This window comes from Lolium rigidum, chromosome 2 (genome assembly GCF_022539505.1).
Source record: "Lolium rigidum isolate FL_2022 chromosome 2, APGP_CSIRO_Lrig_0.1, whole genome shotgun sequence".
Classification (NCBI taxonomy): Eukaryota; Viridiplantae; Streptophyta; class Magnoliopsida; order Poales; family Poaceae; genus Lolium; species Lolium rigidum.
Genome location: NC_061509.1, coordinates 139,594,253 through 139,666,341, shown reverse-complemented (window position 1 = coordinate 139,666,341; position 72,089 = coordinate 139,594,253). Strand labels below are relative to the sequence as shown.

Genomic DNA, 72,089 nt, shown 5'->3' with positions numbered 1-72,089 from the left:
GGATCGCTGCGCAGAAACTGCATTGCTGTCTGTCACGAATCTGGGCACAGTCCTCTGTAGAAAATTCGAAAAAATCTGCCAATTTACGAGCGTGATCCTCAGATATGTACGCAACTTTCATTTGTTTTGAGTTTTTCCATTTGAGCAAGTCTGGTGCCAGCTTTAAATTCGTCTTTACGGACTGTTCTGTTTTTGACAGATTCTGCATTTTATTTCGCATTGCCTCTTTTGCTATGTTGGATTCATTTCTTTGATCCATTAATGTCCAGTAGCTTTATGCAATGTCCAGAAGTGAAAATAATGATTGTGTCACCTCTGAACATGTGAATTATTAATTGTGCACTAACCCTCTAATGAGTTTGCTTGAAGTTTGGTGTGAAGGAAGTTTTCAAGGGTCAAGAGAGGAGAATGATATACTATGATCAAGAGGAGTGAAAGTTCTAAGCTTGGGGATGCCCCGTGGTTCACCCCTGCATATTTTAAGAAGACTCAAGCGTCTAAGCTTGGGGATGCCCAAGGCATCCCCTTCTTCATCGACAACATCATCGGGTTCCTCCCCGAAACTATATTTTTATTCAGTCACATCTTGTGTTCTTTACTTGGAGCGTCGGTTTGTTTTTGTTTTTGTTTTTGTTTTTGTTTGAATAAGATGGATCCTAGCATTCACTTTGTGGGAGAGAGACACGCTCCGCTGTTGCATATGGACACATGTGTCCTTAGGCTTTACTCATAATGTTCAAGGCGAAGTTTCTCCTTCGTTAAATTGTTATATGGTTGGAATTGGAAAATGCTACATGTAGTAATTCTAAAATGTCTTGGATAATGTGATACTTGGCAATTGTTGTGCTCATGTTTAAGCTCTTGCATCATATACTTTGCACCCATTAATGAAGAAATACATAGAGCTTGCTAAAATTTGATTTGCATATTTGGTCTCTCTAAGGTCTAGATAATATCTAGTATTGAGTTTTGAACAACAAGGAAGACGGTGTAGAGTCTTATAATGTTTACAATATGTCTTTTATGTGAGTTTTGCTGCACTTGTCCATCCTTGAGTTTGCTTCAAATAACCTTGCTAGCCTAAACCTTGTATCGAGAGGGATTACTTCTCATGCATCCAAAATCCTTGAGCCAACTACTATGCCATTTGTGTCCACCATACCTACCTACTACATGGTATTTCTCCGCCATTCCAAAGTAAATTGCTTGAGTGCTACCTTTAAAATTCCATCATTCGCCTTTGCAATATATAGCTCATGGGACAAAATAGCCTTAAAAACTATCGTAGTATTGAATATGTACTTATGCACTTTATCTTTTATTAAGTTGCTTGTTGTGCGATAACCATGCTTCAGGGAACGCCATCAACTATTGTTGAATATCATGTGAGTTGCTATGCATGTCCGTCTTGTACTGAAGGATCTATCATTTTAGTGGTTGGAGCATGCAAAATTGTTAGAGAAGAACATTGGGCCGCTAACTAAAGCCATGAATCATGGTTGAAGTTTCAGTTTTGGACATATATCCTCAATCTCATATGAGAATAATAATCATTGCTACATGCTTATGCATTTAAGAGGAGTCCATTATCTGTTGTCCATGTTGTCCCGGTATGGATGTCTAAGTTGAGAATAATCAAAAGCGAGAAATCCAAAATGCGAGCTTTCTCCTTAGACCTTTGTACGGGCGGCATGGAGGTACCCCTTTGTGACACTTGGTTGAAACATGGCATGCAAAGATCCGGTAGTCCAAGCTAAGTAGGACGAGGTGCGGGCACTATTAGTATACTATGCATGAGGCTTGCAACTTGTAAGATATAATTTACATAACTCATATGCTTTATTACTACCGTTGACAAAATTGTTTCATGTTTTCAAAATAAAAGCTCTAGCACAAATACAGCAATCGATGCTTTCCTCTTTGAAGGACCTTTCTTTTACTTTTATTGTTGAGTCAGTTTACCTATCTCCTTCCACCTTAAGAAGCAAACACTTGTGTGAACTGTGCATTGATTCCTACATACTTGCATATTGCACTTGTTATACTACTCTATGTTGACAATATCCATGAGATATACATGTTATAAGTTGAAAGCAACCGCTGAAACTTAATCTTCCTTTGTGTTGCTTCAACACCTTTACTTTGATTTATTGCTTTATGAGTTAACTCTTATGCAAGACTTATTGATGCTTGTCTTGAAGTACTATTCATGAAAAGTCTTTGCTATATGATTCACTTGTTTACTCATGTCATTACTTTTGTTTTGATCGCTGCATTCATTACATATGTTTACAAATAGTATGATCAAGATTATGATGGCATGTCACTTCAGAAATTATCTTTGTTATCGTTTTACCTGCTCGGGACGAGCGAGAACTAAGCTTGGGGATGCTGATACGTCTCCAACGTATCGATAATTTCTTATGTTCCATGCTACTTTATTGATGATACCTACATGTTTTATGCACATTATATGTCATATTTATGCATTTTCCGGAACTAACCTATTAACAAGATGCCGAAGAGCCGATTCTTGTTTCTAGCTGTTTTTGGTTTCAGAAATCCTAGTAAGGAAATATTCTCGGAATTGGACGAAACTTTCGCCCGGGGTCCTATTTTTGCACGAAGCTTCCGGAAGACCGAAGAGATAACGAAGTGGGGCCACGAGGCAGCCGGGGGACAGGGCGGCGCGGCCCGGGCCCCGGCCGCGCGGCCCTACCCCCGGGCACCTCGTGTGGCCCCCAGCGTTGACCTTCCGCCTACTTAAAGTCTCCGTCGCGAAAACCCCGGTACCGAGAGCCACGATACGGAAAACCTTCCGGAGACGCCGCCGCCGCGAATCCCATCTCGGGGGATTCAGGAGATCGCCTCCGGCACCCTCGCCGGAGAGGGATTCATCTCTGGAGGACTCTACACCGCCATGGTCGCCTCCGGAGTGATGAGTGAGTAGTTCACCCCTGGACCATGGGTCCATAGCAGTAGCTAGATGGTCGTCTTCTCCTTGTTGTGCTTCATTGTTGGATCTTGTGAGCTGCCTAACATGATCAAGATCATCTATCCGTAATTCTATATGTTGTGTTTGTCGGGATCCGATGGATAGAGAGTACTATGATTATGGTGATTATCAATCTATTGTTTATGTGTTGTTTATGATCTTGCATGCTCTCCGTTATTAGTAGAGGCTGTGGCCAAGTTTTTACTCTTAACTCCAAGAGGGAGTATTTATGCTCGATAGTGGGTTCATGCCTCCATTAAATCTGGGACAGTGACAGAAAGTTCTAAGGTTGTGGATGTGATGTTGCCACTAGGGATAAAACATCGATTCTATGTCTAAGGATGTAGTTGTCGATTACATTATGCACCATACTTAATGCAATTGTCTGTTGCTTAGCAACTTAATACTGAATGGGGTTCGGATGATAACCTGAAGGTGGACTTTTTAGGCATAGATGAAGTTGGATGGCGGTCTATGTACTTTGTCGTAATGCCCAATTAAATCTCACTATATTTATCATATCATGTATATGCATTGTTATGCCTTTCTCTATTTGTCAATTGCCCGACTGTAATTTGTTCACCCAACATGCTTTTATCTTATGGGAGAGACACCTCTAGTGAACTGTGGACCCCGGTCCTATTCTTTACATAGCATACAATCTATCGCAATTGTGTTTACTTGTTTTCTTGCAAACAATCATCTTCCACTCGATACGCTTAATCCTTTGTTACAGCAAGCCGGTGAGATTGACAACCTCACTCGTTTCGTTGGGGCAAAGTACTTGGGTTGTGTTGTGCAGGTTCCGCGTTGGCGCCGGAATCCCCGGTGTTGCGCCGCATCACATTTCGCGACCATCAACCTTCAACGTGCTTCTTGGCTCCTCCTGGTTCGATTAAACCTTGGTTTCTTTCTGAGGGAAAACTTGCCACTGTGCGCATCATACCTTCCTCTTGGGGTTCCCAACGGACGTGTACATCTACGCGCATCACACCACACCCACCTCCATATGTTGATCCTAATTCTAACGGTGCGGTCTCGATGATTCAGAAAGCTAGGCCATCCAACAGGGCGCAGAAGGTAATCTCACGACAAGTGTTCATGGCAGAGAAGATGCCTCCACCAACAATCGAGTACTTAAATTGGTCGGGGCAAGACATCGGCTTCACAATCGCGGACCATCCGCAGCAAGTTCCTCGACCGGGACAATCAGCACTCATCTTACCCGCAGTAATCGCTGGTTTTGACGTGTCGAGAGTTTTCATAGATGGCGGCAGCAGCTTAAACCTTATGTATGCAGATACATTGAGGAAGATGAACATATCCCTGGCAAACTTGAAACCAACTGACACACGTTTTCACGGGATTACACCAGAGAAGCCAAGTTACCCATTGGGCAAGATCAACCTCGACGTTCAGTTTGGAACCCGAGAAAACTACAGGATAGAGAATTTGGAGTTCGAAGTTGTGGATTTCCCGTCGCAATATCACGCTCTGTTGGGACGACCAGCGTATGCCAGGTTCATGGCAGTACCGCATTATACATATCTGTTGTGGAGGTTGCCTGGGCCCAAGGGACCTATCACAATCAAAGGAAGTTTTGCGTTATCCGATAAATGCGACAAGGATTTTCATCGACTATCAGAAACTTTCGGGATGCAAGCAGAGTATGCGGCGCCAAGGTTCACTGATTATGATGTGTTACCTGAAGTAGGGAGATCTTCTAAGGAGCCAACTTTCAACACAACCAAGGATTCAAAAGAGGTACAGATCCACCCGACAGACCCAAAGAAAACGACTTCCATTGCAGCAAACATGGATGTCGCATAGGAAAGCACGCTCGTCGAGTTTCTCCGTGAGCACTGGAAAATCTTCGCATGGTGTCCAGCTGACATGCCAGGAGTACCCAGGGAACTTGCCGAGCACCACCTCAATTTGGATCCTCTCGCAAGACCAGTAAAGCAACCTTTGCGACGTTTTTCGGAACCTAGCCGCAAAGCCATGTTATCGGAAATAGATCGACTCAAAGATGCTGGTTTCATCAGAGAAATATCTACAGAAGCCACATGGGTAGCTAACCCAGTGATGGTGCCGAAAAAACATACAATAGTCCTTCGCATGTGCGTCGACTTCACGTGTCTCAATAAACATTGTCCCAAGGATCACTTTCCCCTCCCAAGGATCGATCAAATCATCGACTCCACGGCAGGATGCGAACGTATTTCCTTTTTGGACGCATACTCTGGTTATAACCAGATCAGATTAAAAGAAGAAGATGAAGCCAAGACAGCGTTCATCACACCTTACGGCGTGTTTTGCTACAAAACAATGCCCTTTGGTTTGAAAAACGCGGGAGCAACATATCGGCGGATGATGCGAAATGCCTAGCAACACAGATTGGAAAAAATGTGCAAGTCTACATTGACGATGTCGTAATAACATCAAAGAAAGGGTCGACTTTGATCGAAGATTTGAAGGAAACCTTCGACAACCTCGACAAGTTCTGCCTCAAGCTGAACCCGACAAAGTGCTCTTTTGGAGTTCCTGCAGGAGAACTTCTCGGGTTCTTAGTATCAGCAAGAGGGATTGAAGCCAACCCTGAAAAAATCCAGGCCATAGTGACTATGAGAAAGCCAACAAAGTTGAAAGAAATACAACAGTTAACGGGGCGAGTCGCAGCTTTAAGCAGATTCGTCGCCAGGCTAGGAGAAAAGGCGCTGCCGTTCTATGCATTGATCAAACAGGGGGAAAATTTTCAATGGAACGAGGAAGCAGATAGAGCCTTCGAGAATCTCAAGCGGGCAATTTCGACACCACCAATATTGGTGGCGCCTAAAGAGAAAGAACCTCTCCTCTTATACATTGTAGCCACACCGCAGGTGGTCAGCACAGCCCTAGTAGTCGAGAGAGAAGAAGAAGGCAAGCTCCATGGAGTTCAGAGGCCAGTATATTTCATCAGCGAAGTATTATCACCCTCAAAACAGCGATACCCGCAGTATCAGAAACTGGCATATGGAGTATTCACGACAGCAAGAAAATTGCGACTTTATTTTTCGGCGCATCCGATAATAGTGGTCAATGAAGCTCCCTTGTCAAATATACTAAACAACCCAGAAGCTACGGGTCGTGTCTCCCTTTGGGGAATAGAACTTTCCCCTCGGGACATCACGTATGAAAAAAGAAAGGCAATAAAATCGCAGATTTTACCAGATTTCATTGCAGAGTGGATGGAGCTACAAAACACGGGGCCTCCAGATTTATCGAGAACTTGGACCATGAATTTCGACGGGTCCAAAAGGTTAGAAGGAGATGGAGCAGGCGTGATATTAGTATCACCTGAAGGCGACAAGTTGAAATATATCTTAAGGATGACGTTTCCAAATGCGTCTAACAACGAAGCAGAATATGAAGCTCTCATACATGGCATGAAGATGGCGAAAGCTTGTGGTGCAACCCGATTGAAAATCTTCGGCGATTCACAATTGGTGGCACAGCAAGTTATGAATCAATGTGATGCGATCAACGAAAGTATGATAGCATACAAAGAGGTGTACAATGAGTCTGGAGAAATTATTCGATGGATGCGAGGTAAACCACATCAGCGAGGCTGAGCAACGATGAAGCCGATGTTCTTGCAAACATCGGGTCACAGTGCCTCGCGATCCCTCCAGGCGTGTTTTGGGAAGAGATAAGTGAGAGATCAACAAAGCCAGCGAAAATAAAGAAGGAGAAAAAAGAGAAATCCTCGAGTACCACCAACGATACAGTAGAAGAAGAAGAGGAGCAAGAGCTAGTCATGATGGTGCAAACTCCATGAATGCAGGCTTACATATCATACATCCTAAGGAAAACAATACCCGACGATCCAGTTGAAGCAAGGCGAATAATTAGGAGATCAAAAGCTTTCACTGTGATAAAAGGGGAGTTGTACAAACGAAGCATTTCGGGCGTGCTACAGAGATGTGTTACACCCGAAGAAGGAAGAATCATCCTGAAAGATGTGCACGAAGGAATATGCGGCCACCACGCGAGTAGCCGAGCTATCGCGGCTAAAGTTTTCAGAGCAGGATTTTACTGGTTAACAACAATAGAGGACGCGAAGGAAATAGTGAGAACCTGCGACGCGTGCCAAAGATTTGCCGCCAAACCTCACTCCCCCGCAGCAGAGCATATGCCAATCCCACTATCTTGGCCCTTTGCCCAATGGGGCCTCGACATGGTGGGAAAACTACACAAAGCTTCGCCAGGAGGTTATGAGTATATGCTTGTCGCTGTCGACAAATTTACAAAGTGGATAGAAGCAAAGCCGATAAATTCACCGGACGGCGCGTCAGCGATTAAGTTCGTAAAAAGCATTGTCTTTAGATTTGGAGTCCCTCATAGCATTGTCACAGACAACGGCAGTAATTTTACATCCAAGGAGTTCAAATCATACTGCGCAGAAGTGGGCATCAAATTGAGTTTTGCGTCTGTTGCACATCCACAGACCAACGGTCAAGTCGAGAAAGCCAATGGCATCATCTGCAACGGTATCAAGAAACGCCTGCTAGGACCATTGGAAAAAACTCGGCATACTTGGCTAGAGGAGCTGCCAAGTGTGTTGTGGAGTATCCGAACAACACCAAATACGGCAACGCAGGAAACACCGTTTTTTATGGTCCATGGAGCCGAAGCAGTCCTGCCGATAGAAATAGAGCATGATTCTCCAAGAGTCACAGAATACGATGAAGAAACCTCGAGACAAGCTTTGGAGGACGACGTCGATGCACTTGACGAAGCTCGAGACGAAGTCCTGTCACGAGTCGCTAAATATCAACAGGACCTGAAGAATTACCACAGTCGACGATTGCGGCCAAGATCTTTCCAAGTTGGTGATTTAGTTTTGCGACTCAACCAAAAAAGTCATGAAAAACTCGAGTCACCATGGCTTGGGCCCTACATCGTCACAGAAGTAATCGAAGGAGGAGCATACAGAATCAAGGACAAGAAGACGGGGAACGCTGAGCCAAATCCTTGGAACGTGGCGCAGCTCAGGCGTTTTTATGCTTAGATGCCGAAATATAGTCTCCTCTGTAAACGCACAATGTACTGAAACGCCCGCGAGTTTTCAGACGCACTCTTTTCCTTTTTCGGGGCACCGAGTGGGGCCGGGAAAGGTTTTTAATGAGGCAGGCTCGCGGTGCTGCAATATAATAAAGATAGTGGAATTATATATTTTTCTCGACAGTCTCAGGGGCTTCCTCATACACGGTACAATATATATATATACATAGTGCCGACAACTACAATTCGCCTTGGTATCAAGTACCTCGCCAAAATAAAAATATCGACAAAATAGCGGTCAATATAAAGCTCGGGGTCTCATACCCGCAAAAATAGTATACAGTATAATTTATTTTGCCTTGGGACAACCTCGCACTATAAAAACAAAAAATACTGCAATCAAAACGCCCGGGGGCTTGGCGGTAAAAATAAAAATATAGAGACTTTACAATGCAGATCATATACACAGGAAACAATCTTCGGAACAAGTTTATCTTCAAGGATTTCCCAATATATTGTCTATGGTTAAGCGCTCATTATTTACAGCACGAGTGCTATGCTCAGCGTAGCTGCCTTTCACAAAGAATTCGGAATCCATCCGAAGAAGTTCATCCATCATGTCTTCAGCAACAGGAGTAACAATATCATCATATTTGCCGAAGTTTCTTTTCCTCTTCGACATCTTCTCCAAGCACTTTGGAACAATCTGCCCCACGTCTAACTTCGGGTAGCAGATTTTTATCATAATCATCGCAAACCTTGCGCCGGCGACTAGTTGGGCTCGTACAAAGCCATGGATGCGAGGAGCATCTCGAAATTTATCCATCAACGCAGGAAGAGTTTCTGGCATCTTATTGCGAGGAAACATGGTACCATAGACCAGAGACAAAGTCCTCGTACAGAAGTCGAGATACTCGCGAACCTGAAGCGCACGATCTTGAAATCTGACGATTTGGCGAGTCCGTTCAGGTGTGCCCCAAAAAATCGAACCATGCTCACGTGCAAGCCGAAGAAGAACACTGGAGCGAGCTTCGACACGTTCATCTTCAGTAGCAGGATCCAAAAAAGAACCTATTGTCTCTTAAAACAAGTCAGTGAGCAACAAGGAGACAAGCAACAAAGAAAAAGAAGAAGCACGACAAAGATAATGAAACATACCTGCCATATCCAAGCTAGCATCTATCAGCAGCTGGAGCATAGAATCTTCTCGAGACATAGCTGCAGCAGCTTCAGCAACGGCAGAGTCCTTCTCAGCGATGGCAGCTTGAGCTTGTTGGAGTGCAATTTTTTCGCTTTCAGAAGATTTTTGAGATTGTTCCATGAGCATAAGCGATTGCTTCTTCACGGACTGGAGTTGTCCTCGAAGTTCTTCCAATTCTTCTGTCAAATCCTTACTCGCAGAATCGTCAACAAAATTAACGAGGACGAGAGGTCTTCTTCGGAAGGGACGAAGGAAAAACTTCGGCGAGGACCGAGGAATTGACGTATAGTTGTCAAAAATTAACTGAAAAAATAGAAAAACGTCGACATCAATCATTGAGACGGATAGATTTCCATTCATTCTCATAATATATACATGTACGTTACAAAAGAAGGATCTCTAGAAGACCTAATCATCACCGGGAGCACTATGGCGGCAGTACCAAAAGGAGGAGGTAAACTAAAAACAAAGCAAAAGAGCATTAAATTAGACCTCCGGCCTTGACGAGCTAGGAGTCGAAGATGGTTTGATCCCGAGATAGGCCAGGATTTTCTTCGTATTCAGCTTCGCCGCCTTGATCAATGATCGCCATTTTGCTTGTTCTATCTGCTCCGTGTTGCCCACTTTCGCCCAGTCAATGGTTTGTTGGTAGTCAGCAACCAAGGCAACAGTGCTTTCAACGGCAACCTTCATATTTTCATGGCGCATCTTCAGCCCAAGATCTTCGGGAGGATTGAAGCACTTGGCAAGAGTAAGGAAAGTTGCGGGCTCCTCTTTCTTCGGGAAGAAGTAGGGGAAGAGCCGCGACAGCCCTGTCCTGGCTTCATCAATGCCCTCACGCGCTTCTGTCCCATGAAATTCAAGGAACGAAACGGCGTCAAGCAGAGGATCATTGTCGGGATCTTCAAGTTCAAATTCTTGAGAGGTCTTATCTATCAAAATAAAAAGAAAAATCCGATCAACAAACAAGTGCAAAAAAGAAAAATCCAAAGGATATGAAGTGGTGCAGATACTTACTGACAAAGCGGCGATTTTGTGTCCTTATACGTTTGGTGATCGCTTCTTCGCGAGCAGATTGTGCAGTTATGTGCTCGCTTAACGAAGTCTCGGCAGCGTGCAGACGTTTTCGAAGATCTCCGACACTAGCAGCATCAGCCTTGGCTTTGTCAGCTTCTCGCCTAGCTTGAACAGCATCTGACTCAGCTTTCTTACGAGCCTCTTCACATTGCTCTAATTTTTGAGCAAGTGTGTCAGCACGTTCGTTGGCTTACGCCGGTTTTTACGTAAAGAAAGACAAGATTAGCTAAAAACGTCGACAACAAAGCAGTAAGGAAGCAGAAGCAAAAAGAAGCAGCCAGGCACTACCTTCAGTTTTACTGGCGTAATCACGGTACCCAACGAATTGGGCACCGATGCGAAGAAGCTCTTTGATCGTAGGCTGTCAAAGAAAGATAAAGAAAGAAAATGTCGGTGTGGGAAAAATGACGGCACGTAGAAGCAAATAGAGAAAATATAGACAGCGACAAGCAAATTAAGAACTTACATCATCCAAGAGAGGGTTAGAGGAGCTATTCAATTGAAGAGTAGGCTCCGGGATCGTTTCAACCCTTGCCCTTTTTGGTGAAGGAACAAGGGGGCTTGAAGGAGGAGTAGCAGCGCCGACATTTTGTTGAGGAGGCGAAGTTTCTTCTCCTTCAACTGGCGTCTCCGAGGCGACTAATGTATGTGACGTACTCGTTCGAGCAGCCACATCAGCAGTGGGTACCTCTTCTTCATCATCACTACGAATAAATGTCGACAACATAAAAATCAAGATAGACAAAAATCTTCAAGTGCAAATAAACAGAGAGAAGGAACTTACGAGCTGATGAGGGTCTCGAGGTATGGATCATAAGCTACCTTCTGGTGGGAAGGAACAGCTTCTTCGGGCTTGGAGGTGCCGGAATCTTCAGCATCATTCCTTTTCCTTTTGTTCTTTGGAGAAACAGCAGGAGGAGGAGATTGTGCCGACGTAGTAGCTTCAGAGGCAGCCTCCTTTTCATCAGATCCCGCAGATTTTCGAGAATCTGCGGGTTCAGTCGCAAAAGAGGGGGCATCTTGGTTATCATCAGAAATAACCGCCCTTTCTTCGACTTCTCCACCTTCAGGAAGGGGAGGAAGCGAAACAAGATTTGGATGGTCCTGTATATAAACAAGAAAGGATGTCAAAAAAAGGAGTAACAACAAAAATAGCAAAGCAATAACAAATTAAGTGACAATGTTTACCTTAGGAAGCGCATTGGTGGCGCTGTATGGTTTTACACGATAAGTGGAAGGGATGGGATCTTTCTTGTTGAGAGATGAAATTTTTTGGACAAGCCTATCCAAATCCTTGACTTCCAGATTCGTCGACAAACGATCTGTGTCTTCATCGCCAGCATAGTTCCAGAGAGGGTTTTTGCGAGCCTGAAGAGGCTGCACTCTAGTTCTAAGGAAATATGCCGTAATTTGGATGCCCGATAACTCTTTTCCACGAGTATTCTGCAACTCATGGATGCGAGTCATCAGAGCCTCCGTCGAAGTTCTTTCTTCCTCGGTAGCTTCTGCGTCCCAAGAACGGCGGCGATGGATCTTCTCGGCACCGTCGAAAGGAGGGATATTGTCTTCAGCGCATCCATGGTTTTCTTCCCGAATATACAACCACTTTTTGCGCCACCCTTGAACGGAGTCAGGGAGTTTGACGTCGAAGTAGTTGACGGAAGAGCGAACAGAAATAACAACGCCGCCTATATTATAGGCGACATTGGAAGAGCCATTACGGCGACAGAAGAAAATGTGCTTCCATAATGCCCAGTTAGGCTGGACACCAAGGAAGGCTTCGCAGAGGGTGATGAAGATGGAAATGTGAAGGATAGAGTTGGGCGTGAGGTGGTGAAGTTGGAGACCATAAACAAAAAGCAACCCTCGAAGAAAAGGGTGAATGGGGGCGGAAAGACCGCGGATGAGATGATCAACAAAACTTACCCGATACCCCATTGGAGGGGTTGGGTAGCTTTCTTCACTGGGGAAGCACACCGCTTTGGGTTTCTTGCTAATCCCCAGCTTCTTCAAGAGATTCAGGTCCTGGTTCGTGATCTTGGACCTTTCCCACTCCGCAGCTCCTAGATCCGCGGCAGCCATCGATGAATCTGGCGTGATGTGCCTGGTCAAGCGACGCGGTGGCATCAACAATGGCGAAGGAATGCAGCAGCGAAGGGATGAGCTCTGAGAATTGTGGGGCACAAGAGGATGTTTTGCAGGTAGAAGCAGGGGAACGGCGCGAGCGGAAGTGCTCGAGGAAGAAGAAGGAGATCTTATATAGAGGTGCGGTGAAGCGGCGGACCGTTGGATGGAAAAAGTATGCGGGAGATGATAACCACGTGGAGACGAGGGTAAAAAAGTATTTTAACATTGACGAGGTTACAGAACGTGTGCCAGAAAAAGGGGAGAACATGTGTCCCCCACTTGCACGACGTGTCCATCAGATGAGGAATTTGGACCCACAAGGCAGTGAAAGAAGCGGTAATGGCATGTTTCCAAAACAGAAATCGTGGCTATCATCAGCAATGATGTCGTCAAGGTGAAAGAAAAGCTCGACTATGAGGCTTCAAAAGTTTATCGACAACCCAAGATTATCTCGGGAGCCTTTGATCAAATACAAGTTTTTGCCCAAACGCTCGGGGGCTACTCTGGAAAAGAGAAAATTTCAAGTATGACAAAATAGAAATGGAAAGAGCCTATGATCAAATACAAGTATTTGTTCATAGCCTCGGGGGCTACTCCCATCGGGAGCGCTGGTCGCACACCCGATAAATATAAAAATATCGAGAAGGATTAAAAATATAGCGGCAAGGAATATTAATCTGTGGAGCCTACACCCAAGCACAAGTCCTTGGTTGTAGCCTCGGGGGCTACTCCCATCGGGAACGCTGTTCGCGTGCCCGATGAATTTTTATTATAAGAAAGAGGTAAGAGTGAGTATATTTCGAGTTACACAGATAACTCTACATATACTCCCATCGGGAAGACAAAATAAGTCATCAAATATGACTCGATAAAATATGCCATTCCAGCAGTCGAAAAGCACTCGACAAAATATTCTCAGAGCGCTAAAAGTCGCGAATAAATCTCTGAATGCCGCAAAACTTTGCGAAGGTAAGACCCCAAATCCGTTCTGAGCGGCGTGGCACCGTCTCTGACGGCGGATTGCTACTATTTTCCGTATCAACAGATACGAAGAAAAATCCTAACGGACGCGTTAGGTACCCGATAAAATATGACTGGGACTCGACGGAATGGTAAGACCTTAAGCGGCACCTGTCGAAGTTTACACCGGTATCCCGAGATCATGTCCGGGGACGTGATTTTGAAGTAGGTTTTTGCGGATTGCCACTAGAGCAGTTAACTAGTACCTGATCCGTCAGATGAACTAGCCCCAATTACCGTTATCCCTGTACAAAATAGTGATTGCATATCGAAAGATTATGTAATGAGTAAAATTGGAGATTTTCCTTGATTCTTCGATTCAAGAAAAATCTCGGGGGCTACTGACATAGGCATCCCCAATGGGCCTGCCAAAGATGGTACCCGGAGTTTAATCAAAGCCCAAGACTCGAAGAATAAGAAGACTTGGAAGCCCATTTAGTGTTAAGGAAAGATAGTTTGTATTAGGAAAGATAGAGATCTGTAATCTTACGGGTTGGGTACGAAACCCTCCCGAACTCTGTAACTTGTGTACTACGAAACCCTCGGCTCCGCCTCCTATATAAGGGGGAGTCGAGGGACAAAGAAAGGATCGAATCTATTGTCAACATAACCCTAGTTTTCATAATAGTCGAATACTTTTCGCCTGAACCTTCGAGATCTACTTGCCCTCTACTTCTAGCAAAACCCTAGTCTACAATCTGTAGGCATTGACAAGTTAATCCTTTGTCATGCACATAGGTGAACAATAGTATATAGGCCTTGGGCTTGACAAAGTAAACGCTAGTTTTATTCCGCATTTGTTAAGCCCATCTCGTAAAAGTTTTAAATCGCCTATTCACCCCCCCCTCTAGGCGACATCCGTGTCCTTTCAATTGGTATCAGAGCAAGGTCTCTCATTCTTAGGCTTCACCGCCTTGAGAGTAAAGATGTCGGTTAGGGGATTAGCGCACAATAACTTGTTTATATTTGATGGCACAAAATATGATCTATGGAAAATTTATGTGCTTAATATTTTGCGGCGTATGTCCCCGGACATGGAGCGATTTCTTGACATGGGTTTTTCTTCTCCTAAGGATCCTCAAAATTTATCTCTTGAGGAGGAGAAAAACTCTTGTCTCGATGCTCTTGCTTCTCATGTGTTTTCCATCGTTGTGAGCAATGTAGTTACCTCTTCAATCATGCCTTTTGGGAGCGTGATGCGCGTAGATGTACACGTCCGTTGGGAACCCCAAGAGGAAGGTATGATGCGCACAGCGGCAAGTTTTCCCTCAGAAAGAAACCAAGGTTTATCGAACCAGGAGGAGCCAAGAAGCACGTTGAAGGTTGATGGTGGCGAAATGTGATGCGGCGCAACACCGGGGATTCCGGCGCCAACGTGGAACCTGCACAACACAACCAAAGTACTTTGCCCCAACGAAACAGTGAGGTTGTCAATCTCACCGGCTTGCTGTAACAAAGGATTAACCGTATTGTGTGGAAGATGATTGTTTGCGAAGAAAACAGTAAAACAAGTATTGCATTAGATTGTATGCGATGAAAAGAATAGGACCGGGGTCCACAGTTCACTAGAGATGTCTCTCCCATAAGATAAAAGCATGTTGGGTGAACAAATTACAGTCGGGCAATTGACAAATAGAAAAGGGCATAACAATGCATATACATGATATGATAAATATAGTGAGATTTAATCGGGGCATTACGACAAAGTACATAGACCGCCATCCAAGCTGCATCTATGCCTAAAAGTCCACCTTCGAGGTTATCATCCGAACCCCTTTCGGTATTAAGTTGCAAGCAACGAGACAATTGCATTAAGTATGGTGCGTAATGTAATCAACAACTACATCCTTAGACATAGCATCAATGTTTTATCCCTAGTGGCAACAACACATCCACAACCTTAGAACTTTCTCGTCATCGTCCCGGTATCAATGGAGGCATGAACCCACTATCGAGCATAAATACTCCCTCTTGGAGTTAAGAGCAAAAACTTGGCCGAGCCTCTACTAATAACGGAGAGCATGCAAGATCATAAACAACACATAAATAATAGATTGATAATCACCATAACATAGTATTCTCTATCCATCGGATCCCGACAAACACAACATATATTATTACAGATAGATGATCTTGATCATGTTAGGCAGCTCACAAGATCCAACAATGAAGCACATAAGGAGAAGACGACCATCTAGCTACTGCTATGGACCCATAGTCCAGGGGTGAACTACTCACTCATCACTCCGGAGGCGATCATGGCGATGAAGAGTCCTTCGGGGGATGACTCCCCTCTTCGGCAGGGTGCCAGAGGCGATCTCCTGAATCCCCCGAGATGGGATTCGCGGCGGCGGCGTCTCTGGAAGGTTTTCCGTATCGTGGCTCTCGGTACTGGGGGTTTCGCGACGGAGGCTTTAAGTAGGCGGAAGGGCAACGCGGGGGGCCACACGAGGGCCCCAAACGCTAGGTCGACGCGGCCAGGGCCTGGGCCGCGCCGCCCTAGTGTGGCGGCGCCTCGTGGCCCCACTTCCTTCCCTCTTCGGCCTTCTGGAAGCTTCGTGCAAAAATAGGACCCTGGGCGTTGATTTCGTCCAATTCCGAGAATATTTCCTTACTAGGATTTACGAAACCAAAAACAGCGAGAACAACGACAGCGGCTCTTCGGCATCTTGTTAATAGGTTAGTTCCAGAAAATGCGTAAATACGACATATAATGTGTATAAAACATGTAGATATCATCAATAATGTAGCATGGAACATAAGAAATTATCGATACGTTGGAGACGTATCAGCATCCCCAAGCTTAGTTCTGCTCATCCCGAGCAGGCAAACGATAACAAAGATAATTTCTGGAGTGACATGCCATCATAATCTTGATCATACTATTTGTAAACATATGTAATGAATGTAGCGATCAAAACAATGGTAATGACATGAGTAAACAAATGAATCATAAAACAAATACTTTTCATGAATAGTACTTCAAGACAAGCATCAATAAGTCTTGCATAAGAGTTAACTCATAAAGCAATAAATCAAAGTAAAGGTATTGAAGCAACACAAAAGAAGATTAAGTTTCAGCGGTTGCTTTCAACTTATAACATGTATATCTCATGGATATTGTCAACATAGAGTAATATAACAAGTGCAATATGCAAGTATGTAGGAATCAATGCATAGTTCACACAAGTGTTTGCTTCTTAAGGTGGAGAGAGATAGGTAAACTGACTCAACAATAAAAGTAAAAGAAAGGTCCTTCAAAGAGGAAAGCATCGATTGCTGTATTTGTGCTAGAGCTTTTATTTTGAAAACATGAAACAATTTTGTCAACGGTAGTAATAAAGCATATGAGTTATGTAAATTATATCTTACAAGTTGCAAGCCTCATGCATAGTATACTAATAGTGCCCGCAACTTGTCCTACTTAGCTTGGACTACCGGATCTTCGCAATACACATGTTTCAACCAAGTGTCACAAAGGGGTACCTCCATGCCGCCTGTACAAAGGTCTAAGGAGAAAGCTCGCATTTTGGATTTCTCGCTTTTGATTATTCTCAACTTAGACATCCATACCGGGACAACATGGACAACAGATAATGGACTCCTCTTTAATGCATAAGCATGTAGCAACATTTATTATTCTCATATGAGATTGAGGATATATGTCCAAACTGAAACTTCCACCATGATTCATGGCTTTAGTTAGCGGTCCAATGTTCTTCTCTAACAATATGCATGCTCCAACCATTAAGATGGTAGATCTCCCTTACTTCAGACAAGACGGACATGCATAGCAACTCACATGATATTCAACAAAGAGTAGTTGATGGCGTCCCCAGAAGCATGGTTATCGCGCAACAAGCAACTTAATAAGAGATAAAGTGCATAAGTACATATTCAATACTACGATAGTTTTTAAGGCTATTTTGTCCCATGAGCTATATATTGCAAAGGCGAATGATGGAATTTTAAAGGTAGCACTCAAGCAATTTACTTTGGAATGGCGGAGAAATACCATGTAGTAGGTAGGTATGGTGGACACAAATGGCATAGTGGTTGGCTCAAGAATTTTGGATGCATGAGAAGTATTCCCTCTCGATACAAGGTTTAGGCTAGCAAGGTTATTTGAAGCAAACTCAAGGATGAAACGGTGCAGCAAAACTCACATAAAAGACATATTGTAAACATTATAAGACTCTACACCGTCTTCCTTGTTGTTCAAAACTCAATACTAGAATTATCTAGACCTTAGAGAGACCAAATATGCAAACCAAATTTTAGCAAGCTCTATGTATTTCTTCATTAATGGGTGCAAAGTATATGATGCAAGAGCTTAAACATGAGCACAACAATTGCAAAGTATCACATTATCCAAGACATTTTAGAATTACTACATGTAGCATTTTCTAATTCCAACCATATAACAATTTAATGAAGAAGTTTCAACCTTCGCCTTGAACATTATGAGTAAAGCCTAAGGACATATTTGTCTATATGCAACAGCGGAGCGTGTCTCTCTCCCACACAGTGAATGCTAGGATCCATTTTATTCAAACAAAAACAAAAACAAAACAAATTGACGCTCCAAGTAAAGAACACAAGATGTGACTGAATAAAAATATAGTTTCAGGGGAGGAACCTGATGATGTTGTCGATGAAGAAGGGGATGCCTTGGGCATCCCCAAGCTTAGACGCTTGAGTCTTCTTAAAATATGCAGGGATGAACCACGGGGGCATCCCCAAGCTTAGAGCTTTCACTCCTCTTGATCATAGTATATCATACTCCTCTCTTGACCCTTGAAAACTTCCTTCACACCAAACTTCAAGCAAACTCATTAGAGGGTTAGTGCACAATTAATAATTCACATATTCAGAGGTGACACAATCATTCTTAACACTTCTGGACATTGCAAAAAGCTACTGGACATTAATGGATCAAAGAAATTCATCCAACATAGCAAATACGGCAATGCGAAATAAAAGGCAGAATCTGTCAAAAACAGAACGAGTTCGTAAAGACGAATTTTAAAATGGCACCAGACTTGCTCAAATGGAAAAACTCAAAACTAATGAAAGTTGCGTACATATCTGAGGATCACGCTCGTAAATGGGCAGATTTTTTCGAATTTTCTACAGAGACTTGTGCCAGAATTCGTGACAGACAGCAATGCTGTTTCTGCGCAGCGATCCCAAATATAACATCAAATTTAACATAGAAACTTTACTTGGCACAAAAACATGATAAGGAGAGGTTGCTACAGTACTAAACAACTTCCAAGACTCAACAATACAGTAAATAAAATGAAACTTGGGTTATCTCCCAAGAAGTTCTTTCTTTATAGCCATTAAGATGGGCTCAGTAATTTTAATGATGCACTCGCAAGAAATAAGAGTTGAAGAAAAAGAGAGCATCAAGAAGCAAATTCAAAACACATTTAAACCTAACCCACTTCCTATGAAAAGGAATCTTGTAAATAAACAAGTCATATAAGCATAATGCAATAAGCATAGAAAGGCAACACAAGCGCAACTTCAAGATTCTCAACATAAAGAGGGGAAACTTAATATTATTAAGATGCATATAACCATGTTTCCCTCTCTCATAATAATTTTCAGTAGCATCATGAACAAACTCAACAATATAACTATCACATAAAGCATTCTTGTCATGAGCTACATGCATAAAATCATTACTCTCCACATAAGCAAAATCATTACTATTAATTGTAGTGGGAACAAATGCAATAAAATAACTATCATTATTCTCATCACCATAATCATCATATATAGGAGGCATATTGTAATCATAATTAATTTTCTCCTCAATAGTAGGTGGACTGAAAATATCATATTCATCATTGCAAGCATCATATATAGGAGGTAAAGTATCATCCAAGTAAATTTTCTCCTCCATGCTTGGGGGACTAAAAATATCACAACCAGCTTCCCCAAGCTTAAATTCTTCCATAGCTTTAGCAATAATGGTGTTCAAAGAGTTCATGCTAATAACATTGCTACAACTATTTTGCAAACAAAGTTCCATGGGTTTTTTAATTTTCTCTTCAAACACATCATGTCCTAACTAAAGATAAATACTATAAAGATCTCTAATTTTTTTGTTGTTTTCCATTAAGCCTAACTAGTGAAAATAAAAACAAGTACAGGACTAGACATGATAAATTAAATGCAAGTAACTAATTTTTTTGTGTTTTTGATATAGAGAACAAGACAGTAAATAAAGTAAAACTAGCAACTAATTTTTGTGTGTGTTTTGTTTAGGTGCAGCAAACAAAGTAGTAAATAAAATAAAGCAAGACAAAAACAAAGTAAAGAGATTGGGAAGCGGAGACTCCCCTTGCAGCGTGTCTTGATCTCCCCGGCAACGGCGCCAGAAAACAGGCTTGATGCGCGTAGATGTACACGTCCGTTGGGAACCCCAAGAGGAAGGTATGATGCGCACAGCGGCAAGTTTTCCCTCAGAAAGAAACCAAGGTTTATCGAACCAGGAGGAGCCAAGAAGCACGTTGAAGGTTGATGGTGACGAAATGTGATGCGGCGCAACACCAGGGATTCCGGCGCCAACGTGGAACCTGCACAACACAACCAAAGTACTTTGCCCCAACGAAACAGTGAGGTTGTCAATCTCACCGGCTTGCTGTAACAAAGGATTAACCGTATTGTGTGGAAGATGATTGTTTGCGAAGAAAATAGTAAAACAAGTATTGCAGTAGATTGTATGCGATGAAAAGAATAGGACCGGGGTCCACAGTTCACTAGAGATGTCTCTCCCATAAGATAAAAGCATGTTGGGTGAACAAATTACAGTCGGGCAATTGACAAATAGAAAAGGGCATAACAATGCATATACATGATATGATAAATATAGTGAGATTTAATTGGGGCATTACGACAAAGTACATAGACCGCCATCCAATCGCATCTATGCCTAAAAAGTCCACCTTCAGGTTATCATCCGAACCCCTTTCGGTATTAAGTTGCAAGCAACGGACAATTGCATTAAGTATGGTGCGTAATGTAATCAACAACTACATCCTTAGACATAGCATCAATGTTTTATCCCTAGTGGCAACAAGCACATCCACAACCTTAGAACTTTCCGTCACCGTCCCGGTATCAATGGAGGCATGAACCCACTATCGAGCATAAATACTCCCTCTTGGAGTTAAGAGCAAAAACTTGGCCAGAGCCTCTACTAATAACGGAGAGCATGCAAGATCATAAACAATACATAAATAATAGATTGATAATCACCATAACATAGTATTCTCTATCCATCAGATCCCGACAAACACAACATATATTATTACAGATAGATGATCTTGATCATGTTAGGCAGCTCACAAGATCCAACAATGAAGCACATAAGGAGAAGACGACCATCTAGCTACTGCTATGGACCCATAGTCCAGGGGTGAACTACTCACTCATCACTCCGGAGGCGATCATGGCGATGAAGAGTCCTCCGGGGATGACTCCCTCTCCGGCAGGGTGCCGGAGGCGATCTCCCGAATCCCCCGAGATGGGATTCGCGGCGGCGGCGTCTCCGGAAGGTTTTCCGTATCGTGGCTCTCGGTGCCGGGGGTTTCGCGACGGAGGCTTTAAGTAGGCGGAAGGGCAACGCGGGGGGCCACACGAGGGCCCCACACGCTAGGTCGGCGCGGCCAGGGCCTGGGCCGCGCCGCCCTAGTGTGGCGACGCCTCGTGGCCCCACTTCCTTCCCTCTTCGGCCTTCTGGAAGCTTCGTGCAAAAATAGGACCCTGGGCGTTGATTTCGTCCAATTCCGAGAATATTTCCTTACTAGGATTTCTGAAACCAAAAACAGCAGAAAACAAAGAATCGGCTCTTCGGCATCTTGTTAATAGGTTAGTTCCAGAAAATGCGTAAATACGACATATAATGTGTATAAAACATGTAGATATCATCAATAATGTAGCATGGAACATAAGAAATTATCGATACGTTGGAGACGTATCAGAGCGCTCATGAATTATGGACAAAGCTTCAAGATAAATATGATATGTCCAATATTATTGAGGATGATTGTATTGCTTCCACTTCCGGCCGTGATGAGTTTTCATCTTCATCCACTTCACCAATGTGTGGCAATACACAAGGTAATGATATGGTGAGTGGTGATGGAAATTGCAATGTTGATATTGAGCTTTCTATTGATGATTCTTCATCTATATCTCATTGCAATGGTTCATCTTTGGACTTTAACACATCTAGCACTAGAAATGATTTACATGCTTGTGTTGATAGTCCATGCATATCATGTGTAAGTTACTTAAATAAATCTAATGATGATATGCTTGCTTTGTCTTGTGGCCATGATAAAAATACTTCTATTTCCTCTAGTTGTTGTGTGACTAACAATGTAGAGGAAACCAAAGATTCTATTGGTCAAGACAAGATCTTGAAAGAAGCCTCAAGTAACTCCTCATCTTTATCTCACGGTTCTCATATATGCCTTATGGCCAAGAGTTCCACGGTATCTCCTACCGTGGAACCTAATATTCCTCGTGGTGATAAGGATGAGGATGAGTATGAAGAAGAGGATTGGGTTGTCTCTCTATGCAATAAGGGTGAGAGTGTATTCAAGGTTCTTTGCAAAGATAAAATTGCTTGCTCTCACTTCTTTGAAATCTTGACTACCGCTATTGAAAGCCAAAAACTTATTTGGATGCATGAGAACACCATTGATAAAAAGGGTGCTCTTGAACGAGAGTATGCCAATGATGTAGCATCCCTAAAGAATGATCTTGAAGAAGAACAAGAGACCGTAGCCTCTCTTGAAGAGCAACTTGAAACCCTTGAAGTGTCTCAAAATGAAATAGTTTCTAAACTCACTAAGGAAAGAGACCATGCTAAAGCTCAAGTAAAAATGCTTAAAAAGGAAAATTCCAAAGTTGGCGTTGGTTATGATAAACTTGTTAAGGATCTAGATGATCTAGACAAGGCCCACAAGGCCTTGGAGAGCGAACACTCTACCCTCACCAAGTCACATGAGCAACTCCAAGCTTCTTATTTAAAAGAGCATGATATGTTACCCACTCTTCTTAATATGTCTTGTGATGATGCTTGTGCTACTAACTCTACTTCTCGTGAAGCATCTATCTTGAAGGAGAATGTTGAGCTAAGGGCTCAACTTGAATTGCTAACTTGCAATTATGGGAAATTGGAAGAAAATCATGGAAAGCTTTCTCGCTACCATGAGGATCTTCTAGCCTCTCATGATAGGCTAAAGTTAGCTCATGAGGCTATCATATCTAAGGCAACACCTTGTGAGCCTCATGTGGATACTAGCACTACTACTCAAAATGCTATATTGCCATGTGCTAGTCCTAGTAATTCATCCACTCATAATATTGCTAAATCTTGTGATGAATTATCTTCCTTGCCTTGTTGCTCTAACAATGAAGATTCTACTTCCTCTAGTACTTGTGTTGTTACTAACCATGTAGAGGAAATCAAAGAGCTCAAGGCCCAAGTCACTTCTTTGAAGACTGACTTGGTAAAGGGTCATGAAGGGAAATGCAAACTTGACACGATGTTGAGTATGCAACAATCCCCCAATGACAAGAGTGGACTTGGATTCAAATCCAACAACAAGAACAAGTCCAAGAACAACAACAAGAAGAAGGGCCAAGTACAAGTCAAAGACCCGGCCAAGATTGTTTGCTTCAAGTGCAATATTGAAGGGCACCATGTTAGATCTTGCCCTTTGAAGAAGAAGCAAAAAGGGAAGCGGCCTCAAGCTCAAACTCATATTCAACCTCAAGTTGAAGAAATACCACTTCCCAAGAAGAAACAAGCCAATGCTCCCATTGTGGAGAAACCTAGTGAGAAGAAGGAGAAGAAAAGAACTTGCTACATATGCCGTGAGAAGGGCCACATCTCCTCCTTGTGCACTATTGGTACCTCATCAAACTCTATCACCATTGATGATGTTTATTCTCTTCGTAAGGATGAGGGTGGCAATGTGTTTGCCAAATATGTTAGTGCTCAAAGTGGTGTCAAGAAAAGAACCATTTGGGTTGCCAAGCCTATTGTGACTAACCTCTTAGGACCCAACTTAGTTGGGGACCAACAATCCAAAATTTGATCAATAGGTGCTTGTTGGAGGGCATTGGAGACTTGGCTACATCATGAAGAATTAAGGGATCTTCATCATTTATATTATCTCAAGCCAAGTCTTTTGGTTATCTTGCTTCTATCATGTATTCAATGTTCCTCCTTGCGCTAACATGTTCTCAACTCACTTATATTGAAAGTTACTCGCCCCTTTGCATGTGTTAGTTTTGTTCCTAGCATGTGTTTGTATATGTTGTGCTTCCTACTTGCTTTTCTTGAGAAATCAAGTCTATGTATGTTGGGTTGCACACCGTGTACCTGTGTTTGTGTTGGAGCCTCTTTGCATCTTGTTGTATCTTATATGGTTCTTATGAGAGATTAATAGACTATCCCGTTTTGGGGGAGTGATATTCCTTGGGAATTTCATGATCCTAACAATGTGTGTACATGAGGAATATCACTTAGAATTGATATTGCAAGATTATCTAGTCTCTATGTGGTATGTCATCTTCATGAGAAATTCAAATTCCAATGTCCATTAATAACTCTAGTTGGATCTTATTTGCCTCTTGTGAAAATATATTATTTATCACATTATGGGGGAGTAATAAGCTTTGTGCATATTACAAGTCTAGGAAATGTGAACATTTGAGGTTGTGTCACATAGAATTGATATTGTAAATTATCTCTCATATGTGACATGTTTTCTCAAACAAGTTCCAATTTGCTTAAATGGCTTCATTGCTAATATCTTTGTGGATCTCATTTGTGAAAGTTTTTCTTGACATGGTTTTTCACAATGTGTCCCTCAATACATTTTTTGGAAAACCATATGCTTCAAGTCATACTATTAATTGCTTTGCATGTTGGTATGAATACTATTAATTGCTTTGCATGTTGGTATGAATACTATTAATTGCTTTGCATGTTGGTATGAATACTATTAATTGCTTTGCGTATTGGTATGACTAATTGAAGCTATCAAGAAACTCCCTTTGCATGGTGGTTAACTCTTATCTTTTACCATATGCTTTATTCGTTGTAAATATGATCTTATGTATACTTACAAACTACCACCTAGGAAATATTTCCTAATACCTCTTGTCCTAGGACAAGTGGTAATAAATTATGAGGTAGATATTTATTGATCATATATACATTGGCTCTTGTGTTTAAATTGCCTTATTTATTGCCATGAATGTGTTGTGCTTTTACTCCCATGTGTCTTCCTTGCATCTTATGGATCTAATTTGTCTATTCAAACTTTCTTAGAATATAGGTAGCGTGATGATCCTAGTTTTGTGCATTTTGTATTCATATGCAAAATCCTAGATAATGCACTAATCTTGGGGAAGCTCTCCTATATTTGTTATAATGCTTAAACTTCTCTTGATCATTATCAAAAATTTGGTTTTGGGAGACATTTTTTTTTTTGGTACTTTGTGCCATCATAAAAAGTTTCGAGGGTTTGGTTTATTTGTTGGAACCTTGCTCTCTTGGAGTTGGTTATCTCATTCCTTTGTGTTTAGGTTTAATTAGCTTCTTATAATGAGATAATTCGTTGGAGTCAATCTTGTGTTGATTTGATTCTTTGATATAATTTGGACAACCATTGTCTCTTGATTTATTTGGTGTTTTGTCCAAATTATATCTTCCTTTGGTTCTTGAAAGTATTGTGCATGCATCTTTAATTTATGTCTATCTTATGGCATGTGTTACTTTCTTTGATCCAATATATAGGGTAAACTCCATCAAATCCTAATTTGGCTAAGATGTGCATGAAATTCAATTTCATATCTATATGCACATAGTATTGTGGAGTTTGTCCTATATGTTGTAGTGTGTCTAACTACTTCGGACCCAATTAGTTTGGGACCATTTTGTACTTACCTTTGTGTTAGGTACAAGGAGATACATTGAATGCTTGTCTCACACTTAGGAAGAAGTGGTGACTCAATGGTAACTTGAGGCAAGCTAGGATGGTCAATGAACACATATCTACTACATCCACACCAATGCTATCTCGGTAACAAGTATCTTCTCATGCATATTTTTTCTAGCATCCAACCATGTGGTTGCATCTTGGCATGAATCTCTTTATTTGCAAATATTGTGCTTCTTGCTAAAGTCTTAACGAAACCTCTTTATTGCGAATGTGAGTAATTTGAGATGAGTACATATGTTGGGAAGTATATAAAATCATGCTCATGATTCACCCATCCCATCTATGCCCATCTAGCAATTTTATTGCATATCAATTCCTCAAGGCTCTCACGTGTGTAATATAGATGAAAGTGCAAATTTAGTTATTTCTTTTGGTATCCTCGCTTGTGATACTTGTTGCATGCCTTTCTAAATGCATCTCAACTAACTTCTATCCCTTGTTGATATTTGTGATGTATTTTAGATGTTTGTGGTTGAAGTTCATGAATGTACAATAAGACAAAATTGAGCCTTTGGCCATGCTATTAAGCAAAAATTCTTATTGGTATATTGCATGACTTCATTTTGGGATATCATACTATATTTCTTGAGTATCCATTTTGTGTGTGCATGTTTCTTTGTGGATAGATATCTTTGTGATATTGCTCACTTAGAGAAACTTATACACATAAGAGATGATACATCTCCTTTTGATATCTTATTTATTTGTTGCATGTTGATTGGTCATGCTAAGCAATATAATTCATTGAAGACTATGATGATGCTTTTTGCTCATCCTTGTAATAGTCTTATAATATGCTTTATCATGCCTTTCACATATCCTCTTGGTTGAGCCTTTTATTATGGTGCCTCCTACTTGTTGCTCAACCATTTGTTTGTTGCAAGTGTTAAGCTTAATTTTCTATCTATGATCTATTGCAAATGTTTGTGTTTTAAATGGTAATGAGGGAGTAAGGATTCCATGTTATGCATATTGTATTCAAATGCAACATTTTAATTTATGCATGTACCTTGGGTAGCTTCCTCATTCTATTTAAGGCACTATTTTGTGGTGATCATTAGAGTTTGATTCACTTGGTATCTTTTGTTTTGAATGATATTATGGGAGTGATGATTCCATGTTTGTGCACTTTATTCTCCAATGCAATTTGTCTAGTTTTGTGCACAAACCTTGGGGAGCTTCCTCATATTGTTTAGAGTAATCTTCTTGATCTTATCATAATATCTATCTTTCTTTCGGTATCTTCCTTGTGGTTCATTTGGTTGCTTACTTCATTTGTTGAAGCTTCTTGACTTTGTTATCTTTTTGCAATCTTTGATCCTATCTATAGTGTGATTCCTTCCGAATATTCCTCATTGGATATGTGCATTTGATTCCACTCAAATTATGAGAAATGCACACGCTATGGAGGAACTCTCACTATTTTGGCCTTCTAAATTTTTCACCCATTTCGGCAATTGGTGCCAATGGGGGAGAAGTTTGGAGGGTTTAAGGGAATTTGGTTATGTCTTTGCTTTGTGCTTAAGCATGTGCCTTTATTGCATTGCATCTTGTTGCTTTGCATAGTTGAATATTTAGAGGAAACTCCACTAGGCTTTGAATGCCATTATATACAATGAAAGTCAAGATCATTCACACATGCATATATTATGGGGGAGTTTGCTCTATATATTCAACTTATTCGTTACTTAAATTCCTTATATAAACCCTCTCAAAGAGATTGTCATCAATTACCAAAATGGGGGAGATTGAAAGTGCATGGAGCCCCCATGTGTGGTTTTGGTAATTAATGACAATCCCTATGGACTAATGTTTGCATTGAGTTATATTTGTAGGAGTTGTCCATAGGCAATTCTTGAACCATTTGTTGGCTTCAAGGTTGCAATAAGAAGAATTTGATGAAGGATATCAAGTGTCAAGTATGTCTTGAAGATGAAGATGAAGTGAGCCCTAGAGTTACTTCAAGACATCAACATGATGAAGAATGAAGAAATGAAGTGCAAGTTCAAGATGAGCCATCTCGAAGAGGTCCTTTGCTTGAGTCTTGCCATCCATATGGTGATCATGGATATGTGAAGATGTGCGGAAGAATAAGCTCTCCCGTGGTGGATTATGGGGGAGCAATCCACATGGTGCTCATGGTTATGTGAAGATGCGCCGAAGAAGAAGCTCTCCCATGGTGGATTATGGGGGAGCAATCCACAAGACTTCGTCAAGCAAACACAAGCAAGAAAGGCGTTCCATCTTGTTGAGGTCAAGATCGTCGTCATCAAGCTCAAGTGGAATGCGCAAGTATAAGGTTTGCTCTTGATAGGGTTTCTTTCTCACCGGTCTCATAGTGTAGTTGGAGACCGGTTTATAGTTTAGTTGCCGTACTATCAAGAGGGCTCTCGAGTGAGTAACTCGATCGTATCGTTCGGAGAGAGCTCAAACCTTTGCATCCTTGCATCATCTTTCTTGGTTGTTATTTGGACCTTATCCATGTGATGTTTTAGAGCTTGTGGTTATTCTCATGACAAGCTCTAGTTCATCGAAAACGGATTTCGCATAGATCACTTGTTGCGTTTTCGAGTTTGGTTCATCATCTTTCTTGGTTTTATTTGGATCTTATCCATGTGATGTTTTAGAGCTTGTGCTTATTCTCATGACAAGCTCTAGTTCATTGAGAATGGTTTTTCCATGGGCAACTTGTTGCATTTTCAAGATTGGAGGTTTTACCGGTATGTCTTTTTGAGATAGGTCAAACCTTTCATCATTTGTTTCTATCCTCCTTTGCTGGACTATGATGTTTCTATGCATATTTTTGTAGAGCTCGTTGTTGTGATTTCAACGAGCCCAAGATCATCGAAATCGGAGTCCGGATGCAAAAGTTATGCCCGTTTTAGTTTTGGTGTTTCTGCAGTTTGCTTAGGCCGGATTATCCGGGCCGGATATTTCGGAAATATCCGGCCCCCTCGAAATCGGAAGAAAAGCAGCTACGGACGAGGGTCGGACTTTTGGCCGGATTTTTACCAGGTTTTGTCCCTGAGGCCGGATTATCCGGGGGGGCGGATTATCCGACCCTTACTTAGGCCGGATTATCCGGCCCTGGTTTTGCCCAACGGCTCGATTTTCTTGCGGGGTATAAATACCCCCCTTCTTCCTCCTTGGGCTGTTGCTTCTCTCACTCTCCCTCCTCCATTGTTGAACTAGAGAAGCTTGCACTATCTCTCAATCCCTCCATGATTCTTGCCCCCATTTAAGGGAAAAGAGAGAGGAGATCTAGATCTACATTTCTACCAATCAAATCCATCTCTTTGTGACTGGAAGTCTCTAGATCTTGATCTTGGTGTTCTTTGTGAATTCATTTGTTCTTCCTCTCTTATTCCCCCAATAGCTTTTGTAGCTTTGTTGGAATTTGAGAGAGAAGGACTTGAGCATCTTTGTGGTGTTCTTGTCATTGCATTTGGTGCATCGGTTTGAGTTCTCCACGGTGATTCGTGGTGGTGAAAGCAAGAAGGTTGTTACTCTTGAGTTCTTGGAACCCTAGACGGATTCTACGCCTTTGTGGCGATTTGTTGGGAGCCTCCAATTAAGTTCTGGATGTGTGCCCCAATCTTTGTGTAAGGCCCGATTTCCGCCTCGAAGGAAATCCCTTAGTGGAACCGTGACCTAGGCCTTTGTGGCGAGGGTCACCGGAGATTTAGGTGAGGCGCCTTCGTGGCGTTCGGTGTGTGGTGTGAGTACCGCATCTTGGGGTGAGGCCTTTGTGGCGTTGGTGTGCATCGAGCAACCACACCTCAAGGTGAGCTTCTTGTGGCGTTCGGGAGCACTAAGCAACCGCACCTCTCCACCGGAGATTAGCACTCGCAAGAGTGTGAACTCCGGGATAAATCATCATCTCCCACGTGCCTCGGTTATCTCTATACCCGAGCTCTTTACTTATGCACTTTACCTTGTGATAGCCATCGTGCTTGAAGTTATAGATATCTTGCTATCACATACTTGCTTGTATTGCTTAGCATAAGTTGTTGGTGCACATAGGTGAACCATTGCTTAGAATAAGTTGTTGGTGCACATAGGTGAACAATAGTATATAGGCCTTGGGCTTGACAAAGTAAACGCTAGTTTTATTCCGCATTTGTTAAGCCCATCTCGTAAAAGTTTTAAATCGCCTATTCACCCCCCCCCCCTCTAGGCGACATCCGTGTCCTTTCAGCGGCGGTGGAGGAGGCGGCGATGAGAGTCCAGTGGGACTCCTCTCTGTTCGAGGCCCTCGAACGCCACAGGCGGCAGGACGGGATGTCCGATCGCCGGCGTGCGCGGCGCAAGGAGTGCGTGAAGCGCTCGCGCTTCGACGACAACGCCGGCCCCTCCGGCGGCCAGTACTAGGCAGCGCAACTGCGAGTAACCCTGACCGTGGTAGGCCGCACGATGACGAGTAGGTACGGCCGTTATAGTTTTAGGTTAACTCGACTAACCATCTCTGTAAAGATGGTCTTTTGGCCAATCAATTGTAATGAAGGAATATTTTGCTTACCTAGTCACTGCCTAGCGGGTCCGGATGCAACCAACGCGGTTACTTTGTGCAACCGCGCAGCGTCCACGGAGACGCAAATCTGTCGTATATTTGGGCTAGGTTTGCGTCGTCACGGACGGCCTAGTCACTTTGCGTTGCCCCGCTGGAGCTGGGCCCAGACGCATTTTCGGTCTGCGCGGATGCAAATGGTCGCTCAGCATCCGTTTGCGTCGCCCCGTTGGAGATGCCCTTAGGGTAAGGTATGGCAGCTGTCTTATCTTAATTTTTGGTGAATATAGTAAGATACACATGTTTCTTCTAAACAATTTGAGTGGTCATACATCAAAAGCGGATTCTATATGAGAAAGTTATGCTTGTTTTAGTAAACATTGCGCAAAAATAACTTCAAACCAAAAACAAAGACTACTTAACGAGATTTATCGTATCTCTTACTACATACTATCTCCATCCCAAGGCTTAAGGCTTATATCTTTTTAGAAAAGTCAAAGCAAGTAAAGTTTGATCAAAATTTTAAAATAATCTATCAATAAATATGATATTTTATAGATAGCACATGAAAATATATTTCATTTTCTGCCTAATAATATTAATTTTGTATTTCACATGTTAATGATTTTTTATAAAAACTTAGTCAAACTTAATATAGTTTGACTTTCTGAAAAAAATATAGGCCTTAAGCCTTGGGACGGAGGTAGTAAAAGATAACCTCGAGCGATTCATTATTTGTTGAGAATTAGAAACTTAACATTTTTTTGGTATTATTTTTATTGTATAAGTGATTGTGCGTCGATATATATATATATATATATATATATATATATATATATATATATATATATATATATAGGATAAATACTTCCTATTCCTAGGTGTAACTACACCCACGTCTCATATACTACCATACGGAAGTATATACCATACTTTATCGGTTTGAGTATGTTCACACACTATATCTAAGATACTCTAGACCAAATTTGGTGAAAATAATGCATGTGAACATGTAGTTTCCACTATATATCCAAAATACATGCATATGTATACGTAAAAAAGGAGTGTACGTAAAAAAATGCACATACTACCTACAAAGTAGTATATATACTACTAAATTAGTCTTATATACTTCATACTACATGTACATAATCTCATGTATGATAGATACTACCTAGATTGTCTACAACACACGTGGGTGTAACTACACCCGGGTGTAGCATGAATATGTCTCCTCTGTTCCATGAAGATGTTGTCTGAGATTTGTCAAAATTTAGACAACCTTCGTGGGAGTACTAGGGGCGCTTTTGGTTGACGTTTCTGTGGAGCCGGGCCCCAAAACAACGGACGTTCTTGGCCCAATGAAGCCTGGCCGTTCGAAACGGTGCAAAAGACGTTGTTTTCACTTTGTTTGGTGGCCTGGCCTGAAATTTCTGGACTGTGAAGAGATTTTGGGCTGGTTGTTTGGTTGTGGCTATGTCGTGCATGCATGTGAGGCTGCCATGTGAGGGTCCAACAACCTGGCAGTGAAAACCAATGGAATCTTCATGCGGTTTCGTTTGCAACGGGCCTGGTCCAAGAGAAACTACACATTTGGGCGTAGTTGTGGAGCCTGGTCCGAAGCCCTTTTTGACTGTTTTAGGTTCGTGCTATGCAGACAGTTTTGGACCATGTTGTTTGGTTGCCCAGAAAAAAGAAATATTTCTCACCCTATACAGTCTACCGGCTTCCATGCAGGCTATCAAACGCGCCCTAGGATGCAAGGCCAAGGCATTGCCACGGTCGGATGAGAGGGGTCAAAAGCTGCACCGCTGCGGTACATATATGCAGCCCATCGTGACTAGAGTCGTTGTCGCTGGACATCGCCAAAAAAATGTAGTAATAGCTTGACCACACGAATATATTTATTATTATCAAGTTCAAGTAAAAGATGGAAAGATCTTCTTGATCATGTTCCAACTTTCACTCTAAAATCTTTGTCTCATACTTGGGAGAGTAGGATTAAAAGTATCAAGGCTACAAGATTTTAAGCTCCACAACTAAGGTCGGCTTTGCTAGAGTTATCTACATCTGGTGAATGGTGATGACGCCATGGCAAGAAGCAATGATAAAACTTTATATGATGTTATTGGTACTTTTAAGTTTTTTTTTTACTTAGCATGGTAATTTGGTATGATATTTTGTTTTACCTAAACATGGTGAGCAAAACGTTGCAATCATCATCCATGTGCATTGACTCATCCTTGCAACAGATTGAGGGAACAATGGAATATTTTGATAAGTATAAAAGTACTAGTTTTTCAGCTTGTTTGAGGGAACAACCATCATTTTCAATAAAATGACGTATTACTAGGAAAAAACATTTTGATGAAAGTGATGACAATGCTAATAATAAAGAGATTCTAGCTGCAGAAAAACTTTTAAAGTTGATTTTTTTGTTATGGTGGACACGGTAAATAATTCATTAAAAATAGATTTGAGGAACTTGGAGTTCTCAAAAAAATGGATTTTTTTTGCTTAGCTCATCAAATCTGAAGTCACTGGATGACGTTGAGATACCAAAGTGTTGCATAAAATTTGCTAAAACCGCAAAACCTTCTCTAAAAAAGATCTAATCTCTCATAAAGATGTATTTGAGGTTGACTCTAATGATATTTTTTTCCGAATTAAGAATGTTGCAAATAACCTTACCAGAAGAACCAATGCATGCTGCGGAGATGTTTGAGTTTGTTACAAGTACAAATTGTTTTCCAAACATCTCTATATTGCTTACAAAAATTTATTTACCGTACATGTGACACCAGCTGAAAGAACGTTTTCAAAGTCAGCAGTGTCACGAGAGAGACTGAATGGTCTAGCTACTATATGCATTGAATTGGACCAGATTAATGTTGATAATATTACAAATAACTTTGCAGCAACAAATTTTAGAAGAAAACATTTCATATAGTTAGTGCACTTGTCTATTTTGCATGTTAATATAAGATCTAAGTACAAGCTGGAGAGCCGGCTAGAGACCTGAAAAGGCTGGAATGCAAGATGTGGAGTGCAAGCACAAGTTTAAGCTGAAATGTACTAAGATCATGAGTAGATGTTTTGTGAGTTGAACATTGTCACCGATAAGATCATGAGTATTTCCTTGAGAACTTAGAAGAATTATGTGAAATGATTAAGTTTCTATTAAATTAAATATTAAAAATCACAAAAAGTGTCTTTGACACATGAACATCAGTGCTCGCTTCAATTTCAGATTTTTGGAAATTTTAGAACCTCACACTGCTGTGTCTCTAAAAATTATGGTGTTAAATATATAGATAGATATGTACATGTATGCAAAAAAGTCCCGCTAAAAAATATGTTGTATTTTGAGAAATATAAAAAAGACAAATTTGTGACAGTAAATAAATGGTAGTACAATAGTATTAAAATAGTATATCTTTTTGTCAAAAATTTGTTTATTTTGTATTTCTCAAAATTTAAAGTATTTTTTACCGGGAGTTTTTTGTGTAGACTCCTCCTGTACATATTTATCTACATATTTAATGCCATAATTTTTGGAAAAACAGAAGTGTGAGATTTTAAAAAAAAATAAAAACTGAAAGTAGAGGAAGCACTGGTGCCCACGTGCACCAAATCCCTTTTCTTAAGAATCATTACTAATCATTACTATGCTTCTGTATAGCAGCCCTCTTTTTTTGTCTTGCACCGGGGCACCTAGTATGCCAGGGCCGGCCCTGGCTGCGCCGATGCAGTATATATATGCAGCTCACCGTGACTAGTCGTTCTGATTATCTCAGTTGGCGACTCTAGTAAACCTTAGACTTACTTCCACATATATTTTGGGTGCGACGAAAAATTCTGCACTGACCAGCGTACCATATAGAGCGTGTCACCTTCTCCAACAATAAACCTCCTTAGAACGATCTCGACAAATCGAGGTTAATCCTCTGGTGCAAGAAATAAAAGAGTCCATGAACGTAATATATTATTAAGCCACCGAGTAACAGGAATATATATGTCACCGATATATCCTTTCCCCCCTAGAAGAAAGTTTAGGCATCTGCTTCTAACTGTGAAATGATGCTCACGAACACTTGGAAGCCCTGGGCCATATCTGGGAACAGGCAGTACTCGTTCTTCGCGTGGTATGTCTTCAGTAAGCCTGCAGCGTACCAGCAGCAACATTATATGAGCACGAACACTTTAAAGTAAAAATAAAAAAAGAAAGACTTCAGCTACATGTCTCAGGTAAACAGTAGTAACAGAACAACTAAACATTATGCAAAAGGGAAGTGTAGGAACATGAACGGTAATCCCTAGCGCAATTAATCTATGAAGTCAAGTAGTGTTTCAACCCACGACATATAATAAAATGACCAACAGAAGTCGAAAAATATAAACTGCTTGCTGAAGTGCCTACCGTATCCGGCAGTCTGAACATCAAACCCCTCATCCTGCAAAGCGTCACCATGAGTTTGTTTTAGTGCACACAGATTGCATTCAGAAAAAAAATGTGTATGTCAGGGTTCAAACCTGTAATTCCCGGATCAGAGGCAGACTCCCTGTGATGGAATATGGCTCTACATGTCCGACTATTTCCTCGGTCGCTTTGCATAATGCTTTAAAGCCTCGAGACTCAAGGTTGCACGCCACCCCGTTCATTATATCTCCATCAAAAGTGATTTCAAGCCTATAACAAATTAACCATGAGTAATGAAAACTAAAAGCTCTATCATGACGGTTGCTTGTAGATGTGAGTAAAGTCAAAATAATTCACCTTCCTCGTAGGTTCTCATCAGGAAGAACGTATTTGGACACTGGGCCACGAGTAGGGAGCTTTGTTTCAAGGTTAGCATTTATATCATCCACATACTCTTGTAACTTCTTAACAACAAAGCTCGTGCTGCATGATGATGTCAGTGGCAAGTATCAATTTAACACATCATTTGCCAGCCAAGTAGCCATAGACAGCTAGACGCACATCCAGGAGAAAGAATATTACATAAGGGAAGGGGCTTACCTATAGAAAGGAGTCAATCTGCAATATAGAAAGAACATATGGTCAGGAAGGACTATATTAGGGGGGAAAAAAGGTGAAAATGGTTTATTGTTTCTATTGGATTCTTACAAACACAGAAATATGCAAGCAGTGCCAGTCCATTGCAATATTATTTTATTCCCTTAATCCTACATAAACATTCTACTGACTACAAATGATTCCACATTAAATTTCCGTAGGGACTCACCATACCTCAAGGCTCCAGCAATTCACAAAATGCAGACCAAACTAAAACTAAGTCACCATTTTAGATCAAGTGCAATTGAAGTGAACCTAAGAACCCCAGGGCAAGAGTCGAACCTTATATCCCCTGAAATTGTACATTCTCCAGGAATTTGATTCAGACCTCCACCAGGATCTGCAAAGGTGTGAAGTATCACTTACTAGGAGCCTATACAATGATATCATTTTTTTATTATAAATACAATCCTGAACATCATAAAAATACAGGTGCAGGTGGACTTACAGCTCCACTTTGTTGGCTTAATTGTAGATGGAGTAGCAAACTTGTAGAGCTTCTCTTTCTCGTGTGCAGGGAAGTCGTTGTAAAACCGTGTTTGGATTTCTTTAAGTGCGTCCATATTTAACTCCATGGAATTTATGGCCTTTAGCAAAACAAAACAAAAGAAGATATCTTCAGATTTCAAAAACGATACCACACTTTGTCGTCTCCAAAGGTGGAAACATTACGTTTGGACATGTTCACTTGTAAGCTACTTAAATATTTCTTTCCCTATCATTACAAAACAATCTCTTATGTACGCAGGCAAATAAACATCTGTAAAGAGCGTTCGCATAATAGCAGAGTTGATAATGCAGATCTGCCATCGGTCCTGTATCAGCGATCACTTGCATTAGGCTTTCTGTATAACTTGGTTTTCGGTCCTATTTCTCATACTTCCTCCGATTCATATTACTTGACACTACTACGGATGTACCTAGAACTAAAATATGTCTAGCTAGATACATCTATATTAGTGGCAACTAACATGGATCGGAGGGAGTAGATAAGTTCATACTTTGACACTAACCGCACGACTTCTAGCTTATTTTAGCAAGTGTACTTTTAAATTTAATAGATCATTGTTATAATCTATTTAATACATCCTCTGTTTCACTATAATTGACCCCAGTTTTAGAAACCTCTGTTTCAAAAAACATGTCAGTGTAGAAGACGAATAGTTTGACCCTATATGGCAATTCCTACTTTAATGCTTGAAAGAGATTAGTAGGATATATATGGACATTTCACATGAACTCTTAGATTTTGCGTGTGTGCAGTTACAGTTAAAAGAGAGCAGTAACTAAACACTGCTCTAATGAGTTTGAATGAGTACCTTATGTGCGAGGCCACTGTGGAACAGCTTCCCTGTTGCCTTCAGATGCCACGGGATCATTCCACCGGTGCCAATGCATGGCTGCTTATCAGCTGTATCTATCCAAAACCTTCACAATATCATAAAAATAAAATCAATCAAATCAGCACAAATTTCTCATGGGTGACACACTAGTCAATCATTCCAGTGAAGCATATCAGCCAGTTCGATACTTACAACGGTCCAGTCTTGAGCTTATCCAGTAACCCATCCTTGACAAGGCCATCAACACCAATGCCAGTGACCGATGAGTTCTCCTCGTTGGCAATGAACACCGCAATTACGGAATGTTTCAATGCTGGTTTCACCTCACCAAGCCGCCGCATGAGCTGAGTCACAAGCGCCACATGACCAAGACAGTCAGTCGTCCCACGGCCCCTAAGCTTTTCCTTGTCATCACTGTCAAATGTTAGTGAGAAGGGATCGAAGTCCTGAAAGAGAAGGAAACAATCCAGTTAACTGATTATAACCAAGAGCAATATTTGAGCTACAAATTAACAATTGGTCTGAAATCAATTACTTGACGCAAGCAGAAAGAACATGACCTTACAGGCTTACACAAACCGCACTAAATTGGGGAAAGGTGGAGCATCGAAGCACTAAGTTGTACCAAAATACTACATAAGCCATAAGGGCAACAGAACATTATACGATCTATACTTGTAACTTGTAAGTTCTAAGTTCTAACATATCCCAACATATCTGCCAGTATGCAGATTTTAAGACCATAAAATCGTGGTTGATTCCTTGCTCACAAGTCACAACCATAATATCATTATACTCCCTCCATCCATAAAAGGATGTCGGAGATTTGTTTAAATTCGGATGTATCTCACTAAAGAGTGTCTGGATACATCTAAATTTAGACAAACTTGCGACATTCTTTTATGGATAGCGGTAGTACAACAAAGCGAGTTAGTCTCCACTCTAAGCCTTCCTGCAAACAAAAGCTTCTGCTCTAAGCTGGATCTAGGATATTTTCACCCAATGATACAGCAAAGTGACCATTACGAACGCAGAAACCACCGGATCACCCAATCATGCATCATACGGTAGAAGACAATAGAGGCATAGAGCTACCTACAAATCTGAGAAGTTGAAATTCTGATAACCATCGATGCAATCACCTAAGCTACAACAAAATAAGGTGCCAATTATCCGGGCGGAAACGCCCCCAAATCAAGCAGACACTCAATCCTTCGCCAGCAACCGCAAACCCTAAAATCAGTTTTCGCACCATCCAAACAAATCTTCTACTAGGAGCACTCACCCACTCGTTAGGGTTGGCGGGGACGACGTCCATGTGCATGCCGACGAAGGAGACGACGCGGCCGGGGACGGTGCCGGGGTACTCGACGATGACGTTGCTGCGGCCGTCGGTGTAGTTAACCTTGCGCACGAGGAGCGGGCCGCCGCCGGTGTCCGTGGACAGCGGGCGGAGCACGTCGAGCACGTGCTGCGCCACGAGCTCCTCCTGCGGGACGAGCTCCGGCGGGTCGTTCTGCAGGCGCTGGGTCTCGCCGATGAGCTTGGCGAGGAGGGCGACGAAGGGGTCGCGGTCCAGGCCGCCGACGGCGTCCTTGAGCGGCGGCGCCGGAGATGCCATCTGAGACGCGGCGGCGGATTGGGTCGGCAGCTGAGGGAGTCCAGATGAGGAGCTCTGTGCTTGAGCAATTCTTTGATGCGTACGATGTGAGCGTTTGATGCGCCCTCTTCAACGACGGCACGGATGCGTGCCGTGTCCGCTGCGGTAATTTCTTTACTGTACGCCTTTGCTTAGCTACTTTTCTGCAGCGAAAATATGACTGACAGCGAACTGAAAAATCAGAGCAATCTAGGCGAAGTGTTTTACAATGTCACGACTTATGCAAAAGGAGATACTACTACATTGAAATTTAAGATATTTTGAATACAAAAAATATTAGTTTCATTCTTATGTTAAATACTAGTAAGAAACATTGTTTGTTACTTTTTCATCATCCTATTGTCGCGACAGTTTGTTGGTCAGTGCTATTATCCATTAGAAGGCGATATCGATTATTTTTCATGACCAATGCACCAAAGTGCAAGGTTTACTCTCCCACCAAGGTTACACAAGAGGGTTATGCGACAAAACAGTCTTAAATGTGGAAGTTTTTAACATGTAATTAATCAGGAGCGCACTACGGCATGGACAAGTTGGTTTCTCGGTTTTGCCCGTGTGGCGACTGGCGACATGCCGATATTGTCCTTCTGATCTTCTCCTTCCAATTCCTACTCAGATCTGATCTCCTCTTCGTTTCTGCTCTATTTCTATCTCTCTGTTCTTGATTTGCTCCTACCCATCGTTTCAATCTTCAACTTTCTCTTTTTTCTCACCCCTCCAAAAAATCTCTCAAAGAGGAAAAGTCTGGTACCGTTTTTCTTCACCACCAGTGACATCGCACCACCGGCGACGGAGCTCTGCTTCTGTTGGGGCCTTGTGTTTTCTCTCCCCACCTTTATCTCCATCACATCAAGAACAACTCCGAAACCCCCACCATCCGACCCAAAACTTTGTAGAGCCGAATCTGTTCAGGCTTGTGAGTTGTGAAGGTAGTCAGCCGCCTGCCTAGATCGATTTGCGCCGCCCTGCCTAGTCCAATTTCTGTGGTTTGAGTTTTGCTCCGTAGGCATCTCTATTTGCCGCCACTGAATCCAGAGGAACTGCACACACAACTGAAGAAGCGCATCGGATTCAAGCTCAAAATCAGCACAGGACCGCTGACAGCCGCACCGCGCTTCAGTATCAAGCAACCCCAGCTCCGCAGACATCATGAAATTTATTGGATGGAACTGCCAAGGCCCAGGTAGAAACCTCGACACGTCAAATAAAATGGGCTACCTAGCAAAATTAATGTACTCCACGAAGGCACAGGTAACCTTTATTTCTGAGATTAGAACCTCTAAATACAACTCTACACACCTGAACAATCGCTTTAATTTAGCCGATAGCTTGTTGTTCCTTCTGTTGGGCTCTCGGGAGGCCTTTGGCTCTTGTGGAACGATGAAGTTCAAGTCACTATCAAGTTCTCTAGCTTTTATCTGATTTTAGCTTTGGTTGTTCATATTGCTTCGAGTGTGGATTTTATACTGGTTTGTGTGTATGGGGACCCTCATCATCGTGAGACTAAGGCGATTTGGGACCATATTTCTACTTTTGTGCATGATAATCTTGGCAAACCAGTAGTTTGTTTAGGAGACCTCAATAATATCATGTCTGATGCAGACTCTACTTCCAGTAATGCAAATAAATATCATATGCGTGCTTTCAACTCGTATGTCAAGCAATGTGGTCTTTTTGATCTTGGCTTTAGCGGTCCAGCTTATACCTGGACAAATAAACGCTTTTCCTCAACACCCGTGTTTGAAAGACTAGATCGCGGTTTGGCAAATGCTGAGTGGTGCAATTTGTTCCCGAATACAAATGTTTTTAATCTTCCTATTATGTTCGGTGATCATGCACCAATTCTTATATCTACAGAATCTCAATTTAGAAAGCCAAAACTCAGTTTCAAGTTCGAAAATTGGTGGGCTATGGAAGAGGATTTTCAAATAATTGCAAAATCTGCTTGGTTATCGTCGGCCAATAGGCCTTTCCATGCTCGAACCACTAACCTTGCAGGAACCCTCAAACGGTGGTGCAAGAAAAAGAAACCTCTCAGCCAACAATTGGATACCATTCAAGATCAGATCAACAACATTCAAATGCAGCCGGTCCAGGTACGAAACCACTCCCTTGAGGCAAACCTCATGGCCAAATATGAAGAAAACATGAGCAAATTAACTGAATTTTATAGACAAAGAGCAAAAAAACATTGGGCTACCCATGGGGATAGAAACACCTCCTTCTTTCATAATGCTGTTCTTAGGCGCAGGAGAAGAAATCGCATCTCTTCGATTAAGGATGAGCGGGGGAATACTTACCATGACCCAGATGACATTGCAAACCAATTTGTGTCATATTTTCGAAACATTTTTAGATCTACTAGTGCTAACAGTGACAGGTTTTCCCCAAATACAAGTCCACCCCTAGATTCAGAGGACGACTTCACATACTCAATTCCAGACAAACAAGAAATTTGGCAAATCCTAAGGTCAATGAAAAAGAATGCGTCTCCCGGACCGGATGGGTTTAACGTTTCTTTCTACCTCTCAGCCTAGGATTGGATTGGAGATGATGCTACAATGTTGATTCAGAACTTCTACCAAACAGGTATACTTCCTCCTCATCTTAATGATACTCATATTGCTCTCGTTCCAAAGAAGGTAGCTTGTCACCTACCTGCTGATTTTAGACCAATTAGCCTATGCAATGTCATTTATAAGATCATCTGCAAGTCTCTTGCTAATCGCCTGAAAATGCATCTTCCTGATTATATCCACCCTACACAACAAGCTTTTATCGAAGGTAGACGCATTAGCAATAACATCATCATTGCTCAGGAAATTACTCACTCATTTAATCTTAATTCGTGGAATAGTCATGATTTTATGATAAAGATAGATTTGGCAAAAGCTTTTGACAGGGTGGAATGGCACTTCATTCTTGCTGCTCTAGAGCGTAAAGGGCTTCATCGCCACTTTATAAATTTGGTCCATGCCTGTATTGCTACACCATCTTTTTCTGTTATAATTAATGGTCAATCTTATGCTCGGTTTAGTAGCAGTAGAGGTATTCGACAAGGTTGCCCCCTGTCTCCTTCTCTTTTTGTCCTTGCAGTCAATGAACTTTCATTGGCGCTCCAAGAAGCTTTACAAGCCAATCACTTCACAGGTATATCTTTTGATCCAAATTGTCCTCCAATACACTCATTGATGTTTCCAGATGATCTTATTGTTTGTGGCAAGGTGAATGTACAGGAAGCTACGACTATTTCACATATCATTCACCAGTTTTGTCAGGCCTCTGGTCAAATTCCAAATTGGAGCAAATCTGCCATAATGTTTAGTAAAAAAGTTAACATGCAAGTCAAGCAGGACATAAAGAAAATCTTTCCGGTTCAGGACATTGATAGCAACACCATGCATTTAGGTCATCCACTAATCCTCCCATCAAAAGACAGGTCAGCAGCTTACAACTTTATTTATGAAAAATTCAAATGCAAATTAAGTGCTTACAAGGCCAACAGAATGTCCCATGCAGCAAGGTTAACTTTGATAAAATCAGTCTTCTCTTCTATACCTATATATTATATGTCGAACATACTTTTCTCCAGAAAGTTTCTCTCCAAACTTACAGCTATCATCAGGAACTTCTGGTGGACTGGAGTTAGGGAAGAGTCTACCACAATAAGCTTATGTCTTAGGGCATGGGCTGATATATGCATGCAAAAGAAAGAAGGTGGTCTGGGCATTAGAAATTTACAGGCAATTAACCAAGGTCTCATCCTAACGGCGGCTTGGAGACTTGCAAATGATCCACAACATCATTTGGCACAAATTCTGAAATCCAAATATCATCCCGCTTCCTCCATTTGGCGAGCAAAACCAAACACTCCGAAGTCTGCTTTCTGGACAGCTATACTCAAGGTGAGGCCTCTTTTGAACTCTGCTGCTTTTTATCAACTCTTTGATGGAAGTATTTCCATTTGCAGTACCCCTTGGTTTTCGGGCTGGGAAACCATTTATGACAATCTTATTATCCAAGAACACCCATATAATTACCCTGCTATTGTAAAAGATCTATGGATACCCAACCAAAAAACATGGAATATCCCTCTTATCCAAAGCCTCTTCACTCCGCAAACTGCTAATCAGATTATCCAAACCCCTATCATCTTAGCTTATGGGCAAGATACTCTTTGTTGGAAACTAACTCCTGCAGGTGTGTGCTCGGCAAAAAGTGCTTACTACCATTGCAGGACACACTTGGTGCTCCTAGCCAACCAAAGACCAAAAGAAGTGCCGGTTCATATCAAAAACCTACTTTCACAGGTCTGGAAATGCAAGACAATGGTGCCAAGAGTTCAAACTTTTGCATGGAGACTATTGAGAAGAGCACTTCCCACCGGAAAAAGGGCAGGTAAGTTCTCCATTCACATCAGGGAGGAGTGCTCCAGGTGCGGAACAATTGAGGACGAAATGCATTTATTTTTTCTATGCCCTTTTTCTAAAGCAGCCTGGTTCAGCCACCCATGGTACATTAGGACTGAAGTGATTGCTTCAAATCATCGGTACGTTCCAGACTTTATTTAGGCCTTGCTCACTTCTGGTAACCCTTCAGCTTCGCTTGAATATATCTATACATTTTTATGGTGCCTTTGGAAAGCAAGGAATGAACAACTTTTCTGCAGGAAAGCTTATAAACCTTATCAGGTATTTGTTGCAATACAGGCAATACTCCAGGGAGCAAAACTAGGTGATCAGGCTAAGAACAACCAGCCACAAGCTCTGGTCCAGAAGAGGGAAATACCCAAACGAGCTTCCCCAATCCAAGAACAAATTAGTTTTATGGATGCAGCTACCTCTCAGAATCTACAAAATAACCTTCAGGTGATTCCTACTCCAGGAACAACTGTGGCTGATCCATGGAGCATCCCAGGCACAAAGATCTTCACAGATGCTGCATGTACGCAACAACATAATCATGACAGTCCTCCATCGCGGGCGGGGATTGGAATCATCATTCAACTTGAAGGTGCTCACCAATGTACTCGTCTCCTCATCTCAGTTGTTTCTGCTCTGGCCATTTCAGCGCTACAGGCAGAGGCATTTGGCTTGCTTCTTGCAGCCAATCTGGTTCACCACTTACAACTCCAACAGGTTACCTTCTTCACAGACTGTGATATCCTGGCGAAGGCAGCTAGCCGTAACATAATTGAAGACCCAGGTCATTGGCAGATTAGGCCACAACTTGCTACTCTCTTCACATGCCTTCCTTCCGTAGACAAAATATTTCACATTACCAGGTGTATGAACTTCAAGGCTCACTTCCAAGCAAAACTTGCTACTAGGATTCAAGACAAACCTTTCTCTATCAGATGCATTAGCACACAGGAAAATGCAGCTTGCACTTTCAAAGATGTAATTTCACATTTCAACGATGCCTTGTGCACGCTTACCTCTGTAAAATGTTGTTGAGCTTAATGGAAAACTGTTATGTCAAAAAAAAAGGTTACACAAGAGGAGAATCCAAGAAAGTTTGAGGGTACGATATGATGCTATACAACTTGCATGCAGAACAAACACTCGTGACATTCAAGGTCTTGAGCCAAAAGTTGTGCAAGTTCCCACGCAAACTGTGGGAGAATCAGGCCAAGTCTCACGACTTAATCCTTAAATTTGAGTATTTTTACACTGAAATAGTATGGTCCTTACTCCTTAGTAGGGTGTCAAAGTCGCCCGCTTTCCATCTCACAAATGAAAATTTACTGAAACAAAAAATGACGGAAAAGATTGAAATTTGAGCTAGCTTTGAGCAACTATGCGTCAGCAACCCACGGCGCTTGCCACCGTACTCCTTACTATTATAAGTTTAGAGTCACAGGGTTGTTTCAAACTTAAATTGAACAGGTGTTGATTGAAGGGCATTTCCTTAATCTTTACTATTATATTCGAGTTGGTCGTACGTCATACAACGCGTTTAGTGAACGAGATTGGGAACATCTAATCTCGCGGCCTCCGCTTAACATCCAACAGTCCACGAACAATTATGGAAACAATAATCATGCTACAAATTAATAAGGAAACAATCTCACAACCATCTTTAGCACTCACAGTATCAATTAATCACTGTAAAACTTAATTAGGAAACAATCTATTTCTTTATCTTTAAACCTATTATATTAGGGACTGTCTAATTCACATACAGCTGTTTTGCAATTCGTTTACACACGTTTTTTGGAGTAATAAGGTACTGACACGTCATTTTAGTAAATTCGCGTCCAACTCAGGTCGTGGCCGTGCTGTGATTTTGTTTCGGGCCACAGCCTCTTAACGGGTCGCGTATTCCAGTGTGGTCCAGCCCAAAACGACAAAAAAACCCAAAACGAAAGGCCCCTTCTGGACAACACTTGTTTCGGGCCTCAGCCTCATACCTTTCTTTACCCCTCTGATAGTAGCCCATCTTCTTCTTCCAAAAAGAAAGCAAGAACAAAGGGATCGTCTCATTTGGGGAACAAACTAACACAAAAGAAACACACGGAAAAATGAGATCCAGCTAGGGGAGGAAAAACATGGAGGAAGGAGAAGAATAAAAACAAGGGAGAAACCTAGGCTTGGATGCTGACCTTGCTGGCAAGCTGAAAACAACAACTCTCCAGATCAGTCTTTTTCACCGAAAACACTGCCAGAAATAAGATTTTCATGAGATTCAGTAGATGATAACCCTTGCCTGTCCCCTAAAACCAGATGACTCGCATGTACCGGAAAATCGAAAACAAAATTAGGGAGGACCCAGGACAGAGCCAAGATTGACATATGTACGTACTAACACATATGATCAAAGTAAAATAATCATTCTTAGGGGGCTTAGCACATGCTCGTCCAACCATTCTTGAGAAAAAGTTAGAGTTGACATCAAGGAATAGCAATTGTTCAAAAATAAGAGACAAAATACAGTCTAGAACTATCCATGGTCTTGGTACGTACATAGATCCAAAGAACCAAAAGAAAGACACAAGACCAAACATATAGAAGTTGACCTCAAAAAAAGAGACAATACATAATTTGGAACTCTCCAAACATCCAACAATTGAGAGACTACAGAGCATCAAACAAGACCTTCACATAACCCCCTACTTCCATGTGGAACAGGATCAGAACAACTAGCCCAGCCTTCAAATCATAGTCCTTGACGAACTTCTTCGACCCTGCCTTGAAACGCATCCTACCGTCAATAGTCATACGGTATTCTCCATCCTGGAAGTTATCACACTCGCCCATCACAAGAATCACCCAACCACTCTTTGCAATGTTCAATGCCTTCACAATATCCTTGGAAATACGCTGATAACAAAAAAAAGGAGGATTCGAAAGTTAAGAAGCATGACAAGATTGTACAGAACCTACAAAAACAATGTGACACAAAAGAAAAGTTCTAAAAAGTTTATACCAGTCCATTGTGTTCGATGTGTGTAGTTGTCAGTCTTACTGTCAAGTAAACTTTTAAGCTTCCAGTTTAATTATACAAGTGACCATAATTCTAACAATTATAAAAAAAGTTTTACATATGTGTGCTATACTGAAAATAGCTACCACTATTTTTGCAGGGTAAAAGTGGTGTATTCCAGCATAAACAACATGCAATGATCAAGGCTCATAATGATGAAGAAGAAGAAGAAGAAGAAGAATTGAAAATGCTCTCACATAAAAAATAAATAAATAACGGTTCTTTTATGACAAAAATGTTCCAGGCTGGCTTCACCTTCAGCTGGGTTGAACAATGACTACATGAATGTAAATGCCATTTTATTTATCCATTGCATTTTGCTACATATGTAATCATTTGCGTGTTTCTATTTTCCTGCTATGAAAACATGGGAAAAAGGAGTTATGCTATTACATATTTAAGTTCGCTACGGTAAAAATCTTGAGGTGAATAAGTATTCTCTGACACACAAGCATAGATAAAAACATTCAAAAAAAGGCGTGGTCCCTCCTCTTTTTTCCAGGCTTGGAACCGGCTATCCAAATTATGAACCTGCTAAAAGACAAAAATGGCATAGGCAGAGTTACCCACCCCTTGCCCCGTTCAAAAAAGTTAAAATAGATTAACAAATCATCAGATGAGACTATTGCGTGATGGTCGCTATTACACCTACCTTGTCTTACCCACCTTGCTCCTTTTGAGAAAATCATGCGTGAACACGAAACAAAAATACAGATACTAATGAAAGAAATACCTGGCTCCTTTTGAGAAATCACAACTTCATGGGATTGAAGAATTAAGAGAAAGGAATTTCAGAGACTAATGAAAGAGATACCTGGCTCCTTTCGAGAAAATCATGTGTGAACACCAAACAAATCGAATTCTTAGAGAAAGAAAGATTGACAGAATAAAGACTAACATAAGCTAAAATCATCAATATTAAGATACTAACAAAAGAAAGATTGAAACAGTGATGAAAGATAGACCTAAGGGTAGAATGAGAATTGACAAATAAGTCGCTGAAACTGAAAATCAAAGCTGAAGAAAACTAACAATGACAAGAGAGTACAGACCTAGGGACAAGAGAGCACAAATGCAATTCTTAGAGAAAGAAAGATTGCCATAATAAATAATAAGATAAGCTAAAATCATCAATATTAAGAGGCTAACAAAAGAAAGATTGAAAGACTGATGAAAGATTGACATAGAGAATAAAAACTGACATACTCAAAATCAATGCTGAAAAGTGAAGAAGGAAATGAAGAGTGATACAAGATAACTAACAAACTAACTAACAATGAAAAGAGATCAAACCATAAATGAAAAATGACTGACTAAAAATCAACGCTCTAGAAATAGACTAAGAATGAACTGAAAACCCAATAAACAGAGACATAGGGACAGAATGACAACTGATAGACTCAAAATCAATGAAGAAAAGTGAAGAATGAAATGAAGAATGATACAAAATAACTAACAATATGACTAACAATGAAAACAGATCAAATGAAAAATGAAAAATAAAGAATGACTTACTAAAAATAAACGCTGACGAAAGAGACTAACAATGATCTGAAAAACAAATAATGACAGACTAAACTGTAAAACTAAATAACTGAAGAATGAAAGGAAAAGTGATAAAATATAATTAAAATGAGAAGGATGAGAGTGATACTAAAACAAGATGCAGGTGCAGGTGCAGGTGCTTTAATCACAACTTATGCTAGAACCTAAGCACATCGCCAGTTAACAAGATGCGTATGCTTCAATCACAACTTACGCTAGAAACAATTCTCAGAACCTTACATGAAAATCGAGTGGACAATCCCTTGACTATTACTTTCTCTTCCATCCACACACAAGAGGGCAGGATTGCATGAGCGTGCTACCTACCTTCCCATACAACAGCAGGAGCGCTCAATCAAAATACAAGCTACCCCAACCGAAGAAAAATATGTCACTGATTTCATAGAACTCAGAGGCGACCGCGCCTGAACGAAACAATTACACATGCGAGCTAATAGAAGATGAAATCATAGCACAAAATGAGCCGAGGAACAAGGAAAGAGTAATCGACTCGCGACCAGCGACCGAGCTTTCCGCGCTCGCGAATAGCCGCTTTCCCTGTCGGAGCTCGAGCAAGCCCCGCGCCCACTGGCTAGACTGAGCATGTACTGACGAGACAAGAATCGCGCCCCCTACCTGATTCTCGACGACCCCCAGAAACTCAAATCACTCACAACCCCCAAATCCCACCTCCAAATCCGCGACGAGACAAGGGAGTAACGGGAGAATCTGTGCCAAAAACATACCCTCGGAGACGAACACGCTTGCACCCGCTATCTCTGGTTCTCGCCATAGATCGAGCTTGACGGCGATGGGAGGCACCGCTCCTCTCTTCCACCACCCGTTCTTCTCTGTCTCTCGTTAATTAATTCTCAAGGCTGACACCGCTCTGTGAGACCTAGGGCCAGGGCCAAAAAGAATTTGAAATGAAAAAGACGACAACGGGCGACAAAACACTAAACGGGCTCGGGTCTGATGCCCGGCTGGCCCGACACCACAAAATCCAACAAAACACGCAGTTACACTGGAGGATCGAGCGCGAATCACAAAGACAAACGAATGGCGCAAAAAACGTGTGTGGACGAATTGCAAAACAGCTAGCTGTTGTTTAGCAGATCCGTTATATTAAAGTTGGGAATGGTGTCATTTTGATATCAAACATTGGAGAAATTTGGACCGTTGGCTTACAAACACCCCTCAAACGTCGGACCGACGTGCACCATTCGATGGAGTTTTTAGTAGTACTCCATATGTTCCCCCGCTCGTTAGCGACAGATGGAATCAAATCAGCAGTCCTTGCCTTGTTATGTCATTCTTTTTTCTCCAGATCCTATTCCGCTCGACTAAAGAGATGCCCTTCCTTGTTTCGATCTCTCTCCTTGGCACCCGCCTTCGTTTCCATCTCACGCGGCGCCGATAATTCAGCTCTCATCCATGAGAACCTCACGCGTTCATCTTCCCTTCCATGCCCTCTCCTACTTTGTGTCTCACGCGGCCCGGCGCCGCCACTCACCTTGGTCAGGTTGCAAGTGGACACGTCCGCGGAGTGTCCGCGTTTGCCTGCATTAGCCGCACGGATGATATGCACGCCTGTTTCTGTCATGCATGCAGGCTAAGCAGGATTAGCAGGCCTCGCGGACGTTTTGTGGACAACCAAAACTTTGCTTGTTCACGCGGAACCTCCTTCCCTTGTACATGCATATGCATGTGCAGCTGCTAGTTTAGAATCAGCACTACAGGATTAACACAGCTTAACCCTGAATCACAAACCATCTAATAATCAGAAGCTAACAAGGACGCATCCACCACCTTGCCAACCTTCTGAATAAGATTACAAAACATGTGATCAGCCATTCAGCCTCTCTGAAATTTTACAGGAGAGAGCAGCAATTTGAAGGCATGGATGACAATATAATGTCTTTATGCACAGGAATACAATTGATAATTCTGGACCAGAAAATCCATGGACCAACAGAGTATATACCAAGTTCAGTATTACATGCTGAAATAATTTAGCAATTCTATTAGAGTGTGCTACTCCGAATGGAAAGTCTGATAAACTCCCGTATTGCTACCAAAACTAGATACATCGAGTTGATGAGCAAGTAAAAGCAGTTTCTCCATATTGCAACAGTGATCAGCAAACTCAACAACCATCAGCTTCCTAATTTATTAGAGAAGCAACTGCTTTTACTTGTAAGAAACCTGAAACAATAGGAAACATTAAGTCCACTAGCGGATCTTAGTAGGGGCTAAACCGGGCCATGGCCCGCCCAGTATTTTTGCAATGCATTGACAGTCAACAGTTAAAACACAGTTCATTGATACATTGGAGGTTGTTACCAGCAATACAAAATCATGTGAATCTATACAAAATCATGACGCTTAGGTGTACAAACACCTCTTCTAGTCTTCTTTAGTTTGGATGCATAATATTGTGAAGGAAATAGCATGGCATATCGTTCTGTGCTTCAAAAGTTTAAGTAATTAATGGCTATGAAGTCATGGTCAAAACATAAGAAAATTCATTATGCATGTACAAAATAGAGCAACATAAATATCTTTGTTTTCTATCCAAGCCTTGATTGCAAGAGAAATTTACACCATGACTAAATGAGTAAAATGGTAAATAATACCTTTTAATGGTCTGGAATGTATTCTTGAAGATTTGGTGGCATTGTCACAAGAATCTGGAAATAGAGCAAAGCTCACATGTTTTAGACCTCACAATAATACATTTCAAAATCTTGCTCTTAAAAAAGTCAGAGGCTCATTGATACATTGGAGGTTGTTACCTGACACTCTTCATCGTCAACATCGGTGGTGGTTGTTTTGTTCACTGAAGGGTCTACAATATTAAAAACAAAGCAACATTTCATTACAACAACTGCCATTTTGACAATATTAAAAACAAAGCAACATTTCATTACAACAACTGCCATTTTGACAATATTGGAAAACTAAGCAAGGAAAGCAGAGTACTATAGATGCAACTAAGCAAGGAAAGTAGTCGTGGATAACTCACCTGCAGCTCGTAGCCAGTCCTGTAAGCAAATCAGAGCCTCAACAGTATCACTTTTTAGCCTGCTCCTATAATCACTAACTACTCTCCCACCGATGCTAAAGGCTGATTCGGATGCCACGGTAGATGCTTGCACAGCTAGCACATCACGAGCAATACAAGATAGCACAGGATACTTTGGAGCATTGGCGTTGTCGCAGCGCTACCACGTCGTCCCCTTCTCTTCCGTCTCTCCCCTTCAACAAGGACACATGCCTCGCCTACAGACCTACCACTACCACCACTTGTCATCCCATCATCAGCACCCTGACTATCTTGTTCGGCGCGGCGGCGGCGACAACCGTGGGCACTCCAAAATGGTGTGGTGGGTGCTGGGCTCATGCAGGGGCGGTGCCCCGCGCACACGCATGTATCCGGAAAACGCGGCTGCTCCTCAAATCGTGCATTGCAGATTTTCAGGGCGTGGGGCATCTCGGCCGACGGCGACGCGGCCTCTTGACCCGATGGCGAGGAGGTGGGGGCCGGACGAACGACCTGAGGAGTGAGGACGCACTGTCGTGTACGAGCGAGGTAGCAGTTGTCCGAGGTTGCCGGCAGGCGGTGGCCGATAGAACTGTGCCTCTACTTCTTTTCCATCTGCTCTGTTTCCTTCTATCTATCTCTCTGATTTCTTAGCAATATAAGGTGCAGTGCAGGGCGAGCGTCCAGGATGGGAGAACTCCAGGCGGCGTGGCTCGCATTAGGTGACTTCTAATTTGTTTTTTTTCGGGCGGTTCATCAGACTTCTGTCTAAATCTTTGCTTCTATCTGACTGCATATATGCATATACGTTTGGGTTATTTTGTTCCGAATTGCTTAGATAGCAAGATATCAGATACTATTAACTGATTGCATATATATATGACACTATGACAGGATAGTGTTTTTTCTTGGGAAGCGGCTTGCATAGTACATGTTTTTCTATATTTTCTTTTACCTGCTTGCAGCAATATTTAGTTTTTTGGAATTGGCGTCAGCAGTTGCCCCTTGCTTTGTAGGAGTTGTGGTAGCCCTATGATCTAATAATCTCTTGTGCAATTTTTTTAGAGAGAGCAGAGGAGGGATGGTCCAGAAAATAATTCTGAATCATATCAAATCATCTGAAGCATTCGTAAAGTTATAATTTCTCCTAGAACTATACATTCATTTTTCTCTCGCATCTCAAAGAAATCAGACCGGGCACCTCCATCAGATTAGGCTAGCATGCGTCGGACATGTGTAAGGAGATGTCGAGCTTTTTTGCTAATTTGTTTTGTTTCTTTGATGGGGTTTGAGCTGTAAGCATCCCTGAATCATTAAGAAATTTATAGTAAAAATCTAGAAGAGGTGAGCTGACTACTCTATTGAACAGAAAAATGTTAATGTTATATTTTTACCTTTTTAGGACCCTGTGATCTAATAATCTTTTGTGCAATTGTTTTAGAGAAAGCAGAGGACGGATGGTCAAGAAAATAAATCTGAATCATCAAATGGATCAAATAATTTGAAGCATTCGTAAAGTTATAATTTCTTCTGGAACTATACGTTCATTTATCTTGTATGTAGCATGCCTTAGTTTTAGGTTGAGTGCATTTCATTTTGTTATCATTTGCAGAATTACATTGTGTTTTCTTGTATTGTGTATGCCATATATTTATTCTGAATTAAGACACTTCACCAGCATCTAGGAAGTATCCTTCTTTGGATTGGCAATTTGTAAATCATCTTGATACGGAGGGTCCTTTTGGTTGTAGAGAAAGACAGTTCTTAATATATTTGTGTGATGACATTGTACTTGCTGAACATCTTGTTGCATGCATGCATGGATGTTAGTATAGGATGTGCATCTTATACTAAGAGCTCTTTGCAAAAGCTCGCTCACAACACTGACTATGATAAGCTGGTCTGCTGCCCCCAATGCAGATAAAGCCCGATGCCTTTTTGGCATATCTTAAACAATAGACATGGAAATTAGAGCACTATATGGGGCTTAATCAAGGGGATTTCATTTTGATGAATTCTATCGAGATCCATATCAGAGCATGACAAAATTAAAAGGGGGCGCATGGCGGGCAGGAAGGGACATTTTGATGAAGACAACCAATTCTTGAGTATTCTGACGTATTTGGAAATTGTTTTCAAAACAATGCAAATCATTCCGTTCATGTCCCCTCAAAGACGTGAATAACAACCGTTGGATAAAAATGCAAATAAGGTGTGAGCTGCACATTGTTTTGATTACTGGACAATGACAAAGTATCATGTTGCTATTTTCATATGTGTCATTTCATTATTTCTAATAATAATGAGAATTTGAAATTAACGTGCAAAAGTCGAGAAGAGATAAAAGGGGACGCATGGCGGGTAGCAAGGGACATGGACCTTATAAATACATGTTTTATCTATGGACATGGACCTTCTAAAGGATAGCGGTAATTGCAAGAAATAAAGGAGGAAAATATATTTTTCCTTTGACTAATAATAATTTTTTATTTTCTCGCAAAAGAAAACTATCTATTATCCGTAGCAACGCACGGGCATTCAACTAGTCCATATAGGATCCTTGTGGCTTCATCGCGTCATGCTTTCTAGGTTCACATGTATCGTAGTTCTGCCCAAAATGTGTCGTCATTTGGGTTGTAAAACATTTGAGAATTGCCCTTGCTGTTTTTGTTCGGAGGACCTGGAGACGCTTAGTTCAGAGGGAAGTAGAGTGAAGCACTGTTGCAGATTAGACCTCAAACAACAGAAACAGAAGACATGGCATCAAAGGTTGAATCTTCCTACACGCATACCACTCGCATTAGTAACATTCCTCGTCATACGTGCAAGGGTAGAGGTCATTCCAAGAAAGATTGTACTAATGTGAAAACAGTTGCTGCTCACAAAAGATTGTTACATACTTACATCACCGAACACCCATGACTCAAGTGACAAATCTGAAACTCAGAAGAAAGATGCAAAGCACTACACAGTCTAGGCTCAAACACCTATGAATTCAGATGGAGGTGACGGTGTTCACCTCATGGTTCGCAATGACACGTGATGATACCCTTGCTATTGAGAAAGGCTAGCGACAAAGTGTGTTCCAATCCATTTGCAACATAAGGGCAAAAACAACAAGGTGGTCACTGATGGAGGAAGCTATTACAACATAATTAGCAGTTATCATGTGCATGGGAGACCGTCCCAACCATATCATGTAAAAATGGTTGCATGGTGTTGGTATGCTCAAGAATACGCATCATGGTAATTAAGTTGCCATTTTCAATTTGAAATTGTGTGCAAAAGATGTTCTATGATGTGGTGCCAGTACAAACTTATCATCTTCTTTTGGGGAGATCCTGGCAGTTTGATCATAATGCTACTCACAATGAGAGGTTTGGTGAGGTCTAACGAGTATTTATTATGAATCAAGGAGTGAACCATGCCCTGGAGCCTATGGTGAATCAGACAATCAAGGCTGAGCGATTTCATCAAGTGAAGGAGGCCATGAATTATACAACCGATGGCTGTTTTGTTTGAAGAGAGGGTGGAAGATATTGGCCATTTCATGACCAATGTACCAAGGGTGAGGATCACTCTCCCACTGAGGTTACACATGTGGAGAATCCAAGGGAGCACTAGAGCAAAGTAATTTTCTATGTTTGAGAGATTATGATGCCAATGGATGGAGAGATACCACACCAGATTTGAAGCTGCAAGTTCCTGCTTAAACTCAAATAATTCTATAATTATAAGTATCTAGCACGTTTGAGCTCCTGGCAGAACAAGAATGAGCATAAAAAGATGCTACCTGGTGTATACTACTCAGCTATCATCTCCCTTATAGCAGCCAACTTTTTATCTAAAGAGGAACATTTACCTCGTACCCATCAGGTAAAAAAATAAGTGATGCTCTGGTGTTGACAAAGTCTTCAAAGTTTAATTTTCTAGCACTAATATAAACCCAAACAAATTATAAGATCATGTATATCCTTTCAAGACAAATCAAATACAATACTATATGTATAACACTGTCTGTAGTCAGAGATTTAATCTTTTGGGCTGAAGCTATGCCCAAAGAATTCTTATTTGTGAACTACATGAAGTATCTCCAAATGAGGACTCCGTATCCTTAACCACTCGCTCTATGATGCATGTAAATCAATCAGCATTCACAGAAACCTCGCACAAACATCTCAACAATGGAACATCATAACCACTTTACACCAAACACAGGCACATCAAAGCCAACAACAATATCAGCATATTCGTATACACCGTTTTGCAAACGATTTGACATCCATCTACGAAGAAATCAGCGCAAACTGACAACATGGTGTATTGATCAACGAGAATGAATGCTACCACCAAATATACAATAACAATATGCCCTACCACACAAACAGGATACGGGGGAAGAATACATATCCCATGTTAAGATAAAATAAAGAACATAGGGAAACTGTCTGCTATGATCTGCCCTTTGCTGAATTACAAACTTACAGAGAACTTGGGTCATATGTAATTTGCGTTCTTTCCAATCATGCATGATGCCGTAAAAAAGACCTCCAGGAATCCATGAAATAAGGAGCCCATGACATTTTGTTGGTCACTAACACCTTATCTCGTATGATCCAGCCCTCGTGATGTAGCGAACCCACTCAACGGTGTTGTAACCACTCTTCTCCCACACCTGAAAAATGCATCAAATGATGTGTTCAGTATCAGACATAATTCAATGTTTCATATTAGCACTTGCTGCACATACCTTGAGGAACCGAACACGCAGACCAGAAGCAGTGAACATCGGAACCTACATGAAAGAGATATCATATATCACATACATATGAAGGGATAGAGCGCACAGCATATAGCACATTGTATCAGCTAACAATGCATGAATAGATATTTTCATAAGAAACAGTGAAGCCACCTAAATGAAACATATTCCTAGGTCAACAAGTTATTTAAGTATCAATTTATCTTGTGAATGCTCAAGTTTTTTTTCTGACATAATGGGCTTATGCGCTAAAATTATCCTTTAGAGTCAAAAAATACAGAGCAGATAAATAAGGTGGAGTAAAGGAAAGCTAATAGCCATCTTGATAAGGAAACAATAAGATTCTTAACGATTGTAACCTGGAATTCCATCTGAATCGGTGGCCTGTTCGCCAACTTCTTTTCCCCCATCGTAGAGATCAACTCAACTTCTGCACTCATCGTTGCCTCGGTCTGTCCAGGGAATTTCCTGATCCTGTGGTTGAGATGCGTATCATGAGTTCATGTTGGTCAATGTGAACATGCCATAATATAGCATTGCAAAAAGCGAGGCAGGGCATAATTTATGTAGTTTTTGCTTACAGCATACTGAACAACTCACACAATACAACCACATACTGACTTTGGTATAGTGCAAATATTAGACAAAGGAATTGCACTTACTTCCACACCAGGGAATCAATTGAAGCATTATATTTGGCTTTGCCAGATGTTGTTTGGAAACTCGTCTTTGCTGTTTGCTTTGGAACTGGGACTTTGACCACAACACCAAGTGCAAACATCTTGGCACCAAAAACACTCTTAACCTGCGTAACAAATGGTTCATCATGTCAGGAAATACAACTACAAGTTTTAGGGTGCCACCATGTAAATATGTTTGCTCACTTTCACATTAATCTCCATGCGTGTCCGGCCCAACTCCTTAATTGTGGGCAGAACCCGGAATGGAAGATTTACGCCCTCTGTGATTCGATATCTAGAACAAAATATGTCTATCACAATCAAGCCAAAGAATGAACTATCATTTGTTAAATAATAACTGAAAATACAAGCACAAATAGGGATCCAAAGGTTACTTCATCAATTCGAATTCACCATCTGGTGGTACAAAGCTGACTGTTTTCTCTGAATTAAATCTTGTTAGGTTGACGCACTGGTGGAATGTGACATCATCGAGTTCTATGGTCTTCCCACTGTAGAGAGACAGGATATAATCAATCAGGAGATAATTGAGGGAAAGGACAAAAGTTGGGTAGCCACTGAACAATGTTAACCAGCAAAACAATAAATTCATATGAGCACAGTTTCATCATGTGTTCAATATTCAATGAAATGATACCTCTTTGAAGGCCTAGACTTCAGTTGGGCTTCCTTCTCAAGTCCAATCTTATCATTTAATCCCAACTTAAGATCAGGCATTCCAGAAAGGAAGCACTTCATAAGAATCTTGCCTGTAACATCACATCGTAGAACACTCCCTGCAGAAATGTAAGATGATATACACAATATATATCAAAAAATCCCAATAGAAAAACACCAGAAGTCTCAAAGCAGATTACTTAAATTTGATGGTCCATAAAATACCTTTAGAAGACATAAGAAGGTTTACGCTCTCAACAATGTCCAAGAAAACCTAACATGAGAGAAGAACTCCATTATTGTTACTTCACGTACTAAACGAAAGTATAAAATGGGATGATATTGAAGGGAAAAAAGAAATGAAAACACAGACAAGTATGGGCCATTGTTCTAACAGGAATATTGCTACATGTAAAATATGTATTAGAACTGAGATGCATTTTGAAAAATATGCATAGTAATGGCATTGCTATTACCCCATGATCTGCTAGGACTATTATATATGTTAGGGCCCTGCTTTTTTCCGAAATGCAGCTGAAGCTTCCCTACATGTTTAATTAAGTACCTCATTCTTCTTGTACACAAGGCCCTCTCTTCTCCAACCAACAGCACCCGTGACTTGCAAGGTGGCATTTGGAACAGGCTTATCAGAAGGCTATCAGTACAGAGAAAAAGAAACATGATTCAGATACCCAATAGACACGATTGTGATTTATACATAATTAAGGGCTTTTATACCCAATACAACTACTTCATTTTCATATATCTCTGACCTTGGAGGAAAATGGCGACCTAACACCTTCTTGAGTTATATATAACTTCAAAATTTCAGGTGAGAGATTCTGAGGATAACCGAAGTCCATAATCTCTGCACAATTAGCAGAGAGTCAATAGTTCAAAGGCAGTCCATGATGGAAACTGAAGCAGCAATCAAAGTCCATAAACAAGATGTGCCCTTACCATCAAGAAGTTCATAGATTAACACAAAGTTATTTCTGATAGCATCTTCATCAAAAGTCCCACCAAAGTAGGACTTGAAGAGCGCCACTGCCTGATAATTTTAAATAATCTTCAGCAGAAATAATGGCGAATGAGATAGGACATAGTAAACTAGAGGCTGATGTGTACATTAAGTATGATCTCTGCATTGACTTAGCAACTAAATTTTCGCCACTGAATCATCTTGGCCCAACATACAAGCTAAAGGAATTCCTAGCACAATCCCCCTCTTCCAAACAGGCCCTATGGAAATCATATAAAGCACAAAGGGTTCTGTTATTCAGTTATTACGATCAATCTATTCCCAGCAGTGATGGACATGGAACATTACGCGACCTACGCATTGAAAAATTCTACTTTTCAGTACTACCTATGAGCACCTGTTTGCGCCCTTTTGTGTTTGGCAATTCCTGTTCCTAATGTATCATCGTCAACTATCCTTTCACAATAGAAAATTCTAGTTGTCAAACAAAGCCAACCATCAATGTCATCATTAAATGATATGATCATCTAAGCCTCTTGGATTGAGATGTATCTTACAGTTTTAACAAATCAAGAACTAAACAGGTAGCTTCAGAAAATCATCTCGCTACTGAACTAACTAATACATTATTTTGCTCTTAAAAAATAAGGTTCAGAGATAATCATTATTTAGGGAAAAAGATAAAACATCCATTGACTTGTTCAGATTATATAATATTCATCAAGATCATCTTCTTTTTCTACTAATGAATTGAAATGCAAAGCCTTTGCATTTTTTTTAGAGAACAAAAGATCTGTATCGGTTATATATAAATTATTCAGGAGTGTTTATAAGACAACAGAAAGTGCATACCTCCACAACAAACTTGAAAGCACAAGAAACATTAGCATTGCTGCTAACCACGATAACAATATAAACATTACTGATCCTCATGTAAAGGAAGGAACAGCCTCCTATTTGTCGAACAGGGCATGTACCAAGTTCTTTTGTTTGCATAATGTGCATCCTGAATGCATCAACCATATTGCCCCTGCATTGCCACACATGAACACAATAGGACTTAGTCACCAAATTTACACGCAACCTGGTAACCAGGGGACGAGAGAAGCAAAACAAAATGCAGGAATGTTTCTTATTGAATATTATACTTGCATTTGACATAGAATCCTTAGAACTCCCTCCTTTGACAAATAAGGCAGATGTTTGAGTTTGCACAAAGATTGAGGTGATTACTGATAAAAGTTATGAGAGGAAATGACCCAAGTAGCCTCTTGTGATTCCTTTGGAACAATGAGTCGGTTGTGTAAGCGACAATGAGTAAATGTATGACTAAGAGAAAATATGTAAGGGCGTGGTAGAACAAACATCATTAAATTCACACATGTATTCCACGTCTATCAGCAAAGCTTAAAAAACTATATGCTTACATTAATCAACATAAGGCGTAGTAGTTTACCTTAATAAAATAATGCTTATGGTATTGAAGATAAATCTAACAGATGGAATGGTAGTTGCTATACTGCTTGCTCAATATTAAACCAGTGTAAAACCTATATGAGATGGAGCCCCGACCACACAGGGTTAACTGAATGATATTTTCTCTACTATCAACGTGCATGGAAGAAAATATTATTTCTATTTATGATTGCTAAGGGTGCCTGGACCACATACAAAACTGTATTTTCATGGGAAACTGTTGATGTTTAATAACTTTTGCAGTTCCTTTCAATGCCTATTAGCAATCTACGATCTGAGAGTTAATGTTTATCGCTGAGTTCAGTACTTCAGTCAGATAGCTACTATTTCAAAGTGATCTGTCTTGCTGCCGATGCTGCATTAGAAGTAAGACTTAGAGAAGGAACTGACTACTTTCAACATCTCCACAGCGATTAGAAGTAAGACTTATTAGAGTACTGAAGGAAGTCACTCCTGTCAAAACCAACTGGAAAAGATCAAATGAACTATGCAGTGGTTTTTCTTAACTAAAAGTACCCGACTTGCCACGACTGCAAGTTCGAAGTGTGAAAAAACTAGTACACATTCTCTTGTTTTTTGTAATCTACAAACTAGACAGCATATCCTAGTCAGTGAGCATTCTCTCTACTCCACGCCGAAATCATGTAGGAGCCACAACCTCAAGGCAGAGAACGGAACACGCATTCCGAAACAAAAGCACTTGGGAACGGCGCAACCGACGCAAAGGGGACAATTTCAGCTCGCAACAAGTCAATTACCGAAGATTGGCCATCAATTGAACTAAAAGGCGCCGAATTTCACTTGCCACTAGAAAAAAAGGAATCGAAATCAACGAGCTAACCACCGCGATCTACATGGCTACGAGCTACGGCCGGAAATGTTCAACCTCAGGGCCTCAGATCTAGCGCTCCATAACCGGGGCACCACAGGCGGGGAGGGGGGAACGGCAGTACGCACCCGACATCGTCGCGGTAGAGGCGGTTGATGAGGACGTCCCCGCGAAGGTTGAGGAAGTAGATGGCCGACGCCGCCACCGGCATCGTCTCCTCGTCGCCCGCTCGCCACGCGAGCGCCTGGGACCACCCCGCTTAACTGGCGCGCGGGTCCACGGTGCGCCGCCGCCTACCGGTCGTAGCGGGCGATCCGGTGTGCCGGGGGCTCGCCGGACGGTGAGGAAGATGGGATGGACGGGAAGCAGGTTTTGGTTGGATCTCGGCTCGGAGGCAGCACGAGCACCAAGTCGTCTTCCCCGTTCAGGAGCGCTTTTTCGTGTGTATCTTCCAGAATGGCCCTTTCCGGTTGGCGTATTTCCGTATTTGCCTTGTTGCCTTCGCTTGGTGACTTACTGACTTTTGGTATTTTGTTGACAGTTCTTCACTGACTTCGTGTTGCGCTTTGTTCAAAAAGAGATAAAAGACTTCGTGATTCAAAAAAAAGAGTTCTTGTTGCGCTGTATCTTGGTGTACTCTGTCATGGTACTTTTTTTCTCCACAAGGGGATATATTAACAGCATGCCAATTATATCTAGTCTGTAAACTTATAGTATTTTTTCACAGTTAAGAAATAGGGTTTTTCAACTGAGATTTTGTTAAGTCTAGGTCACGGGTTACCTAAGTGGAACTGATTTTAGTTACACTTTTTAGCTGTGGTTGAAATTTTCTTTTGGTGACTGAGGTTTAAGAACTTTTCTGTCGACTGAGACACTCACAATTATTCGATGTCAAAAATAAATACATAATCAACAAGTATGTGTGATTTGAGTGAATGAATTGTTCGCTCGATTATTTTCTTCTATCCCGGTTAGGGATTTGAAGATGGCGTCAGCGGCTTGGCAGCTTGCACATAATCGTTGAGATGGTGGCCATGTCGCGACTTGCGGCGTCATTCTATATCTACCATTATTTTCTTTTATATCTAGTGGGTTCATTTCAGTTTGTGACTCTTTTCTTGTAGTAGGTTAGGATTGATTTTTCATTGGATTGTAGCGAACTAGACATACTACACGGAGTTTGGTTGCTGGAGTGAAGCAGGACAACTAGCGGAGCGGATATGCCATCTTCCTCTCATACATCACCGGCCCAATTGTGTTAGTAGTCAAAGAGTTGTCGTCGTCTTGTGTTACATGTAAACAGTGTGTACATGACGTGCAAGCCTACTAAAGATGAGCCACCCCCGCCACTTGACCATTGAGTAACTAGAGCGGTAAAGCCCCACTTTCATGGGGCTTAGAGCTTCTACTGATCGATCAAAGCAAGGTAATAAGTTAGTAGAGCATTCACGGTTAATTGATTAATCGACTCACTGAGGATCAAGTGGAGTGTGCCCTTTATGAGCTTCTCTTTTCTCCGTAGAGTACACAACTTGAGACTTGTGGCTAAGACATTGATGATACCTATTTAGTATGCATTTGGTTCTTGTCGTAATTTGTATGTGTATGTTGTTGTGTGCACGCGTGCTTATGTGCCAAGTTTTACTTATCCTTCCTATTGCACCATTATTGGCTCTAGTGGCGCCCCTCTTGTTCGTTTGGTGCAAATTTGAATTTAACTTTGTCTTCTTTTGAGGATATTCCATGCATGGTGTACATGGCCATGTCATTGATTTATCCTCTTTTTTTTGTTCATTTGATGCATCCTTGGGCCCACATGTTGCCACTGTTCTATAGTGATCAATGACACGAAACTAAGATTTTGATCGAAGAAAACATGGACCCTTGTTTGTTGGTGTCTGGTACAAGTCTGTTGGTATGGCAACCCATAATAATCTTGTTTGAAACATATTGGCAAAGATTTTTTATTTACCGGCCCGGCTCTGGTGTGAGCTTGAACAATTGCTATATACTCTGACTAACTTGTCTTGGAAAATCTATAAACCTCTGATGATCTTGTTATGAAATGAGTGCTCTTGTGATATCCGTACTCACATTGCCGATAATGTCCTAATTTTTTATGATTGGGGATTGGGAGGTCGTGTAATAGGCTAATATAGAAAATGAGGCACTAAAACAAGACACAAAAAAGTTAGAGTATGCCGTGTATGACCTGCTAAAACTAGTTTATGCTAATGATACGTCTCCAACGTATCTATAATTTCTTATGTTCCATGCTAGTTTTATGACAATACCTACATGATTTGTTCACACTTTATGATGTTTTGATGCATTTTCCGGAACTAACCTATTAACAAGATGCCGAAGTGCCAGTTCTGTTTTCTGCTGTTTTTGGTTCCGAAAATCCTACAAAGGAAATATTCTCGAATTGGACGAAATCAACGCCCGGTATCTTATTTTTCCCGGAAGCTTCCGGAGCACCGAAGAGGGACCGAGAGGGGAGCCGGGGGGCCCACCCCACAAGACGGCGCGGCCAAGGGGGCGCCCCTATGGTGTGGCCCCACCAGGGCTCCCCCGAGGCTGCCCTTCCGCCTATATAAAGCCTTCGTCGCGAAAACCCTAAAAACATAAGCCACGATACGAGAAAAGTTCCAGAGCCGCCGCCATCGCGAAGCCAAGATTCGGGGGGTAGAAGTCTCTGTTCCGGCACGCCGCCGGGACGGGGAATTGCCCCCGGAAGGCATCTCCATCGACACCACCGCCATCTCCATCAACGCCGTTGTCTCCCATGATGAGGAGGGAGTTGTTCTCCCTCGAGGCTAAGGGCTGTACCGGTAGCTATGTGGTTAATCTCTCTCTCATGTACCTCAATACAATGATCTCATGAATTTCCTTGCATGATTGAGATCCATATGATGAGCTTTGTATCACTATTAATCTATGTGCTACTCTAGTGATGTTATTAAAGTTGTCTATTCCTCCTTCATGATGTAACGGTGACAGTGTGTGCATCATGTATCACTTGGCATAGGTTATGATTATGATCTCTTGTAGATTATGGAGTTAACTATTACTACGATAGTATTGATGTGATCTATTCCCCCTTTCATAGTGTAATGGTGACAGTGTGTATGCTATGTTAGTACTCGGTCTAAATTGCAAAGATCTATTATGTTCTAAAGGTTACTTAAATATGAATGCCGAATGTTGTGGCGCTTGTTAACTCCGGCTTGAGGGAGCTCTTGTAGCCCTACACAATGAATGGTGTTTGTCATCCAACAAGAGAGTGTATGTAGCACAAGTGAGGAGAAGTTATTTATTTATTATGTGATCAATGTTGAGAGTGTCCACTAGTGAAAGTATGATCCCTAGGCCTTGTTTCCAAATACTGCAAACATCGCTTGTTTACTGTTTTACTGCATCTTTACTTCCTGCAATATTACTACCATGTATACCACATGTGTTTTAGTATCTCTTCATCGAACTAGTGCGCCTATACATCTGACAAGTCTATTAGGTGTGTTGGAGACACAAGAGACTTCTTGTATCTTAATTGCAGGGTTGCTTGAGAGGACTATCTTTGACCTCTACCTCCCTGAGTTCGATAAACCTTGGATGATTCACTTAAGGGAAACTTGCTGCTGTTCTACAAACTTCTGCTCTTGGAGGCCCAACACTGTCTACAAGAATAGAAGCACACGTAGACATCAAACTATTTTAAGGCGCCGTTGTCGGGGGGTAAGGTAAAACGTATTCACATCCTCCGGACTACTAAGCTATTTCCTAGCACTGTTGCCGGTGTGTGAGTGCTCGAAGCTATCTCCTTTAGATTCTGCAATTAAATCTTTTTGTTTCTTGTTTTTATTTTCACTAGTTAGGCTTAATGGAAAATAACAAAAAAATTAGAGATCTTTATGAACTTTATCTTGAATTAGGACATGATATGTTTGAAGAGAAAATTAAAAAACCCATGGAACTTTGTTTGCAAAATAGTTGTAACAATGTTATTAGCATGAACTCTTTGAACACCATTATTGCTAAATCTATGGAAGAATTTAAGCTTGGGGAAGCTGGTTTTGATGAGCATGATATTTTTAGTCCCCCAAGCATGAAGGAGAAAATTTACTTTGATGATACTTTACCTCCTATATATGATGTTTGCAATGATGAATATGATATTTTCAGTCCACCTACTATTGAGGAGAAAATTAATTATGATTACAATATGCCTCCTATATATGATGATTATGGTGATGAGAATAATGATAGCTATTTTATTAAATTTGCTCCCACTACGACTAATAAAATTGATTATGCTTATGTGGAGAGTAAAAATTTTATGCATGTAGCTCATGACAAGAATGGTTTATGTGATAGTTATATTGTTGAGTTTGTTCATGATGCTACTGAAAATTATTATGAGAGAGGAAACATGGTTATATGCATCTTAATAATATTAAGTTTCCCTTCTTTATGTTGAGAATCTTGAAATTGCGCTTGTGTTGCTTTTCTATGCTTGCCACTTTGTTCTTCATGAATTTATTTGTGTACAAGATTCCTTTTCATAGGAAGTGGGTTAGGTTTAAATGTGTTTTGAATTTGCCTTTTGATGCTCTCTCTTTGCTTCAACTCTCATCCTTATGTGAGCATCATTAAATTGTTGAGCCCATCTTAATGGCTATAAAGAAACCACTTCTTGGGAGATAACCCATGTTTTTATTTTGCTACTGTTTTGTTGAGTCTTGGAAGTTGTTACTACTGTAGCAACCTCTCCTTATCATGTTTTTTGTACCAAGTAAAGTCTCTATGGTAAAGTTGATGCTAGATTTGGATTACTGTGTAGAAACAGATTTGTTGTCTGTCACGAATTTGCGTAGAACTCTCTGTAGAAAAATCAAAAACATCCGCCAATTACGTGTGTGATCCTCAGATATGTACGCAACTTTCATTAGTTTTGAGTTTTTCCATCTGAGCAAGTTAAGTGCCTCTGGAAAATTCGTCTTTACGGACTGTTCTGTTTTGACAGATTCTGCCTTTTATTTTGCATTGCCTCTTTTGATATGTTGAATGGATTTCTTTGTTCCATTAACTTTCAGTAGCTTTGCGCAATGTCCAGAAGTGTTTAGAATGATTATGTCACCTCTGAATATGTGAATTTTTGATTATGCACTAACCCTCTAATGAGTTTGCTTAAAGTTTGGTGTGGAGGAAGTTTTCAAGGGTCAAGAGAAGAGGATGATACAATATGATCAAGAAGAGTGAAAAGTCTAAGCTTGGGGATGCCCCAGTGGTTCATCCCTGCATATTTTAAGAAGACTCAAGCATCTAAGCTTGGGGATGCCCAAGGCATCCCCTTCTTCATCGACAACTTATCAGGTCACTTCTAGTGAAACTATATTTTTATTCCATCACATCTTATGTTCTTTACTTGGAGCGTCTGTTTGCTTTTATTTTTGTTTTGGTTTGAATAAAGTTGGATCCCACAATCCTTGTATTGGAGATATTACGCTCCACTTTTTCATTTGAACACTTGTGTTCTTAGTTATGCTTTAATGCTCATGGCGAAGGCTGAAAATTGCTTCGTTGATTGCTATTTGGTTGGAATCAGAAAATGCTTCATATGGTTTTGAATAATTTGATACTTGGCAATTGTTTTGAGCTCTCATAGATCATGTTTAAGCTCTTGCATCATGTAGTTTAAATCTATTAGTGGAGAACTACCGTAGAGCTTGTGGAAATTTGGTTTGCATGATTGGTCTCTCTAAGGTCTAGATATTTTCTGGTAAAAGTGTTTGAACAACAAGGAAGACAGGTGTAGAGTCTTATAATGCTTGCAATATGTTCTTACGTAAGTTTTGTCATGCACTGTTCATACTTGTGTTTGCTTTAAACAACCTTGCTAGCCAAAGCCTTGTGCGAGAGGAAATGCTTCTCGTGCATCCAAACACCTTGAGCCAAAACCCATGCCGTTTGTGTCCATCATATCTACCTACTATGTGGTATTTTACTGCCATTCCAAAGTAAATTACTTGAGTGCTACCTTTAAAATTTCATTCCTTTGTCTTTGCAATATATAGCTCATGGGAAAATAGCTTAAAAACTATTGTGGTGATGAATATGTAGGCGATACGTCCAAAACGTATCTACTTTCCCGAACACTTTGCTATTGTTTTGCCTCTAATTTGTGTATTTTGGATACAACTAACACGGACTAACGTTGTTTTCGGCGAGAATTGCACTGGTGTCTTGTTTTTGTGCAGAAACTCGACTTTCAGGAAAACCCCGGAAATAATCGCAATGGGCCTATTTTCACCGTGAAGATGAGAGGCCAAAAGGGCGAGCGAGGGGGGCCCATGGCCCCCACACCATAGGCCGGCGCGGCCTACAGGGGGGTGCGCCGCCCTATGGTTAGGGCGCCTCGGCGCCCCCCGACGCTCTCCTTCGGGCTACTAAACCCCTTCGACCTAAAAACGCCAGGGGGTTCGACCATATTTCCAGAAGACATCCAGAACTCCGCCGCCATCGCGAAACTCCGCCTCGGGACCAGAAACTCCGTTCTGGCACTCCGCCGGGACGGGGAATTGGAGGGGATCATCGCCGCCATCACCACCGACGCCTCTCCATCGACCAGCCATGTTTCCCCCATCCATGTGTGAGTAATTCCCCCGTCTGTGGGCTGATACGTCTCAGACGTATCGATAATTTCTTATGTTCTCGATGACCCACAAGTATAGGGGGTGTATCGTAGTACTTTCGATAAATAAGAGTGTCGAACCCAACGAGGAGCGAGAAGGTGTTGACAAGCGGTTTCGATGAAGGATTCACTTGTAAATGCTCACAGACAAGTATTCAGGGGGTTTTGATATTGCAGATAAATAAAGTACAAGTAAATAAAATACGAGAGGAATAATTGCAGCGAGTGGCCCAATCCTTTTTAGCACAAAGGACAAGCCGGTTTGTTTACTTATAATGACCAAACGTTCCTGAGGACACATGGGGATTTTAGTCTAGTACTTTCGCTTCATGTGGCTAAATAATCTTCATTGTTTTGATAAGTGTTGTGTGGGTGAACCTATGCTAATGCACCGCCCTTCCTAGGACTAATACATACTTGTGATTATACCCCTTGCAAGCATCCGCAACTACAAGAAAGTAATTAAGATAAATCTAACCACGGCCTTAAACTGCGAGATCCTGCGATCCCTCCTGCATCGATATACTAACGGGGGCTTAGGTTTATGTCACTCCGGCAACCCCGCAATTAGCAACCGAATACAAGATGCACTCCCCTAGGCCCATAAATGGTGAAGTGTCGTGTAGTCGACGTTCACACGACACCACTAGAAGAATGACACCATAACTTAAATATCATAACATTGAATATTACTCAACCATAGTTCACTACTAGCATTTAGACTTCACCCATGTCCTCAAGAACTAAACGAACTACTCACGAGACATCATATGGAATACAATCAGAGGTGATATGATGATGAATAACAATCTGAACATAAACCTTGGTTCAATGGTTTCACTCAATAGCATCTACAACAAGTATAGAATAACACCGGGAGAGTTTCCCCTATCAAACAATCAAGATTTAACCCGAATTGCTACGGCGGTGACGAGGTGCAGCGGTGGTGATGGCGGTGTAGATGGTGGAGATGATGATGATGATGATGGAGATGATGTCCCGCTCGATGACGATGGCGATGGCGTCGATTTCCCCCTCCCGGGAGGGAATTTCCCCGGCGGATTCACCGCCCGCCGGAGAGCTCTTTTCTCTGCGGTGTTCTCCGCCCCGCGAGGCGGCGCTGTAATCCTTCGTGAGGTCCTCTCTGTGGCTTAGGTTTTCGGGACGAAGGAGTACGCGAAGAAAAGGAGGCGAAAGAGGCTGTGGGGCCCCCGAGCATAGGGTGGCGCGGCCGGGCCATGGGCGCGCCGCCCTATGGTGCTGGGCCACGATGGCTCCTCTCTTCTTCCCCTTCGGCTCCCTCCAGTCATCCGGAAAAATAGGAATTTACGTGAAATTCCCTTCCACGATTGATCTTCAGAAATATTGCGTTACGACGGTGCTTTTTCCAGCGAGAATCCGGCTCCGGTGCTTGATCCTCCAATGATGATGAAACATGCAAAATAGATGAAATAACATAAGTATTGTGTCCCAATATGAAATATATCAATGAATAACGAGCAAATTATGATACAAAATAGTGATGCAAATTGGACGTATCAACTCCCCCAAGCTTAGACCTCGCTTGTCCCCAAGCGAAACTGAGCTCGATAAACGAGACCACATGTTTATGGAGTGAAGAGTCGATAAATAGAATACGGACAAGAAGCATCATATTCATTCACACAAGACATTCTAGTAAACAACTTCCTCATATAACTCATCTCGAAATAAGTAAAGAGAAATCACAAGTAAAGGTGCATAAGAAATCATAGTTGGTGATGGCAAACTTTGTTCTTGGTCAGAGAACTACTAACGGATTGTACTTCTAAGCAAAACTTTCATATTAGAATTTATAGCTGAGCCTTCATATTTAAGCATGACAATCTCTTCATAATCATTGATAACTTCAAAGTCATATTCATTCAGATAAAATTGGTACTAAACAAGAAAGTATAAAAGACATGATTAAGCTGAATCATAGCATAAATGATTGGTTCACAACAACTCAATTGCTTGCTTGAGATAGAGGGAAATAGGTTTACTGACTCAACATAAAAGTAAAAGACAGGCCCTTCGCAGAGGGAAGCATGGATTAAATCATGTGCTAGAGCTTTTCAAGTTTTGAAATCATATAAAGAGCATAAAAGTAAGGTTTTGAGAGGTGTTTGTTGTTGTCAACGAATGGTAGCGGGCACTCTAACCCCCTTGCCAAACGAACCTTCCAAGAGCGGCTCCCATGAGGGACGGCATCTCTACCAGCAAGGTAGATCATCCCCCTTCTCTTTTGTTTACACATGTATTTTAGTTTTATCAAGGATGACACTCCCCCCAACCTTGGCTTTCTCAATCCATGGCTAACCGAATCCTCGGGTGCCTTTCAACATTCACATACCATGGAGGAGTGTCTATTGCAAAATTAAGTTGCTTGCGATAACTCGAGCAAAACATGTGAAGAGAATTATTAATGAAAGTTATTAATTGGGACTGGGAACCCCGTTGCCGGCTCTTATTGCAAAATTATTGGATAAGCGGATGTGCCGCTAGTCCATTGAGTGAAAGTCCGCCCAACAAGATTGAAAGATAAAACACCACATACTTCCTCATGAGCTATAGAACATTGACACAAATAAGGAGTAGTAGTTTGAATAATTTAAAGGTAGCACATGAAGCATTTACTTGGAATGGCGAGAAAATACCATGTAGTAGGTAGGTATGGTGGACACAAATGGCATAGGTTTGGTCTAAGGTTATGGATGTATGAGAAGCATTCCCTCTCGATACAGGTCTTTGGCTAGCAAGGTTTGATAGCAAGCATAAAGGTTGAGGGAATCAAACAAATATACATATGATAGAACAATCATGCATCTTTCTCATAAGCACAAGCAATTTTAACTTAAGAATACTAAGCATAGAGATAATAGAGTAGCATATCTAAGTGTATTTCTCTCTTCTATTAAACATCAAGATGTTGTTGCCATTGACCAATGCTAAGTTTGCCAAAACCAAATAGATTTACTTGATGCTCCCAAGGTGATATCAATACTCATGTCAAGAGTAATCATATAATAGAGATTGCAAACTAAAATAAGATGTGCAAAAAGTAAATGATAAGACTTCTCATTAATATTTCATAACGATAACTCACACCAACGGATACATAGATAACTGACTAAGAGAGATACTTCCACATTGCATACTATTCCATATGATAACTTCCCTACTCATGATATGACACTACTTGATAGTAAAAAAATAAAGGTGGTGATGATGTGATACCGCGGCACTCCCCCAAGCTTGGAACAAACCAAGGGGATGCCAATACCGATGATGAATTACTCCTTCGGCGAAGGTGGCGATGGATCTTTGTCGTCATCAGACTTCCATGGAAGAGGCCCTCCATCAACAAAAGACATCTTGGTCTCCGGAAACCTGAAACTAGCAGCATGACTTATGCGCTTAAACCTGTTTTCATACTCACGGTTTTGATTATGAACATCATAGAGTTGAGCTTGGAGTTTGTTGGTGGTGTCGTGAAGTGAGAAGATATCATCCCACGACTTTGCGAGTCTCCTTCTTGTGCCCATCAATGAGTTCAGACACAATCTTGTGAAAGATATCCACTTCACGCTCAGCCATCTTCTTGTAGTTGAAAACCTCTTGTTCCAGTTTCTCCATCCTGTCTTCCAGACTCCCTTCTTCCTTAGGACCCTGGACATCTTTGATCTGCAACTCCCCATCCACGAGCTGCAACTCTTTGGGGTGCATCTTCAGCTCGTTCATGTACGGGTTGACGACGTCCTCAAAGAAGCTGTCCTTCTGAGTTCCCGACGAAGACATGATGGATCTAGATCCAAAGCGAGATCTGGCGAGAAAACGGCTCGAAACAAAACACGACGAGAAAACGATATTACGGACCTCCGGGGGTCGGGGGATTATATAGCAAATATTTTTACGACAAAAGGAAGGTTCCGGGCCGAAAACGAGTGGAAACGGGACGCGAGGGGCTGTCACCATAGGTCGGCGCGGCCGAGTGGGGCCGCGCCGGCCTGTGGTGACGGGCCCTCGCGCGTCTTTTCCACTCCGTTTCGATTCCGTAATTTTTCATATTTTCTAAAAACAGCGAAATAATGTTCGGAAAGGTAAACGCGGACTTTTTATTACTGTCTTGTTACCTATTCAAAGTCGAGTTACGGCGGACTGTCAATTTGTCCTTTGATGAAAGCTTCCGGTGTTTCCATTTGAATAATATCAACATCAACATTATAAGAATCACCCGAGATATAATGCTTGAGTCTTTGTCCATTCACCACTTGTGTGGCATTGCCTTGGAGAGAGCTAATTTTAATTGCTCCGGAACGATACACCTCCTCAACAACATATGGTCCTTCCCACTTCGAGAGTAATTTCCCTGCAAAGAATGCGAGACAGAGACCGATACAATAGAACTTGATCTCCAACATTAAATTCTCTTTTAATGATCCTTCTATCATGCCACTTCTTAACTTTTTCTTTAAAGAGTTTAGCATTTTCATAAGCTTCACTTCTCCATTCATCTAGAGAACTTAATTGCAACAACCTCTTATTACCGGCTAATTTAGGATCTTTATTTAGTTCTCTAACAGCCCAATAAGCTTTGTGCTCTAGTTCTAAAGGTAAATGACAAGCTTTTCCATAAACCATTTTATAAGGTGACATTCCCATAGGATTTTTATAAGCCAGTTCTATAAGCCCATAGTGCTTCTTTCAATTTGCTAGCCCAATTCTTTCTAGATTTATTAACAGTCTTTCCTAAGATAGCTTTAATCCCTCTATTTGATAATTCTACTTGACCACTAGTTTGAGGGTGATAAGCAGAAGCAATTCTATGATTAATACCATACTTAGCGAGAGTTTTTCTAAAACCTCCATGAATAAAATGAGAACCTCCATCAGTCATAATATATCTAGGTACTCCAAATCTAGGAAATATAACATCTACAAGCATTTTTATATAGGTCTCACCATCGGCACTTTTTGTAGGTATAGCTTCTACCCATTTAGTAACATAATCAACGGCGACAAGTATATGAGTGTTACAGTATGAAGAAGGGAAAGGACCCATGAAGTCGAATCCCCAACAATCGAATGGTTCAATAACAAGAGTATAATTCATAGGCATTTCATTGCGTCTGGAGATATTACCAACTCTTTGACATTCATCACAAGATAAAATAAATTTCCTTGCATCTTTGAAGAGTGTTGGCCAATAAAAACCTGATTGTAGAACCTTTTGCGCGGTTCTATCTCCGGCGTGATGTCCTCCATAAACACTACCATGACATTTATTCAATATCTCTTGTTGTTCATATTCGGGAACACATCTTCGCAGAATACCATCCACTCCTTCTTTATATAGGTGTGGGTCATCCCAAAAATAATGCCTCAAGTCATAAAAGAATTTCCTCCTTTCTTTGAGTTGAAAAGGTTGGAGGCAAATTCTTCGAAACAATAAAGTTAGCATAATCTGCATACCAAGGGCTCTCTCGCGAGCTCACCTTTATTACAGCCAATTGTTCATTTGGAAAACTATCATTAACGAGAACGGGATCATAAGCAATATTTTCCAATCTAGACAAATTATCGGCAACGGGATTATCGGCACCTTTCCTATCTATAATATGTAAATCAAATTCTTGCAACGAAGTACCCATCTAATAAGCCTTGGCTTAGCATCTTTCTTTGTCATAAGGTATCTAATTGCGGCATGATCGGTATGAATTGTAACTTTCGAATCAACAATATAAGGTCTAAACTTGTCACAAGCAAAGACTACGACTAACAATTCTTTTTCGGTTGTAGCATA

At 41.3% G+C, this 72,089-nt stretch overlaps 2 protein-coding genes and 1 long non-coding RNA gene across 3 annotated transcripts; all 3 read right to left on the bottom strand.

Annotated features, from left to right (window-relative positions):
* Positions 1 to 33,891: 33,891 nt before the first annotated feature.
* LOC124687342 (acetylornithine deacetylase-like) lies at positions 33,892 to 38,091 on the bottom strand. Its single transcript, XM_047221134.1, has 10 exons — positions 37,717 to 38,091; positions 36,624 to 36,877; positions 36,408 to 36,516; positions 35,537 to 35,675; positions 35,371 to 35,428; positions 35,032 to 35,049; positions 34,789 to 34,914; positions 34,545 to 34,701; positions 34,432 to 34,465; positions 33,892 to 34,173 (listed from the first exon to the last, which is right to left on the bottom strand). The coding sequence occupies exons 1-10, from the start codon at positions 38,050 to 38,052 to the stop codon at positions 34,064 to 34,066; spliced, it is 1,341 nt and encodes a 446-aa protein (XP_047077090.1). The 5' UTR covers positions 38,053 to 38,091; the 3' UTR covers positions 33,892 to 34,063.
* An 11,090-nt stretch (positions 38,092 to 49,181) lies between these two features.
* Positions 49,182 to 50,324, bottom strand: LOC124687341. Its single transcript, XR_006998186.1, has 4 exons — positions 50,147 to 50,324; positions 49,917 to 49,969; positions 49,758 to 49,811; positions 49,182 to 49,326 (listed from the first exon to the last, which is right to left on the bottom strand). It is a non-coding gene; the product is annotated as an uncharacterized LOC124687341 (long non-coding RNA).
* Positions 50,325 to 54,342: 4,018 nt separating this feature from the next.
* On the bottom strand, positions 54,343 to 59,839 carry LOC124692412 (AP-2 complex subunit mu). The gene is made up of 13 exons (XM_047225788.1): positions 59,700 to 59,839; positions 58,119 to 58,296; positions 57,245 to 57,335; positions 57,058 to 57,152; positions 56,850 to 56,939; positions 56,510 to 56,558; positions 56,265 to 56,403; positions 56,002 to 56,118; positions 55,811 to 55,901; positions 55,589 to 55,731; positions 55,286 to 55,400; positions 54,915 to 54,959; positions 54,343 to 54,839 (listed from the first exon to the last, which is right to left on the bottom strand). Exons 1-13 carry the CDS (start codon positions 59,780 to 59,782, stop codon positions 54,759 to 54,761), a joined length of 1,317 nt encoding a protein of 438 aa, XP_047081744.1. The 5' UTR covers positions 59,783 to 59,839; the 3' UTR covers positions 54,343 to 54,758.
* Positions 59,840 to 72,089: the final 12,250 nt, after the last annotated feature.

Excerpts from the sequence above, each read along its gene's own strand:
- LOC124687342 (XM_047221134.1), bottom strand. The coding sequence starts at position 38,052 with ATGGCATCTCCGGCGCCGCCGCTCAAGGACGCCGTCGGCGGCCTGGAC. Across the intron at positions 35,429-35,536 it reads TAAGCCAACAAAGTGGAGCT|ATCCTGGTGGAGGTCTGAAT; the intron begins GTAAGTCCACCT and ends ACACCTTTGCAG. Across the intron at positions 34,702-34,788 it reads GATGAGAACCTACGAGGAAG|GCTTGAAATCACTTTTGATG; the intron begins GTGAATTATTTT and ends AATTTGTTATAG.
- LOC124692412 (XM_047225788.1), bottom strand. The coding sequence starts at position 59,782 with ATGCCGGTGGCGGCGTCGGCCATCTACTTCCTCAACCTTCGCGGGGAC. Across the intron at positions 58,297-59,699 it reads CTCTACCGCGACGATGTCGG|GGGCAATATGGTTGATGCAT; the intron begins GTGCGTACTGCC and ends GTGGCAATGCAG. Across the intron at positions 54,840-54,914 it reads TGCGTGTTCGGTTCCTCAAG|GTGTGGGAGAAGAGTGGTTA; the intron begins GTATGTGCAGCA and ends TGCATTTTTCAG.